The sequence below is a fragment of the Lissotriton helveticus genome, chromosome 5_1 (genome assembly GCF_964261635.1).
Source record: "Lissotriton helveticus chromosome 5_1, aLisHel1.1, whole genome shotgun sequence".
NCBI lineage: Eukaryota > Metazoa > Chordata > Amphibia > Caudata > Salamandridae > Lissotriton > Lissotriton helveticus.
This window is the reverse complement of record NC_136065.1, coordinates 2,031,078,679-2,031,150,767: the sequence shown is the minus strand read 5'-3', so window position 1 is coordinate 2,031,150,767 and position 72,089 is coordinate 2,031,078,679.

Sequence of the window (72,089 nt, the reverse complement as noted above, 5' to 3'; positions counted from 1 at the left end):
ATATTTTCATGTGTATGAGTGTACATTTTAATTTATAAATGTGTGCTCACAGCATTTACTATTGCCTTGCTTTATAGGCATGCATGGAAAGACCATAACTGAGTCACAAAGGCAGAGAACAGTCTTCTCAGAGAACAGAACAGTCATGTTGTTTTGCTAAGTATGTGGCTAGAGGCTACCTCAAGAAACTCAGGCAGGCCATTTTGCTGCTAAGACGGCCAAGCTCGTTTCTACAATGGAGGGGTTGGTAGAAGAGAGAGACTGATACCTTCATACAATGAAATGAACGTAGAAATACATAACAATGTTGCAATTCTTTTTAATACTTTAGTTATACAAATCATTTATAGCCACTGTTACGTTTATTTTCATAGTTGTACTTATTCAGATTTTCTGCATATTTAGGATGTTGATTTTATTGTAATCTTACAATACCTCCATGGTGTGAATTCTTGCATTTGTCCATTAAAAGTGAAAGGAGCTTGGAGCTCACAAACACATAAGCCTGTAAGTCTCACAGGACTGATTGCTGCCCAGAATGTACCATCCTCATGTAATGCACATGTGGGTCGGGGTTTCCAGTCCACCAGTTTTCCTGTCTCTAGGTGCTAAGTTGGCACTGAGCCTGCATTTTGTCAATGTGTCTAGAAAGCCTAATTCTGTGTCGTATTTTACATAAAGTTCCAATAAACATATTATTTGGTGTCCACCATGGGGATGATTTTTAATAATTCTGGGTGATACACACAAGACAATACTAAGAAGTTCTAAGAGAGCTGTGTTATTGGTTTGTTTCATCCCTCAAATGCAAGCTGATGCCTCCTCTCTGTTGTGGGTTTGTCAAGCACTTGGCTAGTAAAATATATTCCTCTTTCAATTTCATTTTTGTATCTCATTCTGAATCTGTTTTGCAATAGTGGTAAACCTGTTGGGATAAGGGTAAATCTTAGGGCACCATCAACAATACGAGAAGGAGTTTCCTTGAGGCAGGGGGTGAAGTCATTTTTGTCATAATTGCACATGCTGCCTTTCCCTTTGAACTATTTTACTTATGGGTGAAGATTGATCATGTATATCCAAACACTAGGCCCTTTCATGTATACAAAGCTGCCCTTACACCTGCTGAGTATCAGCCTTATTAAAACGTAGAAATCCCAATAATATATCAGGAACACCAAGCTTGGTTTGGTGGACATTGACCACATAAACTGCAGAATGTCAGAATGGTTCCCTTATACTAGAGAATCCAGAGGCTACCTAGCCCAGGTTGTCTGGTTATACTGTGCGCTCAAATGTACCAAATCTGAATGCTTTGGAATTAGGACACACACATACATCTCCCTAGAGTTGATAATTGAATTAGTGCAAGGGGCTGAGTGACTGATATAAGGTTACTACTTGATTTAATAACATCACTACCATCCCAAGCTAAAGAATTGCTGGATTTGGCGAAGGTGTACACCCCCCCCAATACTGGCCAGGTGGCCCCTCATTACTTAGGGGTCTGAGTCCTGGTATGCCAAAGAAAGGCGGTTGTGTTTTAGGTGTCAATCTATATTTATTAACGAATACAACCCCATCAAGAGGGAAATGTCCCACATCAATGTGAACATATAAACATTGATAAACACCTTCACAACCCCAAAGTAAAATGCTATTAAAAGAAATGAAAGTGAGAGTGAATGAGTCATTTTATTTCTTTATGAGGGGGCCAATAAAAAGTTACTTTGTTATTAACCCCTTCGGCGCTCATGACGAACTCAGCTCGTCATGGGCGTAACCTGCACTACATGGATGACGAACTGAGCTCGTCACGTAACGCAGGTTTTTTTAAATCGCAGCGCGCAGCGGGAAAACCGCTAGCGCTCATGCGGTTAAAGATAGAAGCAAAAAAGACTGATCTGAGATTATTCTGCTTGAGTTTTGTTGTTTAAGGATGTCACTAAAATATCGTTTCTTCTTGCTTTTCTTTCCTTCAGTTTGTGTGTTCAAATGATAGGTACAGGGTTTAGAAGTATGTTTTAGGTCTGAGCTAATTATTTATAGACTGTAGAGAATCTGGGAATAATAAACGCATATTTGATATTTAGGCTGTGTTTAATTCTTTCACTGGTTGGTGAAATGGGTACCTCATTAGAATCTTAGGTTTCTTAGTCTTAGGTTTTTTTTTTAAAAAACCATCTTAAACCAATGGTTCTAGAATCACCGCCTGTTTTCGGAAAAACTATTACCCCAATCCCCACAATATATGAACTTGTACTCGGCCAAGAAGCAAGTGGCCTTTTATTAAGAAAGACTGAAGCTACCCATTATAAACAAATCAAGGGTGAAATCATTAAAAGCGCTTGGATAATTTGGAATAAGGTACTTAAACATATGCAGATAGGCAAAATCACCCGGTATACCCCTCTGTTCCACTCAACTATTACTTCTGGTCTTGATTTTGATCACACGGCTAAGAAATGGCAAAGAATGGGTATAAGAACAGTGAATGATGTTTGGGTAAATGGTTCACACACTACTTTTCAAGAAGTTAAAACAAAATTTGGTCTCTCTGAAGGGGACTTTCTGAAATTCGCCCAGCTTCATGCAAAATTAAAAGCTAAAAGCGATTTAACTAGTCTCCAGAAGATTGACCTAATTGAAGCATTTACTACATCAAAAACTAGCATAGGAACATTTTATGATATACTTTTAACTAATACTAATGATGATACTGAGAAAACAGAAACTAAATGGGCAGTGAAACTTAACAACCCCGATATTGATATCGATAAAGTACTCGATATGAGCAATAACTTGTTTATGGCCAGCAATTTAAAGGCTCAATTGTATAAAACAATATACGATCTTAATTTTACCCCGGCCAAACTATTCGCGTGGGGTAAAAGAGAGACCGATTCATGCCCACGCTGCTCACATGGTCCAGCGACATTAGTTCATATGTTTAGCAGCTGCCCTGAACTTCTTCTCATAAAAGGCATGATTGCCTCTTTTTGGGAGAAAATTTTCCACCATAAACTGCCTGAGTCTGACACCCAATATGTTTTGGGTTATGATGGTTCTTTGAACTTAACTAAATCTGAACGAAGATTAATATTTATAGGTACAGCGGTACTGAGATTAATTTTGTCCGCTCGCTGGAAGGATGATTCATCCCCTAGTTTTCAAATGTGGTTAACTCGCTTTCTTGCCGTCTTTAATTATGAATCTGCAATATTTGCTACTAGGGGAATTAAAACAAAGCTTCGTGGTGAAGAATTATGGCGCCCAATTTCTACTTGGAAAGAAGTGGAATTGGTTGAGACAAATGAGTTTCTGTATCTTAATTGATTCATGTTATTAGTCTTTTGTTAATATCCTCCAGCACATTCGTTCTTTTGTTTTCTATTCTCGTATATTATTTATTAACCTGTATATTATCATCCTATTGGTCCCTAATGTATATACTTTACTCAATGTTTCTAAGTTAAATGTTTTGTCTTATGCTGACTCTGGTTCTTAAAAAATAAATATAAAAAAAAAAGAATCTTAGGTACAATTATCACAGACACTGAATGGGTAAAAATCCTTTGATAAATAAACCCCTTTTCTTACAAGTCATTGTTTGATAGAAGGTCGCCTGCCAACCACCTAGAGCTTTAAATATTCAATGCAAGGTGTAGTGACAGGTACTGTGAAAAGAGTGCTGTTACCTTGCACATGGGATAGTGGTGACACAATGACACAAGGGTATCCAAATACAAGCAAAATTCATAGCTGCAATTGCATTGTCATTTCTGATGCCGTCAGATAATCCTGGCTTTTTATCCACCTGCACTTTACTGCTGGGGTTTTGGAGTCCCATAATGCAATGGGATGTCTTCAGAAAGTCCAGGACAGACTTAAAGGGAGGCATTTGCCACAATAACACTAGGCAGCTATGAATATCCACATAAAGCAGCACCATCGTAATGCTGTCAGACAAAGAGTGCAGAAAGGTTGTGGTGAGCATGCTTAAAGAAACACGTGTTAGGTGTCTTAGAATGCAGGGCTACAACTTATCTGCAATAATTCAGTAATCTGCCCTTTTTGCCCTTTCTTGCATAAATCCCCTTCTCTAAATTAAACACGGCGAGAAGCCTAGCTATCCATTGGTGTAGTGTTGGAGGCCCTCTATCCAACCATGCCTTCGCTATACACATTCGTAGAACAGATATAGCCATAAATAAGAAATGGGCGTAGGGCCCCTGTTCAGGCTCTCCGCTAATCCCAAGTATGATCCGTACCGGCGTGAGAGTGATCTTGATCCCCAGGGACCTATCAAAAAATGTTTTGATGGCTCCATGGAGTGTGTACAGCTCCGGGCAGTTAGCGAAAATGTGAATTATATCTGCCTTCAAGGAATCGCAGCGTGGGCAAGTAATGCCTGTGATTTCCCCCCACTGAGCTATCCTTGCAGGTGTATAGTATAGGCCTATAGCCCAGCTGAACATAGCATAGTCTGTCCCAAATCCAATGATTCCTGAAAACAGTCCTGCTCTATCCCCAGTTTCTCTGCCCATTTAGCGCCATATTTCCCCAAGTCGTCCGCCTTTGTTGCAGAGAGCTCTGAATAAAATCTGCGAATAGTGCAATCCACCCCGCTTTCAATAACAGCAAGGATCTTATTCTTGCTGAACCCTGCCGATCCTCCCTGTTTTTTGGAAAAGAAGCTCCGGACCTGTAAATATTTGAAAAAGCTCCTTCTGTCAACACCATATATCGTCTGCAACTCTGTGAACTGGAGAATGCCATGAGGCCTCATCACCTCTCCTAGTTTCAGGATTCCCTGCCTTCCCCAATCGGCCAGGACTGAATCCGCAAATATTTCTCCTGGCAGGGACACATTCCTGAGCATGCGAATATATACATTAAACCTTCCAAGTCCAAATTTCTTCGTGAAGGCTGCCCATATCTTATAGGCTGCCTGCAAAGTTTTGAACCTCGTTCTCTTGTAGCTGGAGTCAGCACAATTAAGAAAACAACTCCCCGCTTCTTCACCCAGAATTTCCGCGTATACATCAGTGGATCCATTTTTTACTTTTGGGTCCCCTGCCGCTCCACCTAGCAGCCCGTGCATGTACTGAAGTGCCGCCGTCCAATAATACATTTTAAAATCTGGGACCGCCCAACCTCCTCTAGCCCTAGGAAGAGTCATGTACCGCAATGCCCTCCTTGTTTTACCATGTGCCCATATGAATCTATTCATTATTTGTTCCAATGCCACAAACCACTTGGCCTAAAAAAAAAGTGGAATTGCCCTAAATAAATATAGAAACTTAGGCAAAATAATCATTTTTATCACATTCGTACGCCCTACTAGTGACAGCTGAAGGTAATGCATCCTGTCGAGGTCTTGTTTAACTTTAGCAATCATAGGCTCAATATTCCTATCCACTGTCTTGTCGAGGTCTGCCGAGATGCTAATCCCTAGGTATACAGCTGAATTGACCACTCGCTGATCGTTGCACACTGCTCTGCTGTTCTTGATTATCTGGGGTTTAGCCCTGTTGGGCGCATATCCTGAAACCTGTCCAAATACCTGAGCTTCTGCCTCCACCTCTTCAACAGTCCTGGCTGGCATTGAAGTGACAATTTCCACATCGTCTGCATATGCAAATGTTTTAAAATCCCATCCTTGAGCTTTTAGCGGCAGAATCCTATTGTTTAATTCCATCGGGTCAATATAGAGGGCACAGAGGAGTGGCGAACACGGGCACACGTGCCGAGTCCCCCGCTTAATCAGGAAAGGCGCAGTGTAGCCTTTAATAATTCTAAGTCGGGCTGTAAGGCCTCTATAAAGAACCTGTATTGCTTTTATAAATCCCTCGTCTATAACGCTCCACCTCATAGCCATCCAAAGGTAGTCCCAGGAGACCCTATTGAATGCTTTCTCTGCGTCTAGTAACAGAACAGCCATAGGGTCCCCTGAGTCCTCCACTGCATCGAAGAGGGTAGTAACTTGCCGTATGTGCTGCATCATGCCTTTCCCTGGTATAAAACCATGCTGGGTGGGGCTGCCCAGTCCCTCTATCACTCTGCATAGTCTTAGAGCCAATACTTTAGAGAAAATCTTTGCATCTGCATTCATGAAAGTTATAGGTCTGTAAGACCCTGGCTCTAAAGACGGTTTGCCCTTCTTCAGAATTATTACTATGTCTGCCCCTGCCCAAGAGCTTGGTATAGAGTCTCCCCCTTGCGCCTGCGACATCGTGTCCCCCATGTCCCTACTTAGAGCCTCTTGGAAAATTGTATAAAATTCTAGATGTATCTGATCAGGACCTGCCGCTTTACCTGATGGGAGGCTATTTAATGCCATGAGCATCTCGTCACGGGTTAGAGGGAGTTCAAGTCCCGCTTTCCCCTCATCAGGGAGACCAGGGGCTAATATATCCTTGAGGTACTCCTGAATCGCTGTTAAGTCCCTTGGCTGGTCCTCATTGTATAGCTCTGCATAGAATAGCCTAAAGACTTCCCTGATCTCTCTGGAGTCTGTTACAGTACCTCCTCTGCCGTCCGAGATATCCCTTACTTCCCCTGCTGCAACCTTCTGCCTCGTGCGTATTGCTAGGGTGTTCCCCACCCTCTCGCTTAATTCATGGCATTGCTCTTTCCTAATTAAAAAATTGGCTGCTGCCTTACTAGCAATATTCTAGACTGCCTCTGCTTTAGCAGCTATAACTTTGAGATGGATTTGCTCTAAAGGCGTCCTCTGCTGAATTGCTGTATTCAACTCCTCCTCTGCTACCGCCACAGCCTTGAAAAGTTCTTTCACTCTTGCATCTTCCTGTTTTTGTGTATGTAAGCTATAACTCAGGGTCTCCCCTCTTATGTCCACCTTAAATGCATCCCATGCAACAACAGAAGAAGTGCTTCCTCTGTTCATATACCAAAAAGCTATGATCCAGTCGTTCATGTGTTTTATATAGTTCTCATCCTTTAGCAGTGTCCTTTCAAACGTCCAGGTACTCTGCCGCTTTGCTAACCTTTCGAGCTTAAGGGTGATTACTAGTGGATTGTGGTCGGAAATAATCTGGGGGAATTTCTCAATCTGGGTTCTTGCCATTAAAGAGTTGGTGACTAAAAAATAATCCAGTCTCACACAGATCTTATGTGGTGCTGAATAATATGTACTGCCGGTGCCTAGTGGGTTCAGGCGTGCCCAAAGGTCAGTTAACGAGTTATACCGAGCCAGGTTAACTATTGTGCGAAATGTCTTTTTTTTACGACCCAGATAGACCTGCCCCCCTCAATCCCTAGACCAGCCAGCCCGTTGATGTTGAAGTCTCCACAACAGATCATTGGCTCCGGCCATAAGGACAGTTCTGAATCCAAGAACTCCAAGATGTCCGGGTCATCTTCCGTCAACCCATAGACTGACTCTACAGTGAACATTCCCCATATACTATGCACTCGAGGAGGACCCATCTGCCCCACTGATCTTCAAGCTTCCTTTTAACTGTAATGCCACTTCTTTTAGCTAACACAGCCACACCCCTGATCTTGGAGCCTTGTTTAGTATGTGCAAGCAAAGAGAAACCCAGCTGTTCCAACAGGTAGCCCCTCGTCCCTTCTATGTGTGTCTCTTGTAAGCAGACAAGATCTAATTGCATCGTCCTCAGCATAGCAGCCACTCGCTGTCTTTTAATGTGATCATTGAGCCCACAGACATTGATTGATGCGATCCACACACTCATTAAAAGCCATCATATGGGAGGCCCACCTTCTCAGCCAGTAGATTAAAGAAGCTTGGATATCGTGCTGTACTGTGCTGCATATGCTCCCCTTTGTGCCCCCCTCCTCCCCAGCCCCCCCGACCATGCCCCCCTCCCGCAAGACCACCCCTTGGGACCTCCCCCCATGCCCCATACAGGCAAATAGGTCAATCATGACCTATGTGTGACCGCTTAGCTCGCAGCCATCGCAGCCTCCTCCCTTTCCGGTGTTCGAATCAGTCCAAACTGTGTGCCCCTCAATTCATACAGTGCTGAATCATATTTACATTTTCCCTCCACCAATATCCAATGCGAAAGGAGAATAAGTGCCAGAAATAGCTCGAAGGTTCCTGTATGGCCAGGGACAGGCGGTTATAGCCCCTTCTTGTGTTGCCCACTCCTTGGCTCTAGCACCTCATCCCCCCTTCTGCCCTTTCAGTTCCTCCACATACTGTTGTGCTTTCACCTCAGAGAAGAACATTTTGACCTGCCCCTTTGTAACCACCTTAAGCCTTGCGGGGTACAACAAGTATGCCTCAGAACCAAGACCCTGGAAAGGAGCTATCAACTGCCTTAGCCTCCACCTTCTCTCTACAGTGGCGTGGCAGAAGTCAGGTCGGGCAAAGTATGTGATATCATTAAATGTACGTTTAGACTCAGGCTTCGCCTTATCCATGACCTCTTGTCTAATAAGAAAGTTACCCATGTACACCAAAATTGCCGTAGGCCTGTCTAACATGGACGCCCCGTGCCCTTTCCTTAGAGTCAGAGGAAACCGGTGCGCGCTCTGTACCTCACTCTCCCAATTCCAGGAGGCCATGTCAGGAAATGCGCCCTTCAATAGGTTAACCACAAACATCCTGACATCCAGCCCCGCCACCCATTCAGCCACACCCAACAGTCTTATATTGTTCCGTCACTGGCGATTCTCGCAATCCTCCAGCTTCCACTTGACATCCTCAGCCATCTTCTCTTGGGATTGTTTGAAAGTTTGCCATCTGCTAACATCGTCCTCGAGCCTTCCTGTTCTTTCTTCCACGTGGGCCACTCTGTCTGCCATGTCTGCCATATCTTCATACAACTTGTTAATTTTCCTCAATGAACTTTGAATCTTTTTAGTTGCTTGTTTGGCCCTGCGGCTCTCCATCCTAGCTTATCCCTGCATCTGTTTTAATGTACTAAACAATAGATCCAGTGAGGCAGCCTGTGGCTGAGGCTGAGGGGGGATGTTTGATGCGGTTTGCCCTACTTGCTTAGTCCCACTACCGCCATCTTGATACATTTGAGACGTGGCTGAATAGTCCCATACCAGCTTCCTAGCAGCGCTTTAGCTTTTGCTTTAGACCTCCTTTTCCGCTGAGTGCTTTTCTGAGCAGATAAACTGCTTACAGAGTCTGTGTCCTCAGGTCAACTCCCTTCACTTGACAGTAATGATTCAGAGACTTCGTTGAGTGAAAAGAAACAGTCTCCCTCAGGCGAGCCCGTACCTCCTCTATCTTGCATTATCCCTAGCTGTTGTGGCATATTTGCAACATTATGGCCAAACAAAATGGGATCAGTTTCCCAGGTACTCACAGTTCCCGTTGATGTGGCCAGCTCTGCACCCGCCAGGGCTCGAGCATTCTCATCCGCACTGTTGCGAATTCCAGATGCTACAGGATCTCCAATGATGCCAGATTGATCTCTCTGTCTTCTGCCAGTCTGCTCTGTATTAGTGTGCTCTGCGCTCCGATTCCCGCTCCTCGATACTTCCCCGGGTGGAGCCTGTAACACAGTATCACAGCGTTGCTTGGTTACCAGGTTTCTCGCAGCCTCCCTTCTCTGCGTTCTCTGTGATCTCCAGTGGCTTGACAGCGAAAGCCTTATGTAAGGTAGGCTGGCGTAGGGAAGCATCTCTGGGCTTTTTTTTATTTTTTTTTATTGAGAATTCATATAAAATAATAACAAAGCAATATGAATAAATTTGACTGAAAAGACTTGATGCAGTATAGGCAAACCACAAAAAATTGACAATAAAGAATAAATAAAACAAAAACATGGTGTATAAGAGGTCAGTTAACGAATTACATTGCTAGTATCTGATTGAAATTGATGGCTGTCAATCATGAAATGTTATTGATATAGATATTGATATTAATATTAATATACGTATGGTAAACATAGTGCCGGCTACCACATACAGAAAAAGAAAAAATATAGCAAATAAGAACATTAAGAGCATTGCCGTAACCATAATCCTGACAATCAATAAGTTTGCTACAATCTACTAGTACGCCAAGCAGCCAATGGTGCCCATATCTTCATCCCCAATTCTCTTAATTTTTTACCCTTGAGTTGATGCAAAGCCGCCTCCACATTATGTATGCCCAATAATCTGGATAACCACATTTGAATGGTTGGAGCCTCAGTATCTTTCCAAGCTGCTGAAATTAAAATTCTGAGTACAGCTGTGGAGATAAAAATTAAAGCTTCAATCTCAGTATTTAATTTCAATTGACTTTGGCATCCTATAATCATGAGTGTCGGAGACAAGGTTATCTGAGCATCCAGCAGTCCTGACCAAAATGATTCGATCTCTATTTTGATGGATTCTAGTTTCTCGCACTGATAAAACATATGGATAATGTCAGCTGGCCTTTGCCACATCTGGGACAATTACTGTTCTCCCTCTTGCCCCAATCATAAAGTTTAGAGGGGGTATAATAAAGATTGAATAATGTTTTAAAGTGTTGAGCTCTTAAATTGGAGGAGCGTAGGAATCTTCTATCCATTTCAAGGGCTCTGTCCAGGTCAATATCCGGATCCTCCAGCTTTGAAGCCCAGGCTGCCTCAGTTTTGCCCATGTCGTCCTGGGATTCCTCCAAAAACAGCCTGTACACACCGTTAATTCTAGGTTCACCCACCTTCAGATAGTCCAATATCTTATACCTCTCCCTTAAGATAATTCGGGGCCTTATTGATCTGATTGTACTGACCACCTGAGCATATGTATAATCTTGTATACCCTGGAGGGAGTGCCTTTGTCTTAATTCTTCCAGAGTTCTGCACTCATCCCTGACAATAACTTGCCCCAGTGTCAGAATATCTTTTCCCGCCCAGTGTCTCCAGGACCCATCATTACTTAAATTGGGAAAGAGGCCAGAATTCCAGAGTGGGGTGTGGTGATTATATTTGGGGCTTGCCAATGCTTTCTGAGCTGCTGCCCAGACCCCCCATATTCCTTCGAGTGTCTTAAGTCTCGACTTGCTATAATATTTCCTTTCTGTTCTCCTTAATAATACCCCGGTAGCCTCGCTGCCAAGTAGTAATTCAAAGATAGATGGAATCGCGTCTTGTCTTCTCGGGGAGTTTGAGCTGCTTCCCACTGGTTCAAATAAAATAGCCATCTGCGTTAGTAGACAGGACCAATGATAGTATCTGATGTTTGGCATTCCCAGACCACCCCTTTCCTGAGGCAGAGACATATATTTCATGGATCTTCTAACCTTACCATATTGCCACAAGAAGTTCATAAAGATGGATTCTATTTCTTTAATAATTGTACCCTCTATTTTAAAGGGGATCGACCGAAATTTATATAACACCTTGGGGAACATAGTCATTTTGATAACATTGGCGCGACCAATTATTGAGAGTTGTAGCGTGTCCATTCTCTTCAGATTCTCCCTCATGGATTTCATAAGAGGAATAAAATTGTCTCTAATTATCAACTCCGGTTGTGCATTGATAGTTATCCCCAGGTAAACCACAGAGTCAAGGAATCTGGAGTCTGACTTGTTTATGTTCTTGGAGCAGAGCACCTGTGTCTTACCCACATTTAGACGATAGCCTGATTGTCCGCCAAATTTGCTCGTAGTACCTACTACTTCTCGCATAGCTGCTTCGGGATCAGTACTAATGACAGCTAGATCATCAGCATATGCCAAAATTTTTGTTTGAAATCCATTCGTAACTACCGGTTTAATTGCTGTGTTGTTGATTATTTGGCGTATTAGAGGATCAATATATAGTGCGAATAGAAGGGGTGAGCATGGGCATCCCTGCCTCGTCCCCCTCGTGATAAAAATCTTATCTGAACTCTCACCCATCATTTGAATTTTCGCCACTGGGGTGGCATACATGGCCTGAATAGCCTTCATAAACCTTGGTCCAAACCCCCTTTCGGCGAGCACACTCCACAGGAATTCCCATCTAATGCGGGCAAAAGCTTTCTCCGCATCTAGGAGGATCATTGCGACCCCTCCGTCCCCGGCAGCATGGATATCAAACAACGTGATAGCTCGTCTGATGTGATCTGTGGTTCCCCTACCAGGAATAAAACCATGCTACCAGGGAGAGACCAGGGACCCAATGATCCGTCCCAAGCGGGTTGCCAAGATCTTAGCGTATAATTTATTGTCCGCATTTATTAGAGATATGGGTCTATATGCACCCGGATTTTCCGTGGGCTTGCCTTTTTTATGGAACACCACTATATTGGTGTTCATCCATGACTCAGGAATTAAACCTGTATTTTTAACCCCGTTAAAAAGGTCTAACAGAAGTATAGATGTTTCTTCAAAAAAACTTTTGTAGAACTCAATTGGTAAACCATCGGGGCCGGCAGCCTTCCCTGCTGCTAATTCTTGTATGGCCTCCGAGAGTTCATCCATAGTAATGGATTGTTCTAGAATTTCTCTATCATTCTGAGCCACTTTGATCCCCAATCCTGTCCACTCACATCTTCCTGATACAATGTTTGATAGTATCTTTTAAAGACATCTGTAATGTCCTTTGGCTCTTCGTAGATCCTGCCCTGCTCTACTATACGTGAAATAATATTTTTCGAGGTCGCTTGTCTAATACGTAGTGCCAATGCTTTCCCAGCTTGTTCCCCCGTCTCATACATATTCCTTCTTTGTGTTTGATATTCAGCAGCAGCTTTTTCGGCTAATTGCTTTTGTATCTCAGCTTTGATAGTGCTCACTCTTTCTAGGCTTATGGTGTCCGGCCTTCTCTCAGATATATCTTTCCTATGCTGTTCCTCCGCTGCTGTTAATTTATTCATTAATTGCTCTCTTTCTAAGTTGAGTCGTTTCCAATTACGAGAGGTGTAGCTGCTGGTTTCTCCCCTTAGGGCAGCTTTATAGCTGTCCCAAACTGAGTTTCGGGATGCGCTGTATCTATTAGCATCAAAAAAGGCCTGTGACCAGTTCTTCATATATGCTATATATGTGCTATCTGTTAAGAGCTTCTTATCAAAAGTCCATGGTCTCAATGGTTTAGCTGGTCTATTCGAAGCTATTGTTAATAACAATGGATTATGGTCTGATATTATCATAGGTAATTTGCTGATTTGTACTGTGCTAATCTCAGTGGTGGTAATCATGAAATAATCCATCTTGGAATATGTCTTAAATGGATGCAAAAAATATGTGAAGCCTGCATTCCCTGATTTGATACTACCCCAGACATCCCTCAAACCATGTGAATCCATCATTGAGCGTACTGCCCGATATGCCCGGGGTTTACGCCTGGTATATCCTATTCCCCCTTCAAAATCTGCAGAGATATTAAAATCCCCGCAAACCACTATGGGTGCTGGCCAGCTTGCTAGCTCCTTCTCAATATGATTGAAGATGTCAGGGTCGTCACTGTTGGCCCCGTATATACTACAGATAGTAATACCGGAATTCATTTCGCATAATGCCCACCGCCCCATGGTGTCAGCCTTGAATCGTTTAGCTCCCCCCAGACCGACCTTGCCAATGATAGCGACCCCCCTAATAGTAGACGTTTGGGAGGAGCAGGATAGAATCTCGAATCCCTTTATGTTTAACCAATGCCTTTTCCCCCATGGCAAATGGGTCTCCTGTATACACATGATATCTGTACGTGTAAATTTAACAAATTCTTCTAATCTTCCCCTTTTTTCCAATCGTTTAGACCCCCTATATTCATAGAGAAAATCCTAAGTTTTGACATACTTCTGTTTTAGATCCTTCCTTCGGTTCAACCTTCCACTTGATCTAGTAAAGACACGTTTGACTACATACCTTGTTACAACTTTAAATCTTAATCTGATTATATTTACAATAGTATCATGAATTCTCTTTTTTTGATTTGCACCCCCCCAGCACCAACCCAACCCTCCCTCCCCATCCACTTCCACCACCCAGTCTCTCCCACCCCCCTCAACCTCCCATTGAGACATCCTGGGTCCAGCCGGATTCCGGTATGGGCGTCTGTATGGTCCGAGCACCACAATCGCTCTCAGAGCCTCCGGCCCCGCCATTGGAGACTGAAGAGAGAGCGCCAAAGCAGAAAATAGGAAAGGAGGAAAAAACAAACCATAAGTCTATACCCAAATATTAATTAGTTTTTGGGTCTCAGGCAATTAACTAGCCCCCTTGGTATTTATCAGTTGTCTTTCCTTACAGAATCCGATATTTCTTGCAGGTACCCTTCCGCTTGGATTTCGCTGTTGAAAAAATGCGTAGTACCTTTAAAAATTACTTTCAAGCGAGAAGGGTTTTGTAAGTACACAGTAGCACCAGCTTTTTCAAAAGGGGTAAAAAGCTGCCGCATTCTCCATCTTCTTTCAACTGTGGGATGTGCATAATCTGGTCTTACAAAGAAGGAGAATCCATTATGTTCCCGTTTACTGGTAGGTCGTGCTAGATCGTAAATGGCTTCCCGTAACAGAAAGTTACCAAAATACACTAACATTGCCCTTGGGTATGCGGTGGATTTCTCGGCCTGTTTATGTTGTGTGAGGGGAAAGCGATGGGCCCGCTGGATTTCTTTATCCATATCCCAGGATTCTAATTCAGGAAAAGTTTTTTTCAAAAGATTGCTTATATATCCCCTAGGATCGTTTCTCTCCACGGCTTCCGGGATGCAAAGAAACCGGAGGTTATTTCTTCTGGAGCGATTCTCCTGGTCTTCAACCTTGAACATTAAGTCTCGAATAATCCCTTCTTGAGATTTTTCTTGCTTTTAGAGGCAGGCAACATCTTTCTCTAAATACTCAGTACGAGTTTCTAGAGATGCCATCCTTTCCGATATCTCGGTACAAGTACTGCCTACTTTGTTGACCACTCCTTCTAACTTCTGAATAGCAGCATGATTCCTCTCACTGTCTTTCTTTATATCCTTATGAAAGTCTCTAATAGTCATCAAAATATCTTTTTTAGGAAGGCTCAGCCAATTTCTCTTTTCTTGTAACCAAGCCATGTTGTAGCTGGTTGTCGCTCCCATTTAATTCCTCTCCACTGTGCTGAGCCGGTATAGCTTAGTCAGAATAATTGGATTTATTCCTGCTTTTGCTACCTTGCACAGTTATACTTCCCTGGTCTGAACTTTCTTTGAAGTTTGACTTATTAAGCCGTAGGTTCCTTGTTCTCCTTTTCTCAAATTTTTTCCCCCGCGGGGTATTACCTTGATCTGGAGCGCTGGATTTCTTGGCGTCTAAGGAGTCTGTACCTTCGGGTGTTGAACCTCGAGCAGGATTGATATTATTGTCACTAATCTCACTTGTTGTGGATAAACCAGTCTCATATATGTCTCATATATGTCTGCCTCCGATCCCTCAGATGGATTTTCCGCTTCAGATTGTCTCAGCTTCGCGATAGATGGATTACGTATGGAGCTGGGAGTCTCAATATAACCGGATTGCTTCATAAGAGACTTTGTAGATGTTTCAGGGTCTAGTTCCGAATATATCATTCTATTCTCATCATTCTTAGATAGTTCAACCAATGCTGGATGTTCTGAAGCTTTTTTCGCCCCTTCCTTGGGTATAGGGCTGAAAATGCTGGATATGCTAGGCTGTAATGTAGTGTTTTGGTCAGTAGCGGTGGCTTTAGCGTTTGCTTTCAGATTCTTTATAGTTTGTAGTCGCTTGGCTTTTTTTGCCATTAATTCTGCGTCATCTATTGCTTCGGTGCTTTCGTCCTTCTCTTTATCTTTACGTTGGACTTTCTCTTTTGCAGCAAGATATTTTTTATTTTTTTCCGTAGTTTTTTGATTTTCGATTACGATTTCCAATTCTTTATCTCTACTTTTGTCTTTGTCTCTGTCTTTATCTGGGTCTTTTTCTTTTTCTTTTTCTAGGCCTTTCCGTTTTGGTTTGTCTTTGTCTTTATCTTTCTCTCTCCCCTTCCCGTCTTCTCGTGATTTATTTTTGGTTTCCTTTGCCTTGGCCCCACGAGTTTCTGGTCCCTTTGTCTCTAATCGTTTATCTATGTTTTTTTCCTTCGATTTAGAGGAGTCAACAGCATTGTCGATTTCAATATCAGATGTATAAGCATCTCCCTCTGTACTCCTAGAGGGTATCGTTGGATTGCTTAAGTCCCTTGATAGTTCCAACTTATTCTCTATTTTTTTTCCGAGGTTTCCTAGATTGGTCGCACAATGCTTTATTGGCTCCTTCAGCGCTGATGACGAAACTGATGCTCCATCTCCAGCACAAGCCCCATGAACCAGGTCTTCCATAGCTGAACTTCTGCTAGATATTTTACCAGGTCCTAAGATTGAAATACAAAGCGATAGGGTGCCGATCGAAGAGACTGTGGAGAGCGCTTCTCCTCGCACCTCAATCTTTGTCGCTTTCTGTGCTTTCTTTGCGCCTCGCACTTGCTTAAGCAGCTTGGCTTGGGCAGGGAGCCGTGATCTTAGCTGTGCCTTGCACTCACAAAGTACATTGTATATACAGCTTATCACATTTGTGAGGTGATGGCCTCCAAGCTCGATTTGAATGCTTGCTTTCGCCGATTGATATCTAATAGGGCCAGAGATAAACTGTGTATGTTCGTTTGTGAGTCGGGTTTCCAATATTAATCTCTGTTTTGACTGCTGCTTCAACTGTCCAAACAATTTTTTACTCTTTACTGACCCACCTCTCATTGCAGGCAGCTTAGGAGAGTTTTAGATTTCCCCTAGCCCTCTCGACTGCGATACTGACTTAACAGGCTGTCAGACTATCAGGCCACCCACTCTCTTCAGTTCAGCTCAGCTCTGCCCATTTCGATTAGCTCAGCTCAGCTCTACTCAGTTTTAAACCAGTTCAGTGCCATTTGATTGCCATTCGTGATATGAGGTGCAGGCTTATTTTTAACCCGTTTATCCTGGCCGATTGCAGACCTTACTAAGAAGAAGGCTGCAGAGCTTAGACCAGGCTGAGCAACTTCACTTAAAGAAGAAGAACACGGTTTGCTCTTTTCCCCCCCCAAAAAAATAAATAAATAAATAAATCTCAGCAGCTCCAACAGACAGGGGATGAATATCCCCCCTCCCCCGCTGTAGAGAGGAGAGGAGAGAGAGGAGAGAGTTCAAGAGTTCAGAGTTCTGCACCAAACAGTGAAAGACGTTGCGTTAAAGCGGTCACTTTAGCTAATTGAGGGCATACTGAAAAGTTCTGTAGTTCAGTAAAGGTTCCGTGGATAGACAACAGACAGCAGATTACTCGTGTCTCGCGCTGTAGTGACACTAATGCGTTTACTTCTCGTATCTACAGCTGTGGAGAGACACTAACTTCCACAGAGTCGAACTCCAACAAAAGCTATAGCTATAGCGTGATGCTTTGCCCCGCCATGCTCCATGCAGCCTCACCTCCAGTCTTCGGCTCTCAACCCCGTCTCCATCGCAGCACGCTTGGTTCCGTCGCCTCCGGTAAACACCGCCGGTGAATGCAGGTGAGAGCAGGTGAGAGCAGGTGAGAGCAGGTGAGAGCAGCTGCTCGCCGGGTCCACAGGTCTACTCGGAAAATGTGCAGAGTTTTTTTTTTTCCTTTTCTCCTTCCCGCTCCCCCTCCGGCGGGCTCCGTCACCAATGCAGCCGCAGCAGGATACCGGGTTCACTTAGTTGAGCAAACCCAGGTGCTGAAAACCCGAAAGCAGAGAAGCCGAAGAGCCGCCGCTGCTGCTGCCCGGGTCTTACTCTCTCATCCCCTCGCATACAGCCGGTGCCTCGCCAGGCATTACTGCACCATAGAGAACTCTACGGTCAACGTACTTCCATTAATATGAGGACCGTGGTTGTAGTAAACCACAGTAGAGCATACGGCTGTACTCCAAGGCTGTACTCCAAGGCGGGTCACAGAGACCTGTGAGAGCGGTGTTACGGCGTCCTCTCACTCAGGCGCAATCTTGCCTCCTCCATAGGCATCTATCAAGCCAAGCATCTCTGGGTTTAAGTACTTCTTTTATGCCTCCCTGTTTTGAAGCTTTCCGGGCATGATCGGCAGTGTCTTTGATTGCCATATTCGCCGCGCTGCCACCATTCGCTTGTTGTTCGTTCGTCTTCTTCGTGAGTGTCACGGGTGGCCTTTGCACCGTCCCAGTGGAGTGCAGTGCTGCGATCGGGGCTGGGGTATCCTTGCTGACCTCCTTGACGCCTTTGTTAGGGTTTCCCAGATCCTTCTGGTCTTTCGCCTGCTTTGGCCCCCGTGGAGCCATCTTATACCCCGCTCTTGATCTTAGTAGCAATGCGGCTATTCTTGTGAAGCCGTATTGTATAAATGTGATAAATGAAGCTGCCGGGTGTGATATCCACCGCGTTGTACCGCAATCCTGCTGCCTCACCAGCGCGGGGAACTCCTGGCTAGTAGGGGTCCACAAAATCCTTCTCAGCTCGCCATCCTACACCGGAGAGGAAGGAGAAAGATCTGCGACGGCACGTCAGCGGCCATCTTGCCCTGTCAATTTCACCCTTTTTGAGCTTTAAATATTCAATGCAAGGTGTAGTGACAGGTACCTCTGAAAAGAGTGCTGTTAGCTTGCACATGGGATAGTGGTGACTGAATGACACAAGGGTATCCAAATACAAGCAAAATTCATAGCTGCAATGCAATTGCATTGTCGTTTGTGATACCTTCAGATAATCCTGGCTTTTTATCCACCTGAACTTTACTGCTGGGGTTTTGGAGTCCCAGAATAGAATGGGATGTCTTCTGAACGTACAGGACAGACTTAAAGGGAGGCATTTGCCACAAGAACACTAGGCAGCTATGAATATCCACATAAAAGCAGCACCCTCCTAATGCTGTCAGACAAAGAGTGCAGAAAAGTTGTGGTGAGCATGCTTAAAGAAACACGTGTTAGGTGTCTTAGAATGCAGGGCTACAACTTATCTGCAATAATTCAAAATTTTTAAAGTTTCAAAAGATACTATGCTGTTGGCAGGGTTGACCACCTCTACAATGTCACAATATTCAGTAAGGGGTAGGCAAGGGACCCCAATTGGTATCCAGGAATTGTTTTATTGAAATAATTTAATATAGCACTCTACATTTTAAATCCATTAATAACCTTGTAAACCAGACAGAGCCCTGACAGAGTGAGTATGAGAGGTAATGAGAAGTAAGAGAGTGTAATGAGATGTGAGTGCAAATGAGAGCACAATACACAGTCTTTTTAGGTTTAAAACAGTCTAACATAAGTCCATTGGCTACACTGCCAACGGGAAGACACTACATACCCTGTTTCACTACTTCTTTAAATTAAAATGTGCTTTATGAGAATCACTGCAAAAACATGTTTTGTAAACACTGGAAAAACAACAAAATTCTCTATTTTGGGGGTTAGGCACCTGAAAAAATTGATGAGCACATATTTCAAAAGGTTTGGAAAACAATGAAAAAACACTACTTCAAACTCCACCCGTGAGTAAAAAAGTATATGCAGCGTCTGCATGAACCACGAGCATGAATTCCTCTACTAAACAACAGGGAGGGAAGAGTGGCACCAAGGCAAGGGTAAGTGCTACCCACATTTTTGGAAATGGAAGAGATCGAACTTCTGCAGCAGGAGATCCTTCACCTCCGAGACCAGCTGCTAGACCTCCAGGCACACACCAATGATTTGGAGAATGGCTCGCGCCGTAATAATATTCGCATCAAGGGATCCCGATGGGGACGGAGGGCCCAGATATCGCCTCCTTTGTGGGAGACCTATTCCGAGCGACTCTAGAGATGCCCCAGACTTTGAGATCAAGCTTGACCGCACTCACTGCATTGGTCCAAAGAGGCCCACCCAGACGCCCACTTCAGACATTCTCACATGTGTCCATGATTACCCGCTGAAAGGAGCAAATTCTCCAGCAGGCCCAGTATGGTGGCCGGATACAGTACCAGGGATACAAGCCAACCTTGAAACAAGACCTCGCTTCAGAAGCGGAGGGCATTTCGACCGATCACCTCCCACCTCTATTGCATCATAATTCCCTACTCTTGGAGACATCCCTTCCGCTTGATCTTCCCCCTAGATGGGAAGATCCGATCACTCAAGGAGGCTTCTCTGCTTTTGGACATTGCAGCTGAATCCCAGGAACAGTCTCCACCGCCGAGTGGGGCGAATGCTGACCACAGTGCTGGTAGATGTAAGATCGCTCGGCTCCTCCCAACCTGTAGACAATGGCCGGGGAACGTTGAGCAATGTTGGCATCCCTCAACGAGGACATCTCTGACCCAGCGCAGCCCTGATCATCGCCATGCCTCCCAGTCATTGTGTCGTAATTTGGCAGCACTTGAGTTAGCATTTAGCTCAGCTACACGAGCTTTTACTGTTAACTTGACCAAACGTGCGGGGGCCATTTTGTATTTAGTGGCTTCCATTTTGTATGAACATGCGGCCTCGTGGTCAGCATGCCCTTTTGTCCTTCCTCCATGCCAATGACCATTTACCCTACCCAGCAACAGGCTATTTTTAGCACTGGTCAAGCTCACGCATGCGCATTCAAACATTTAGCTTAATGAGCGGTCACTTCATAGGAATGTTCTCCAAACTGACCAGTGGTACTAAACTCCTCCCACATGTTGGCTGTGTTCCAAAAATGCCCTTATATGTACCTGAAACTGTTCAAATGTATACCGCCTACCTTTTTATTACTGTTAAACTTGTATAAAAGAGGTCGCGCACCCATGTTCGGTGTGATATTTCTTGCATTGCCGAAGGGTGCTGTAGGAATGTACCACCACCCCATGGGGTCCTAATAAACTTGTCTTTTGCATTTTCCAGTTTCCGTGCCAACTTCTATTTTATGGTGTTCGAGAGTTTTGCAGAGTATGTAGACCTGACGAAACCCAATACTGTCACGGCTGCTATTCCCCAGGGTCGGAGCGATGCTCAAATGGGGTCCACCTCCTGACGTCCCTGCACTCTGACTATCTAACCTCCAGAGTGCAAAGGCAATCAGGCGAGGGAAAAAAGGGTAGGGATAGGAACAGCAGGGATAGGGACCTGAAATGACAAAAGGGGACACGTTAGTCCACAACACACTAACTTCCTTGGTCAATATCATAAGGGCTTATATAGACCCTCACCTGATAAGGCTCAGGAAGCGACCCTTCCCTCTGTTGTATTCTTTCTCCGGCTGAGGAGAACGAAATCACAATTAGAACCCTCCTAATACCTCTATGTGTCATGTGTGTCATTCACCCTTCTTAACAACCCACATTCACTCACCAGGTGCCAAAAGAAGGGAGCTGTAGTGTATTCTTAATCGTAATACTGGTAGATCAAATTCTCTCCCAGTACCTTATCAGTTGATAAGACAGCAAACCACTGTTCCTCGTAAATTATAAGAAATCAAACTGAAATGTAGCCAGCCGGCTCTTCCTGCGTGGAGGGAATGGACAGAGCAAGAACAAGTACAAACAACAGGAGGGTGCAATCCCAGCGGCTCCTCTATGATGCTCTCAGCCGAGAGTACCGTAAGTAGTCTCGGAGTAAAGTGGAGGGGGAAATCCAAGCGTCTCCACCAAACTCCAACAGGAAAGGGCTAAAGAAAAAGACAAGGAGCGCGGAGGGTGAAAACCAGCGTCTCACACGCATACAAATGAAAACACAGCACCAGCCGGTGTCTGCGATGCAGTATTTGGCCGTGTCCCGTGAGTGAAACAGAGGGGGCAATCCGGGCGTCTCCGGTTTCACTCACCAGTCAAGAGTAGAAGTTACCGCAAGGACGCGGAGGGGGCAATCCAGGCGTCTCACGCGCCTCGCGGGAAAACTGTAAGACAGTACCAGCCGGTAACTGTCATCAATCGTTTTCAGCTCAACTTGCTCCACAGCCGCAGAGCAAAAATGAACCACACCTCCCCAGCAGCTCCGCGGGGACAGGGCGTCCGCTAACAACAGGTTTCATTGGACAAATCACGAGCACCAATTGCAGGCATCCATAGGAATATATGCCTTCTGAAGCCGTCCCACTACATGCAAGGCATTCTGGGAGATGTAGTCTATCCTCTAGGCAGGCACCTTAGTCAGACCCTGACAAATACCACAATTGGCGACCACGAAGGGACTCATCGGCGACTCGGATGCCCGAAGGAGAGGTCGCGACGAAGGATTGGAAACTCGCCATGGACGCGTACGCTGCCACTGAGTGACCCGAGTCTTGGCACCCACGGTGTTTTTTCCTTTCCTTCTGATCTGACCTTCCAGGTGGCGCCGGTCCTCGACTGAGATCCTGATCGTTTGGATTGTCGTGTAGTGCCTGTTTGGCGGATTGGATTACGGAACTTGGCAGTTGGAATCTGGACGTTTGAAAATACTTGGTAAGCTTATGATTGGTAAGGTAGTCTCCTGACACTTACTGTGGCTTTTTGAATTTGTTTGAGTTAGCTAACGTTTGGACCTATGATTTGAGTTATATGTGGAGTGCACCTCACATAGACAGGCATGTAGAGATATTTCTCTACTTTTGAGTTTGTTTGAACGGCACACCGTGTGTAAAGCACATTTAAGTGCCATTTTATGTAATATCGCATTTCCGTGATATTTTGACATGCCTGTTTTAAGCACACTCCGAGGAATGTGCTGTTTTGGAAATGGTACCAATTATCGATTAAATGAATCTCAGCCGGCTCCCCCAGAGGAAACTCCTAATCGCGAAATGTACATAAAATTTGGCCTTCCTCCCATTATGTATAGCACATTATGGCACAAATATACCAAAACTGATCGTGAATTGCAATGGCCACTACATGGGTCATTTGATCTGCGAAAGGTTCAGTATGTGGAGCAGTGTTTGTTTCAGCGCAGGTCTAGACAGGATATGTTTGATTGTGTGCGTATGTGGGAGAAAGCGGTGCGTGAACGAATGAAGCGTGAACAAGCCTTGGCGGACAAGGAGCAGCGAAAGGCTGCTCGTGATAAAGCTTTACAGTTGCAGGAAAAATAATTGCAGGAACAGAAAGAGAAGGAGATTCGAGAACGTAATTTACAGGTTAATGGTCAGTTTCCTATTCGACGCCCTCTTTATCCTGTCCTTACTAATGAGACAGATGATTTTTCATTGCTAGATCGTTGCCCACCTCCGTATGTTCCGCCTACGGCCCCGAACGAGGACTCGAGCGAAGAGGATCAGGATAATCAGCGTACCAGGTTATCGGCTGAACGGGCCACGGAACTGCGTTCGATTGCTCGCAAGCTTAATACAAATGCTATAACTGTTTCAGAGGTTGATGGTTTTATGAGTACGTGGTCTGAAAAGGAACGATTATATTTTCTAGATCATTTTGCAGACGAAGTTGTTGAGCGGTTTAGGAAACATTCTCCTGAGTTGGAACCCAAAGTTATATCAGTTGGTCGTGAGAATTTTCGTAAAGGTCTTTTTGTTCTTGCAGATGCGGAGGAGTTTTTCCAGCGTTTGGTTACGCTACGGGATGAAGCGACACGGCTACGAGTGGCGAAAAAGGCGTCGGACCCGTCTGCGTCTGGATCGGCGGGAGTATCAAAAGAGTGCCCTATCTTTGACACAGATAAGAGCGCTGCGGTTAATGTTAAGCCTATGCGAGAAGCTGCGCCTTTGTATGTCCCTCCTAAAGGGGCAGGCACATGCTACTAGGTCTAAAGATGCAAAGGGTTATTTTGTATATAATTGGGTTTATGCGCCATGGAATAGAGCAGATGTTATGGCCCTCAAGAATGCCTTGCCTGACCCCCGTAAAAATCCAGCAGCTTTCTATGAAGGAGTGGAAGGCGCTATTTCTTCGTGTGTTATGACGTTAGTTCATATTGATTTGTTCTTTGGGTTGATACTACCTCCTGATATGTGGAGGGCGATTCGTAAGTTTGATGATCGAACAATATTAGGTGCCGATTGGAAGGATATAGCTAGAGCTGATCTGGATAGGGAACCTGCGTGTAAACCATGCCAGTTAATTTTAGACCTCCCAGAGGCTATATTGAATAAATTGAAAACGCTTGTCCCCCCTAAGAAAATTGATTGGACAATGTTGGCGTCTTGTAAACAGAAGTCGGACGAATCGGTCTCTGATTTCTTTTCCCGATTTGAGGAAGCGTTTCATGATTACAGTGGACAATCATTAACAGAGGACACGGGCAGGCATTTGTTCGTTGACAAGTATGTGGCTAATCTCCTACCGGAGATTGCAAAACGTTTAAAGACTAGTGAAAGTTCATGGACCACTGCAACGCCTGCTTCTTTATTAACTATGGCTCAGTATTATGAACGACAGGAATTGGAGGCTAAAGAAAGTAGTGATAAGAAAGTGAAGGACTTAAAGACGAAGGTGATGTTGGCCCAGGTTTATGCTACCCAGCCGAGAGGGAATGATAGGGGTAGACGAGGATCGTATGTTATGTCTCCCCCCGTTCTGATATTTCTGAGGATCAGTGTGCATACTGTAAGCAGTTTGGACATTGGATTTCAGATTGTCCGGTACTTCGAGAACAACGTAATCAGCGGGGTCGAGGAAGTGGAAGGTCGCGGAATAGTTATTCAGGACCGAGGGGTGGAGCGAATGATCGTGGTAGGTTTGAAGCAAGAGGTTGTGGTCAACCGGATCACAATACTTTTGATCGACGGAATCAGTATCAGATAGCTGAAGGAGAGAATACTGAGTCTCAGGATAATAATTATGCATAGGATTGCGTAGGATGGGGTGTGGAATCGGTTGAGGTACCAGTCGATCAAAGGGGTCCATATATATCAGCACATGTTTTGGGTTCTACTGATCAGTTTCTGGTTGATACAGGAGCTACTCGTAGCGCTCTGTCCAAACACTTGGTTCCAAGGGCTCCCCTGTATGGCGAAACAATTACTGCAATAGGGTTCGATGGAACACCTTCTCTAAGCCCATTGTCTCAACCACTTACATTTCACATTGACAAATTTGCTGCCCCATGCCCGTTTTTGTTATCTCCAAACACACCAGATAATATTGTGGGACTTGATATGCTAAAGCATTTTCGTGCAACAATACGTTGTGCCCCTGAAGGGGTGCGGGTTATTTTAAATGAGAATTATCCAGAGGTTGAGAGATCGTGCCTCATGCAGGAGGCCGATGCATTAGCCTCTCTTCCTAGCATTTTATGGGCTACTTCTGATACTGATGTGGGCCAAATGATTATTCCTCCTGTACGTATTACTGTAAAGGAGGGAGCGATTTTGCCTCGTGTTCCTCAGTATAAGATTTCCAGAGAAGGCGAAATAGCTTTGACACACATTGTGAATGATTTGATAATGGCAGGCGTGGTGGAAGAAGTTCCCTACAATGTTTGTAACAGCCCAATTCTTCTGATTCCAAAGAAAGATACAGACACTAAGATCTATCGTTTCATTATTGATTTGAGGGAGATTAATAAGATAGTTGTACCCCAGTATCCGGTGGTGTCTGACATTACCACCTTACTCACTTTGATTCCACCCACATCTACTACATTTACGTAATCGACTTGAAAAACGCTTTCTTTTCGATTCCCATTCATCCTGATAGCCGATATCTGTTCGGTTTCACATTAAATAACAAATCATGTAGATTTTGTCGAGTTCCTCAAGGTTACACGGAAAGCCCAAGCATTTACAGCCAGGCTTTAAAAAGACAGCTTGATTCTTTCGACTTGCAGTCTGGGGTGGTTCTTATTCAATATGTTGACGACATTTTGCTTGCAGCAGACACGCAGGAGCAATGTGAGGAGAGTACTCTCTCCCTACTTTCTTTCCTTGCTAAAAATAATCACAAGGTTTCACGGAAGAAGTTGCAATACTGTAGACCAAAGGTGACCTACCTCGGTCATCTTTTGTCTAAGGAGGGGCGTGCATTGACGTCAGACCGAATCCAAGCAATTTTAGATACGCCAGTCCCTTGCACTCAGAAGGATGTTAGTACCTTCATAGGTTTGACGTCCTTTTGTAGGCAATGGATATTAGGATTTTCACACATTATAAAACCCTTGTTAGCATTATTATCTAAAACCGCACAAATTCCCCTTGAATGGACGGATGAATGTCAGGATGCTTTTGAACAATTGAGGCAAGCTCTTTGTTCTGCACCAGTGTTAGGCACACCAGATTATACAAAGCTCTTTACATTATATGTACACGAGAAGGATGGGGGTGCATTGTCAGTTTTAGTGCAGTTACACGGAGACAAACAGAGGCCTTGTGCATATTTTTCAGCAGTACTCGATCCTGTGGCTCGAGGACTGCCTGGATGTTTTCGAGCAGTTGCAGCAACAGCAGTGGCCATACGACAGAGTGAGGGAATAGTGTTGTCACACAAACTATTGGTGTTAGTTCCCCATGAGGGAGATGCTTTGTTGAACCAAACGAAAACGCAGCATCTAACCAGTGCCCGTTTAACAGGATACGAGTTAACGCTGTTGGCGCCACATATTGCACTGAAGAGGTGCGCCACTCTGAACCCTGCTACTTTATTGCCCTATCCTGTTGCTGAGACCCAGAAGGAAGAACAACATGATTGTGTTTTTCAGACTGAAGAACGAACAAACAAAGGGTCGTATCGATTTACAGGATACACCACTTCCAGATGTAGATGGGGAATTGTGGGTTGATGGATCGTGTTTAAAGTTGCCAGATGGTACGACTTCCGCAGCTTATGCGATCACAACACTTAAGACAGTGGTAGAAACAGCACGAATACCGCAAAAATCGGCCCAAGCGGCTGAATTGATAGCCTTAACGAAAGCATGTGAGTTAAGTGCTGGTTTATGTGTGAATATCTACACTGATAGCCGTTACGCTTTTGGAGTAGTGCACGATTTTGGCCTACTCTGGAAGGAACGAGGGTTTCTGACCTCACATGGAGCACACATCATGCATGGAGAGTTGGTACGTGACCTCCTGAATGCACTATTATGTCCGAAGAAAGTAGCAATAATCAACTGTAGTGCACATAAGAAAGTGACGGATAAAATAGGACAAGGAAATGCTTTTGCAGATCGTATAGCGAGAGAGACTGCCATGTTACAAAATGTCTCCCCTATGTATGTGGTGAGATCACAAGCTGAGCGATGGCATGATGCCAGAGAGGAAATTTTAGACATACAAAAATCAGCATCTGAAGCAGAACTTGCAACTTGGGCAATAGAGGGAATGTTGGATGATGAGGGTTGTTGGCGTAGCAAAGATATGGAGAGATGGAAATTGCCTGCTGCTTATTTACAAGCAATGGTTCAAATGACACATGGGCTGGCACATGTTGGAGCTCTTGCAATTACCAAATTGCTTACACGAGTTTGGGAGAATCCTGAGATTGCCAGCACGGCCAAGAGAGTAGTGCACACCTGTTTTATATGCCTACAGTACAATCCTGCCAAAGGGACTTATACTCCTAAAGGAGGGTTTGTTCCACCTACTGCACCATTCGAAGTACTGCAAATGGATTACATCCAGCTGGAGCGCTGTAACAATCTCAAGTATGTCTTAGTGGTGGTGTGTGCCTTCAGTAAATGGATTGAGGCCTACCCCACGAAGGATAATACAGCATTGACAACGGCTAAGGTGTTACTTAAAGAGTACTTCCCACGTTATGGTGTTTGTAAATTTTTGTGGAATGATAATGGTCCTCATTTTGTTGGGAAAGTAGTGGAGTATGTCCTGAAAGGATTGGGAATGAAACAGAGGTTCCACGCTGTATTTCACCCGCAGTCAGCAGGTCTAGTAGAAAGGTATAATGCAACTCTGAAGCTGAAGCTAGCAAAGATCGTGGCATCCACGTCTCTGAAATGGCCGGACGCTTTGCCTTTGGCATTACTGTCTATCAGATCAGTGCCACATTCCCGATCTGGCCTCACACCCTATGAAGTGGTGTTTGGAAGGCCCATGAATATCTGGGGAGTTCCAAAGCCTTGTTTGATACGTGATGTGCCTTTTATAATGATGAACGATTATTTGGCACGATTAACAAATGATTTACTTTCTATTCATCAACAGGTTCGAGAAGCGCTCCCCGACAACTCTATTGGAGAGGCTCATGATCTCCGTCCTGGTGACCATGTGATGATTCGCGTTTTCGAGAGAACCAGCAGTTTGGAGCCGAGGTGGCGTGGCCCTGAACAAGTGTTGCTGGCAACGCGGACGGCCGTGCGAGTCACGAACAAGAAGCGGTGGATACATTCAACTCACTGCCGTCGTGTTTCCCCGGACCTGGTGAATCCCGTGGTGTTGTCCGACTACCGGAACATCTTGGATGCAGAGAAGAGCCCAGCTGTTACGCCCTGCGAGTCGGAGGGAGCCTTCCCGGACCACACTGTTTCTGGTGGAGCGAAGTACAACTTACGTCCAAGGAAATAATATTTTTGTATTTTTCGAGACTGGTTAGTAACCGTTCCGAGGTTTGTGAAAACGGAAGCCGGGAATATCAAGGGGGGGGATCAGTTCTGGCCAGTGTAGCGACACCCATCTTGAATCTCGGAGAAGAAACCAGCGGCAGCCTCGGTTCTCAGCACTAAATTTTTATTTTTTAGTTTGGTTTTTGAGAGTTTGTTCTTTGTACTATGGCACCTACGACACTGAGAAATAGAAGAATTTTGGGTGCAGTTCTTGTTTTTACAACTATAGTGGTAATAGCAGTAATAGCTTGGACTATAGAACGACTGTTTCCTGCACAAGAATATTTACTGCCTACCACTCCAATTCCATCTGAACATTTCCATTTTACTTTGCCCTATCATGAAGAGAGACATAGACAGACTTATTTGAATAACAGTTTCATTCAAATTTTACATCATACCCATAACATGACAAATACCTCGAATTGTTGGGTATGTGGTATGTTGCCTGGACATCAAAAGAGAGGAGGAACTCCTCTTATTCCTCTTCCATTTTCTCACAATGGTTCTTGTAATGTTTGGTACACTCTTCTTTTTACCCTAAGATGGCCAACGAAAGGTGGACTACTCTTTCGATTGAACAAAGTGTGCTATAACAATAGAGATGGTTACCCACAAGCAGAAGGAACTAAATTTGAGTGGGAAGAATATCGACCGGACAATGCATCTACACCTCGTGTTTTCACTAATCAAAGACTTATAAATATGTCTAGTCTACATGTGATTACGGTTATTGATACTAAAGCTGATCTTTGCATAAGAAATAAAGGAACAATTCCGGTAGGGAGAAGTGAATGCAATACTACTCTCACATTTGATGCACCAAATGGTATTACTTTTGTGGCTTCACGAAACACTTATTTTATTTGTGGTAATAAAGGATATCATCGTCTTCCTCTTGGATGGTTAGGAACTTGCTATATATCTTTTGTACTATCCCCTGTATTTATTGCCCCGCCTATGTATCTGTAAGGACGCGGAAGGTGTTTTCCTCAGGAGTGCCAGGAGCCGTCGATAGCCCCAACCCTTCCCCCCTACACCACAAGTGCCTATCAAACTCTAGGACACGAGGGTGATATGGAGGGAAAGGAGGGAACAAAACAAGGAAAGTAGGGGGAGACAAAACACTGGACTCTCTGGACAGCTCTCTTCTGCTTCCGTCTGGAGGTGAAGCTATAAAGAATAATGAATTAGCACAACAACAGTCACCCCACAATCCCCCGAATATCAATACAGAAATCACCCTTTACCTGAGAGCTCAAGAGTGTATCAATCACTGCAACTATGAATCCATATGTGACCTTGGAAATATGTACATCTGATATGACCTAGATTAGAGGGATGTGAGATATTATTCCTAGTGATGATCTTGGTATCTACCTCTATACTGAGCAGCGTGTACTCCTTGTCTTACCTAACTAGACATCTTTGTAGGCCATCATCTAGACATGGAACACAGATCAGGTTCACAGAGGTAGTTGCCTAGAGGATTCGAAAATATATACTTGAACACCAATATATCTTGAATGAAGAATACAATAAAAATAAAGTGCGCGGAGGGAGGAGCCAAGATGGCGATCGGAACAGTCGCATAACCGCCTCGCTCCGTGATCTCTTCCTCCCCGCCACCTATCCTGTATTTTATCCTGTTCGGGGTGTTCCGAATTCGCTCACTGAGGACGAGCCGTCACTTACCATCCTTTTCTGGGGCTCCGGCGTGCGGTGATTTCGGCGTTCTGCCCTGGTCGCCTTGCTGGCCTTCCCGGCCCTGACGCCGGGGCCTCGCGTGCTGTGCTTGCCCGGAGATGTTCGGAGTGCCGGCGGTCCGGAACCGGTGGAGAGACCCGATGGTGGGAGCCTGAGAGCCGCGGGCCGGAACCCCCGGGGCGGACCCACCCCCGCTGGTGGGCCACCCCGTCTGTCCGATTGCCTGCCGGCCCGAAGAAGAGAAGCCGCGCTGTCCGGCACCCATCGAGTGAGAGACCCACTCCTGTTACTTGGCCCGCCCCGGGGTCCGACGCTGGGCTCCCCCCGAGTGCTGTGGGGAGCACGCCCGTTCTTCTGGTGACTCTCCTTTCTCCGCCAGGCGCCATCCGCCGCGGATTGGCTTTGTGCCCTGGGGCCGCCGGTGCTCCTGGTGGACTTGGAGGCGCCTGCGGCGGTGGCGGCGAGCGCTGTGCTTAAGATGGCGGATGGCCCCTCGGAGTTTCTTTCTCCTGGAGACAGGGTAGTGGCCGCATTTGCTTTCTCCAGCCCTCCTTTGATTCGAGCAGCCCCTACTCGGAGTACTGTCTGGTTTGCCCTGTCTGCTCTACGAATCGACCTGTCTTTGAAATACCGAGTCTTGGAATTGAGGCTCTCTGCCATGTATGCTCCGCCATTTTGTGATGAGGTGTCGTCTCCCCGAATTGTGAGGGTTGAAACTTCTCCGGCGGCTGTGCTGGGATCCTCGGCTGGGTGTTTGACTCTATGTGATCACGTGGACCCGGTGCCGATGTTGCAGCGTTTCCTACATCCTGATTTCTTTGTTTCGTGCTGGACAGCCCGGATAGTGTGCTTGGCCACGTGGATTTTTGAGGAACTTTTGCATTCTGACTGCTGCCGAGTTCTCCTGTTTGCTTCTTGTTGGCCGGGACTGTGTTTTGTCGAAATCCCACCGGCTTTCTCCAACTGGTATGGACCCACTGTGTACTGCTGTGTTTTGGCTGTGGCGGGGTCTGGAAACTCGACTCTTCATAAAAGTGGACAGGGGTGATCGTGCCCGGGTGCCTGTGGGACCCCTTTTTAATTGACATCTCCGGGTCTTGTTATTTTGGATGGTTCCTGTTTTCATCCTTGTGTAGGCTTTTCTCAAGTCTCCTTTTCGACCTCGATTAGTGATTTATTGTTGTGGAGGGGGTAGTGTTCTATGCCTCGATCGCTGGCTCCTCTCCTCTCCCTTTCTCCCTTCTCCTTTCCTTCTTTTTCTTTCTCCCCTCGCTTTCTCCGTTATTATTCCTTCTCTCTTTCTTCTATATTTCGGGTGACTCGGGGCGACAGGCACGCTGTTTAGTGGGGTAGGCCGTAGCCATTACAGTGATGTAGGGTGGGGGGGGTGTTTGTTATTTTAGTTTGTTTTATTCTATGGTCCCTTTTTGCCTTTTTCCAGGGGGTGGGCTATGTCCCTTTGTGTTTCCTCCTTTGTTTCGTAAGCGTCTGCACTTTTTCCTTTTTCGGGGCGGGTGAGCTGTACGTGTGGCGTCCACTTTATTTGTTAGTTGGAATTTGTCCTCTATTTTGAACCTTGTATGGGCGTAGAAGATCTTTGGGCTTTGCCCTATTGTGGTCGTCTGATTGCGTGGGGGGCTGTTTGCCTCCCGCTCCCCCCCCCTTTTTTCTGTATATGTTGCATGATGCACTGGTAGATGTGGTTGCCGCCTCCTTTATATAATGTAAAATGGAACCTTTCTTATCCTGGCGCTGGCTATATAACGATTTCATTTACGTCCATCCTGTAATCATCCTATCATATATATTGCTTTGCCTTCTTTTGATTCTCCTGATTTTGCGGCCGGCCCCTGTGGTTGTAGGCCGACGCTTGTACCTATACATGTCTTTCAATAAAGGTTTTCACAAAAAAAAATAAAAAAAAATAAATAAATAAATAAATAAAGTGCGCTACAAGCGATTTACCAGTTCTTCGTGTCCCTGTACTGCGATGACTGCCAGCATCCAGGAAGTCCAGCAAACGAAAATAAACCATAAACAACAAAAAGGAAGAATGGATATCGCCAGGCGGACCACAAAGCCCAAAATGCCATGCAATACTCCCTACCACTGTCTCCGCAAATACCGGCCGTTCGGCGGGACCATAGTCCGGCCGAATGACGAGTCCGCAAAAAACAGGGCCAGGAACACCACCACGACACCTGGTTAAGACAGCCGGCCAATAGCGAAAATGGGCAAAAATAAATAATAGAACCCAAGTTATGAAGAGGGCACTTGGGTCTATTGGGCAATAACTGTAAATCCTTCCTTAAACTCCTGGGGAGAAGCTATCCAAAATGACTCTCGGCAGGTGGACGGCAGGAAGGAAAACAAGTTTCGATATGTGAATCAAGAAAGCGGTAACGCTCTGCCTGGACTGCCTGTAATTCCGAGAACGAGGTAAGGGTTTTGTCACCAGGACCTCGGGCTGGTCATGAGGCAACGGAATAAGCAAGGTTCAAGGCAAAAGAATAGCAAAGTATCACTATAACGACAGAAAACGCCCCGAAGGAATCCGAGGGCGTGCAAACAGGAAACGGCCAGCGGAAGTCTCTACAATAGAGCAGAAAAACTAGAGCGCGAAGCGCTGAGCGCCTGGGGACGCGAGCTCAAGTTCCGGCTCGGACCCCTCGCGCATGCGCATAGCCGCGCGGCAATTTTGGAATGGTCTTGGATTTTCGTCCGAAGTTACCGCGGAAGCTAGGCAGGCATGACAGTATCATAATGATTTTGTATTGTACCACGATTTTATATTGAATAGGGTTAAGAGAACATTAGAACTTGACAATGTCGACCAAACAGACACCTCACTACAACAATATGTTGATTTTAATTTAGGCCAGTTCTCTTTTGTCGGTGCTGCTCTAAACAGCGGAAAAATAAGACGATTAACACGTGTTGTGGAAGCTGTTGCTAATGAAACTGCCTCTGCTTTAGGGAACTTAACTGAGGAACTCCAAATTACTAGAATTGTTACGCTTCAGAACCGAATGGTTCTGGACGTAGTATTAGCTGATCGTGGGGGTGCATGCCGCATTATCGGAAGTAGTTGTGTTTATGTCCCAGATAATTCGCCTTCCGTGTATGATGCCATCTCCAAATTGCATAAAATCGCTGCTGAAATCCACCCTGAAAATGGTACATGGACATTCTCTAATTGGTTCTGGACTTTGCTTAGTACTTGGGGTTGGAAGTTATTAACGATTCTATGTGTGATTATTGGAATATTTTTCTTCTTTTGTTCATGTATCCAATGTGGCCCTACTTTATGCTCTGTATGTATTACAGCCTGTATCCCATCCAGACGAGCTATTGCTAAACATGAACAGATGAGTAATGTAGAAGTGATGAAAATTATGATGATCGATATTGATGATGAACATCCTAATTACTTCCATTATGAGGTAGCTTCAGCTAAATGCTAAAAGGGCCGTCTGTCGTAATTTGGCAGCACTTGAGTTAGCATTTAGCTCAGCTACACAAGCTTTTACTGTTAACTTGACCAAACGTGCGGGGGCCATTTTGTATTTAGTGGCTTCCATTTTGTATGAACATGCGGCCTCGTGGTCAGCATGCCCTTTTGTCCTTCCTCCATGCCAATGACCATTTACCCTGCCCAGCAACAGGCTATTTTTAGCACTGGTCAAGCTCACGCACGCGCATTCAAACATTTAGCTTAATGAGCGGTCACTTCATAGGAATGTTCTCCAAACTGACCAGTGGTACTAAACTCCTCCCACATGTTGGCTGTGTTCCAAAAATGCCCTTATATGTACCTGAAACTGTTCAAATGTATACCGCCTACCTTTTTATTACTGTTAAACTTGTATAAAAGAGGTCGCGCACCCATGTTCGGTGTGATACTTCTTGCATTGCCGAAGGGTGCTGTAGGAATGTACCACCACCCCATGGGGTCCTAATAAACTTGTCTTTTGCATTTTCCAGTTTCCGTGCCAACTTCTATTTTATGGTGTTCGAGAGTTTTGCAGAGTATGTAGACCTGACGAAACCCAATACCACAATTGCTCTTGACATGTACTTCCCCTCCTACCTCCTTTCTATCTCTGTCTTCCCGGACGGGGTGGTGGGCCCGATGGGGCAGGGTGCAGGGTGGAGGGGCGGGGTGGGGGTACCACTGGTGTCTTTCATCTCTCTTTCATGTGTCTTCTTACCCAGTACATTGATAACATTTACTTTGTTGTGTTGTATATTTGTTGGTTTTTTATTGGTATGTTTGGACTTCTCCCGCTCCTCAGTTCCCCCCAGGATGGATCTCTCCGCTGATATGCCAATGGGTTGACTGTTTCACAAGGTTGTGGTCTTGATCTCTAGCCCCCAAACACCCCCTCCAGATAGCAGCATCACCAGGCCCACTCCACAGCCTTGTCAATGACCCAAGCTCCTAGGATCATGACACTAAATTTGAAGGGTCTCAACAACCCTGTAAAGAGCTGAGCTATTCTCTCTCACCTGGAACACTCAGGGACCCACATATGCCCTCTCCAGGAAACCCACCTCTTCGTGGGTGACACCCACAGGCTCCAATCTAGAATGTGCCCCCATCTGCTCTTCTCCTCCCTTCCCACCAAATCTGCTGGGGTCGCAATCCTTGTCTATTCCACCTTACCTGGGAAGATTGGTCCTAAGCAGACAGAAATCAGGGGCAGGGTTATTAGCTCACCCACTCTCGGTCGGCTCACACACCTTCACATTGGGTTCTGCGTATGCCCCAAATGATGGTCAGGAGACCATCCCATGCCTGGCAGTGATGGAGCTGACAAAGTTGACGGACTGGTTGTTGTTCATGGGCGGCAACCTTGATATATAACCTTCGACAATGCAATGGATCGCTCAGCCCAGCAACGGGGCAGTCTGGGACTCTCACGCATGAGGGGATACTGTGGTGGGGTGGGTCTAATAGATGTCAGGAGGGCTCTACCTTTAGGACGCAAGCACAGAAAACCGCAGGCATATGTTTTGGCCTACTCCGGTCTGTGCGGAAAGTTCTTCCACTCCTGCCTCCCCATTCCAGGAAATTACTAATCCAGGGGCTAATACTATCCAGACTGGATTATAGCAACGCCCTGTTCTTAGCAGCTCCTGAAGCAACCATCAATACCCTCCAACGGGTTCAGAACGCAGCAGCTAGGCTGCTCACTGGCGCCTCAAGAAGATCTTCAGCTAGACCGGTCCTGAGAGCACTTCACTGGCTGCTAATACGCGAAAGAATTACCTTCAAATCGCTATGTATTACCCATAAGGTTCTCCAGGATAAAGGACCCCCGATTCTCAGGAGTTTGATCTGCCCCTATAAGCCTTCTCGGGCTCTCCGGTCTGACTTCGGAAATCTGGCCAAGGTTCCCAGAGTGAGGAAGGTGCGCACTGGGGGACGCCGTTTCTCGGTAAATGCGGCAAAGCTGTGGAATGCCCTCCCTGGCTGGATTCGAACGGAACCCTGTCATCTCAAATTTCGAAAGTCTCTTAAAACATTTATTTTTCCCAGTGACCCCTAAGTAACGGTACCCTCTTCAGTTTGCTCTTTGTTCTTTTCTGTTAGCGCTGGGACGCTTTCGGGCAGGCATGCGCTTTACAAATTAAATTTCATTTCATTTTCATTTCATTACATCCCAACACACAAGATTACACTTTCTATCCCACTCACACAAGACATACGTGAGGATAGATTATTTCTTCGGCACCTCTGGTATTGTGTCCCAAGCCGCGGAAAGTATACCACGCTCACAGTCCCTCTCATGTTGGGATCACTGATACAATATTGACTCCTAAAACTTCGACCTACAGAAATATAGCGGAAAAATATTGTATACAAAAATATCAACACCTTATACTTAAAAAAGAAATTACACAAAAATCATTAAAAATATATTGTATAAAAAATATTGATGACAAAAATATCAACAACCAAAATATAGCTTACAAAAATATCGATAACATTGAAATAAAATGAAACACACCAAAACTATCGATATTAACAATATCGACTACACAAATATAGATAAAATATATATAAACTATATTGAAAATAACATTTAAACCTAAAAATATACTATTTACAGTTATATAATTAAATTACATGTACCAAATATTTAAAATAAAGTACAGTAATATTAAAAAATAATAATTAAAACAACTACAATAATAATACAAACACAAATAAATAAATAGATAAAAAATACATTAAATCAATATCAAACTGACTGAAAATAAACTAATATTAATATATATCAAATATAAATAATTTAAATTAAATTTATTTACAAATATATTTAAATAAAAATAAATAAAATAAATACAATCATTAAATAAACATTATATATATTAAACTCATTAAAAGGCAACTGCTAAAAATTTCAACCAATATATTTACACTAAAGGAACACAAACCGATAGAAAACACTAACTATTAAATAACCACTACAAAAACAATGAATTAATGAACACCAATTTTACCATATATCTGCCAAACAAAGAGGAAGAGAGATGCTTTGCAAGAGAGAGAACACAGAAGGAAGAAGAACTACCTAAACAACTATATCGAAAATCCAACAATACAGGTAAGAACAAAACTATAATTAATTCGCCTTTTTTAATTTAATTAACTAAAACCATTACATGTGTTTCTTTAAATATCACAGATTAAACTTCATTATAAATCCACCTAGAAAATACAGGACAAAGATTTTCGTGCCCACAATATTTAAATCAACATCATTAAAAATATAGCAAACCAAGTATATAACTTAACCTAAAAAGAAAGTACATTATTAAGATTTTTTTAAACGTAATAAAAATACAAAACATAGCTACCAAATACTTTTCTTTTTACAGCTTCCACAAAATTCAACAAAACAATAACATCAATGAAAGACACTACATCAACGAAAAATAATAACCCTACAATTTGCCTTACAAAAAGTTTTAAAATAAAGACTAATGAGCACATGCATCAAGCTTATTACTGGGCGCAAATGAGCCGATTCCCAGGATAGCCTCATTTGCGATCAGTAAAAGTACTTTTAGGATACATTAACTCAAAACGCAATAGCAAAATAGGTACTATCAAACTGCAAATAGTTTCCAATTCATTCCTATGGCCCTCAAGGCCCATAGGAATGAATGACAAAAGATACTACTCCCTATTACAGATTCTGTATAAATAGCAATTTATTTAGCAATTCCTATATGCATTAATAATTGCAACTCTTAGATAGCGATTCCTTAAAAATCGCTATCAAGGAATTGCAATTCTTTAGCTTCATACATGTGGTCGAAAATTATGAAAGTAATATAATTAGCTAAAAATATAACTTTTTCTCTTTTATTTCACAGCTTACACATCACTGCAACTGCACCAAAAACGTGACAACAAACTACGAAGAAAACTACAAATCTACATTAAAGAAAAATACCAAACTAAGGAGCTCATTAGGATGGCGGTCGTAGGCACATCCGCGGTGTTGACGGTGGTAGAAAATGTCTTTTTCCACACTCCATCGGCGGTCCTCGCGTCCGCCATAATACGATGGGCAAAGATAGCCCATTTTCCATCTGCTGTGGAGTCTCAGGATCTGCTAGAAATTTCCTTCCGCAACGGTGGTGGTGGGATCCAATAGAGAAAGACTGCATGTGTAATGACGTCATGACTGCCGGACAAATCACGATGCCTCAAACAGCCGATCAGACGAAGCAGAGAAACCAGCCCCTTACACACAGTGGAAGTACTACTGCAGAGAGCGAAACCCGAATCCCGGTCACCTCCACGTGTTCCTGGCCGCTATGGATCCAGCTCATCTAGTCCTTCCACTGCAGTACCTCATACACTGGCAGCACCTACCTTCCCCTCATGTGAATCAAACTGAGTATAATTAAGAAATGAAGACTCACATTGCGTATGAACAACCACTGAACTGTTCACACTGCTTGTCAGAAAGATCCCACAGTGATACTCTGCCACATACACATACCATAGGTCAGCAGAAATGTAGGACAATGAATGGGCTATCCCAAAGTGAAGTGAACAGTGCTGGAAAACCATGGAGCAAGCCACATAGCATGTGTACATCCCATGCAAGAGGAGGAACATTTCACACTACCCTTAGGCTCTCAAATCAGACATGGGTGGCATAGTGAGTGAAATTAAACCGAAGTGATCTCTGTGCAACATCTCAGGGATACATCAATGCAAGCTATGCATTGGCCCAGGAATGATGGGAAGTTTCAGAAGCCATAAAATGACCAGCCACACATCTGTGTCAACTTACTTGACATGTGTATGCCACCAGCACAACACACATGGCTCATTTTCACACTCCCTGACTGTCAAACCCAAGTAAGACATCCACACATACCTCTCATCTACCCATCTCACACCTGCAACACTCAGCAACTGTGAGAAACACACATAAAGGTGCAAATAAGGTCCTGTGAGTTTACTGACAACCAATCACACACCCTGGTGTGCATCTACAAATGTCAGACTCACACGCGGGGATGTCTGAACCAATGCTGACCCAAAAACAATAGCTAATGACAAATCTCACAAACAACATCCACATAAGTCCAACAAGCTCAGCCATGTGCAGCCAAACAGTGGAAAGGCAATGTGACCCTAGACAGAACAGGAATACCCAACATTGTCACTCTGGACCAATGCACAGACACCATACCCCAACACAAAAATAGATCGAACATCAAAAGCCAATCATGACCACTAAATGAGATCAATGGGACAAATCACCTAACACAGACACCACACCAGTCATCAAGTGAACATGGTGTCATAGTGTACCACAAGCATGCACATGCACAATCCTAACAAGTGACAGGTCAAAAATAGGAGGACAAACCATTACTGTGCACTCAAAACAAGCTCATGAACAAGAATCAACCTTGCTGCATGTGACATACACACAAGAAATGCGCACTACACATGCAACACATATCTGAATGTATCACAATGCACAAACTACTCCCACACAATGTCATGCAAATAGAACATCACACACACATTGCACCTTTCAGTAGAAAGAGCCAACACAGGCCAAACACTGCATCCACCTACAACAAAAATACAACAGATGCACATATCAATCGATCACATAGCAAACTCAGCTGGATATCAGGGGGATGCACACCAAGCAAGTACAAGGCAACATACACTGACAGCACTGCATGCACACCAAGCAGTGTGTGCACACCCACCAAACCAGTAGCACACATATCTGAGTGCCCCACCATGAACTCCCACAACCCAAATTATCACAGCACACAGATAACATCACACTCAGGAAGGGTAGCAGTACCTTAGCAAACACACATACAGCTTAGCCATCACCCACAGATGCACAACTCAGGGAAACCCAGATGCAAACAACATGACTAGAGGACTGTACTGCTTAAACATATGCACTACACATGAGCAACCATGAGTGCAAACTAGAAGAAAATAACACATAACTAATTGTGAAACTGTCCTGACTGGCACATTGGTCCTGTACCCAGATCATCCTTCCCACAGTATAGTGTCACACTGTGAAGTGGTGGGGAAGCTCACACGCTGGCAAGCCATTGGGTGGAAGGCATGAGATTGAAGCCGTGTGTACATCAGTGGTGCACAGGTGAGGAGTGTACAGTCCACACACACATAGAAGAGTAACTCACAATGTATAGGCACCAGAAGCACCTATAGGGGATAGTATGACTCCTGATAACACATACCATACTGGAGCCAAACATTTGTTAAGTGACAGCAATGTATGAGAAAACTCACAAATAATGTCAGTGTGGCTGAGCAGCTCAGCACAGTGAGCACAACCTTAAACAAGACACATGGCTGATCACCAAAACACAACACAGACGTTGCAGTGACACACTCTGCATACTCACAAAGGACAGCGACAACAAGTAGGTGCCCTTCAGGAGTGCAAGGACACACCGACACACTGCACAGTGCTCAACCTACAACTCCTACATGTGCCCATAATCTGAAGCACATGTCTGACAATGTAATCAAACAGGCACTCATTAGCTGGATCATACATGTGTGTAGTTGGCATGTGCAGGGGCACATACACATCAACATTACTGACAATGACCGGCCAATCACACTGTATGACTACTCAAGTGCACACATTCAAATGTACCCATGTGATTATAAAGACAGGCCCACACAAGATGACTACACACCAACACTGCTGTGCACACATCAAGAAATGCCGGACCCTGGCCATCCCGCAAGTAATCCTGTGGATAGCATGCACCTCTGTTCTGGTATTGCATCCTAACATGCCATGTGTACAATTTAGAAAACCTGACCACAGAATGATTAGGAGAAGAGTAGATCATCACAAACAACCATCATTGCACCCTCAAGCCTCAGACTGAAGAAGAACAAAAGTGCCTGTTACCTCTGGAAACCTCTGAAAAAGTAAAACAAGCAATTGGCAATGTTAAAGTGGCATACAGCACATGTGTCACATGAACCAATATCCATACATACAATTTTTATTTAGCATTGACATTGACAAAGCAGACAACAGGAGTAACTGTCTTTATTACATAAAACCCAGATAGGCATCATAAGTAACAAACAGCAAGGCCATTGGCCAGTACAAAATCAAAGTATGCACATGTGTGCATGAGAAATTTCACAGGGAATGGATAACATTGTTCACTGCCATGAGAATCACCCCAGCTCAGGGGATAAAAATGGCCAGTCCAGGCACCGCTGTGGGAGACATGGTGTGGGGAGGGGGACTTTGCTTCAACTTTGGCTTTCAGTTGATCTGGGAGGTAGCAGATTGTCGGGGCCAGTTGGAGGACTGGACCTGGGACAGAGAGGACCGGCTGAGGTAGAGGCAACAGTGGCTACGGGAGCCTGAGGGCTGCTTGGACCAGGTAATGGGGTGGCACGGGGAGGTGGAGACATGCTGCCAGGAGACAGAGTGTGTGAAGGTGAATGTTGAGGGCTGGGTCTCAACTTCTTGGGGATTCAATAGCCCCCAAGTGTCTCGGCCGGAGTGGGAAGTGAGGTGGGCACAACAGCCTCACTCGCCACCAAAGGTGAATCAGATGCAGGTGGCTCTCCCTGTGGGGATTTGCTGGATCTGCTGGTACGCTTGGGGTGACCTTGCATTTTCCCCTGCATCCAATGTTGTCCAGGTAAACACCCCACTTTGCTCTCCTGTTCCAGTTTCACAGGGGTGTGGGTGGGAGTTGACGTTGAGGGTGAATCTGCCTTAGAGAAGTGTTTGTGCTTAGTCGTTGCAGGCACCAGGTTCACGGCAGACAGGGCAACTGTTTGTTTGTCTTTGGGAGCAGGTGTGGGGATTGGAGTGCCCTTGGATGGGGTGATTTTGATGAATGTGATGTTGATGCCTGCTTCTTGGCCTGATGCCCATGAGTGTCACATGATGGCCTTTTGGTTTTGTACTTCTGTGTGCCTGTTTTGTGTTTTGGGGATGGTGTCTGTGGTCTGGTCCACTTGGAGTGCTGCTGTTGTTGCTGCGTGTGGAGAACTTGCTGCCTGAGGGCTGTGGCATGACGGCACTCTCGTCAGGTGGTGCCACTGTCAGCGTGGTTGCTAAAGGGACAGGAGCTGGACTGGGAGCCTGTGACTGATGAATGGCTCCCGTCACTATGGAGGACAAAGACTGGACAGTTTGGTGTAGGCCACCCACGTCAGAATGAATCCCCTCCATGAAAGCAACTCTCTGTGCCAACTTCTTGTCATGATCCTGGAAGGGTAATTAACCTTTATCCCGCATTTTTTTTCCCACAGACTTTCAGTCCGCATACCATTTGTCCGCAAGGTCATTGATCTCGCATACCTTCATCCCGCATTTTTTCAAAACGCATGTGCATTTATCACGCATGCCTTTACAACGAATTACGTTGTAAAGGCATGTATGGTAAATGCATTTGCGTTGTGAAAACCACGATGACGAGAGAGGTAAGGGTGTTTGGGTTAATTTTTTTGGTCGTGCTGGGTTAGTGATTGTGTAGTGTAGTGTTGTGTTCGTGTAGTGTAGAGTTGTGGTGGTTGTTTAGTGTAGGGTCATGCTGGGGGAAGTGTTATAGGGGTTAGGGTAGTGGTGTAGTGTTTGTGTAGTGTAGGGTCATGCTGGGGGAAGTGTTTTAGGGTTTAGGGTAGTGTTGTAGTGTTTGTGTAGTGTAGGGTCATGCTGGGGGTAGTGTTTTAGGGTTTAGGGTAGTGTTGTAGTGTTTGCGTAGTGTAGGGTCATGCTGGGGGTAGTGTTTTAGGGTTTAGGGTAGTGTTGTAGTGTTTGCCTAGTGTAGGGTCATGCTGGGGGTAGTGTTTTAGGGTTTAGGGTAGTGTTGTAGTGTTTGTGTAGTGTAGGGTCATGCTGGGGGTAGTGTTTTAGGGTTTGGGTAGTGTTGTAGTGTAGGGTCATGCTGGAGGAAGTGTTATAGGGTTTAGGGCAGTGTTGTAGTGTAGGGTCATGCAGGGGTAGTGTTTTAGGGTTTAGGGTAGTTTTGTAGTTTTTGTGTAGTGTAGGGTCATGCTGGGGGTAGTGTTTTAGGGTTTAGGGTAGTGTTGTAGTGTTTGTGTAGTGTAGGGTCATGCTGGGGGAAGTGTTATAGGGTTTAGGATAGTGTTATAGTGTAGGGTCATGCAGGGGTAGTGTTTTAGAGTTTAGGGTAGTGTTGTAGTGTTTGTGTAGTGTAGGGTCATGCTGGGGGTAGTGTTTTAGGGTTAAGGGCAGTGTTGTAGTGTTTGTGTAGTGTAGGGTCATGCAGGGGTAGTGTTTTAGGGTTTAGGGTAGTGTTGTAGTGTTTTTGTAGTGTAGGGTCATGCTGGGGTGTAGTGTTTTAGGGTTTAGGGTTGTGTTGTAGTGTTTGTGTAGGGTAGGGTCATGCTGGGGTGTAGTGGTTTAGGGTAGTATTGTAGTGTTTGTGTAGGGGCATGCTGGGGGTAGTGTATTAAGGTAGTGTTGTAGTGTTTGTTTCGGGAAGTAAAGTGTTTTATGGTAGTGTTGGGGGATCGTGCTGGGTAGTGTAAATGTTGGAAAAGGACTGTGTGTCAAGGGTGGGTGGTGCAGGGGTACTACTCTGGTCGGTGATGGTCGCTCCACCCGCCGCGCGGCTCTCCTTGAGTGTGCCCTGTCCCCCTGCCTGCCTGTTCCTGCTCGCTAGCAGTCTGCCGCTGCTCCCCTGCGGCCCGCCCCCCCTTTTGCCTTCTGTACCTGTTCCCCTTCCCGCGCCACCCAGCTCCCGCCTCCCAGCTGCTCCTCCCTCCTACTCCGCCTCTCCCACTACGCCATTTATGGCGGAGTCCGCATTCACGCGCAGCGGGCGCGCCCTTTGCGCGCCAATGGCGTGCCAAAGGCAAGCCCGTCTACGCCCGTCCGCTCCTGGACCGTGCCCAGCGCCAGGACCCCTGGCCCCTGCAGAAGCCAGCCTACACGACGTGTCGTGTATTTCTATAGGTTCTGAATCGATCCCCCTATTCCTGACCCTATTCTGGTTGAACTACCTAGCTAGTTAACTAACAGTCAGCCCATGAGGCAAGAAATCCCCCATGATGCAGATACCGTTATCTGACGCAGTCACACTACGGCACAGGAACGTGTTATCTGATTAGGTCATAACGCTTGAGATCTAATTAGACAAGCGACATTCCTCCAGCCCCTGATAAGGCATACGACGTTCTCATAACAAATCAAACCTATGACAACCTGGATAATCCGTGCGGCCATTGTTTTGATTTCACAGAGAACTTTAGTAAAGAATGTGCTAACGAGCAAGTCGTATGACATCTTTATTGACGTACCTATGTCCATCCTTACGTCAATCCCGGCACCTTTAAGGTATAAATATTGCCGACCTTGCCCTATGCAAACACACGCGTGGTGACAAGACGGAGCAGCCATACTTGCCGAAGCCGAGAGCAGAAGCAGACCCCGCAGGCAGCAGCCCCACCTTCCTGACGCGCTGAGAGATGCGCTGCTATCTCAAGCCGAGAGACCCAGCACCGGCGCTTCTGGGCAGCCCTCGCAGGCAGCCTGGAATATCGAGAGCAGAGAAAGAGATACCATTCCTCATTCATCCTAAATTCCAGGTACAGAACTGAATAACCCCTCCTAGAGAATTCTTTAGTTATTCACTTGGCAAAAACAAACTTAACTTAAACTGTAACTTTCTATTCCCGCCCACGTATTAGACTTAGGTCAGGTACACGGGGTAGGCGTATTTAGAAACACCAGTTGAGCACGTTTAGTCAAATGTATATGTGTATGTAAATATATTTTAATCATTTTAAAACATCATATGGCTCAGAAACCATATCAATGTTTTTACAGTATTATTTTATACTATTGCTTTTAATGTATGCACTTTACTTAACTATAAGTATTGCAATAATATCGATCCATTTCTCTTGTACGAGAAAAGAGACTGATCAATAAATAACACCTTTTATTGAACATGCCCGTCTCTTCCTTTTCTCTACATTCTGATGAGACTAAGAATGCACGTACTGACTGAGTAAAATAATTGCCTTGTGCTCACACGACTCTTGAGATTGACTCTTGATTAGGGGAGAGCAAAGTTGTCATGTTCTATGGTTGTCAGAAACTAAATCCCTTCTTGTCTAATCAGGGGAGTTAATCCTTCCTTGAACATTCGAGAAAGTTTCTAGCGAACTCTGAGCTTAGCTGGCAAACCCAAAAATTAAGTCTAGCATCGACAGTAGTAGACCTAGTTAACGTCTGGCCTAGGCCTTTACTACTGTAGGTACTATTCCAATGCGCAGAGCCTATTGGGAAAATAGGAGCTACACTACATGGCGCCCAACGCGTTTGGAAAGGGCGATAAAACTAACGTAAGACATTTAGAGTAACTCAGTCGTGCTTTCTCACTCAGACCCCTTTTCCCAAATACTCCAAAGACGTCTGGAGTGGGTGAAAGGTTATAATATCCTCCAAAACCTCGCAGGAGGGAACTCCTATGTATGGTTCTTGGTCTAGTCAACGTTGAAGGATAAACAGTGTTCCAGAATATTGTGCATCTAATCTCTGTTTCCATAAGAAACCTGATCTGCAAATAAACATAATACCATCCTGTCAGCAAAATGGACAGCGATGAAGAACGAGAGGTTACTAGATTAGCTACTGAAATAGCAGATGCTGATGCTACCATGCAAGCAGCAGACGCGGATATAATACTCATTCCGGTCGCCAAAAGGAGATCTATAACCTTAAAACTTATAGAAAATGGACTGACACCTAGAGGTGGCACAGTCATATTCGTAATCGAGGCACACGAATATCGGCAGACAGAGGTATACTATACATGGATACATTTTCCAGCAGCTAATACTATAACAAAGTACTTCCACTATTACAAAGTAGAGGAACCTCCTAATGAGTACACTCCTTTCGAGGAGGTGGAAGTACCACTCAAATTCCAAGAGCATTTGCTCTTATTTGATGGCGCCCTAAAACATAATAATCACATTACAAGGCTCGGTCCTTTAGGAAGACCAGGAGCAACGTGGCCGGTCCTAGCCGGATACACACCATATCCAGACATCGAAAGAATGCCTGCAGCAGAGCTGTTAATACAGCTAAAACAACTACTAAAAATTCACAGACAATTAGTTCAGTATGTAATGCGGACTTCAACAATTCAGCCAGCGATTAAACTTCCACAGCTGACCCCTCACCAGGGGAACACAAATAAAATTACACCACAGAACATCCAATCCTGCCTAGGTAAAGTCCCAGCAAAACGGGAACAAATACCATTCTGGTTGGCACAGAAAATTACCCAAATAAGAGGCGGTGTTTCCTGACACCACCCCATTAGAAAAACACAGGATTCTGACTATATGTCTCCCAATGGGAATCGCACCACACATTGAGGACTGTGACACTTGGGGTACAGTCTTTGCTTCCATCTACACAAAAACGCACGGTGTTCCATCCATTTCGGTAATACCAGATGTGCTAAAACAAATTCAAGATGAATACGGTCCAGAACCTGCTTTAACTCTTGGTATGAAATTACTGAAAGACTTCAAGCAGGTCTCGGCTATATTACTAGCCAACATAAAGGGTGAAGCAGCAAACGTGGCGATCCGCCAGAGGTTAAAAGAGACAGATATAGCAGACCAACCAGCTGAAATTGCCAGAATCATAGAAAAATCCTATGAAGAACTAGGCAGAGATAGTCTAGGTGGAATACCAGTAAAACCGCAACTGACTACAAGTCCAGAAAAAATGTTTTTTAATAATAATAATAATTCACCAAAAAAGAACTGGGATGGGAACAAACAATCCAATCCCAAAGAAAAGAAATTCCAGTCCAGAGGAAGGTCTCCTAGGCGAAGAGAGAAATCTCCAAACCCGAGACAAAGGTCACCCCAGAGTGAACCCTCTGGGAATAGATATAACCTTAGAAATAGGGATAATATTAAAAAACCTGATAGATATCAAGACATTGATACACGTCCCTCTCAATCTTTTCAGAATTCCTCGCAGAAATCGGAAAGAAGAGGACGGTCAGAAGAGCACGCCAAGTCCAAAGACAAGGAACCTGCTCAACTGAAAAAGAAATCACAATTTCCAAAAAAGAAGGTAGCCAGTATCAAGGTAGTTAACAATGCCGAGAATACTAAGGACACAACTGAAAAACGGAGAGTGGGCTCAGACAATGCTAGACAGCGCAGCAGAGGTGAGCATAGCTCGCAAAGTCCTTATGAATCATCTGGAGACAGTGGACACGAATGAATACCTTCAAGTGGAAACTGCAGATACCAGAGTTAGCAAGCCCCACAAAATATACGAGATAACATTACGTATAGAGGGAGATAAGACTAGGAAAATAAGGGGACTATTTTGGGATAACCTCTCCAAGGGTTATGACATCCTTCTAGCTGAAAAAGACTGGCCACCAGAGTTTGTCAGGGAGTGCCCTCATGGCGAAGAAGTAATTATGCCTGCCTTCTCGAATCAAATCCCGATTCATAAAAAATACACACTTGCTAGAAAGTGGGCAGTGGCCTTAGCACCTGCTTTATATAAAAATCATGTAGGATGGGATGAGGATTCTCCTCCTCACAAAGTCCAGTTAAAATCACAACCAACTGCACAAAGGCAGTACCCAATTAAGCAAGAGGCTAAAAAACAAGTAAATGAAATACTAGATCAGCTAGAATACCAGGGGGTGATTGAAACTTGCACCTCACAAATGAACAATCCTTTGTTTCCGGTCTCCAAACCAGACAATTCATACCGTCTAGTTTTGGATTACCGACACCTTAACACATGTTGCAAAACTTTTGCAGTGCAAAACTCACACAGTGCTGCACTAATGAATAACATAGTGCGCAAAAAATACAAAACTACCTTGGACATCTCCAACGGATTCTTTTGTCAAAACATAGCACCAGAGAGCAGATATTTAACAGCTTTCTCAGTAAATGGCACTCAAAAACAATTCTGTCGGTTAGCCCAGGGGTACAAGAACAGCCCGGGGGTATTCTCAGCGAGAGTAACAGAATTACTACAACAATATGATGATGAAGCATTATCTTATGTCGATGACATTTACTTAACAGATGATGACTTGGAAACTCACTTGAAAAGAGTGAACACCATAATACTTGGTTTCGCTGCAGAGGGTTACAAATTCAACTTCAAAAAGTCCAGAATTGCCCATCTGACGGTCCTATTCTTAGGATATGAGTTATCAAGTGAAGGCAAAAGCCTGGCAGACAATTTCCTAGAGAAATGTGCCGTAATCCAAGCTCCTAAAACACTAAAAAACCTACAGTCAATTCTAGGCTTCCTAAATTTCGGAAGAACTTACATTGCAAATTACGCAGAAAGGGTCAAACCCCTTTACGATCTAATTAAACCAGATTTTAAAAGATCAAGTTGGACTCAAACACACACAGACATTTTGAGATCCTTACAAACAGACATGCTAATTAAGACAAAATTAGAAACACGTGATAATACACGCAACCTTGTGATCCGAGTCATTCCAGGGAGATGCGGATTCACATACCTGACCTCTAATGAGGGAGAAAAGGTACCAATTGCATTCAAATCACACTTGTACACAAAAGCTGAACAGAGATTCAGCAACAAAGGAAAAATTGTTCAAGCAGTTCAAACCGCAATAGCTAGAGAAAAAGACATAGCTGACGGTAGACATATCACAGTCAGAACAGCTGAATCAGCCTTTGAGGCATTAACAACACCGTGTAATTTACCAACAACAACATTGGATCCAGAATGGTTACAATGGGTAAATTCAATCACAACGGACAAAGTATACTACTTCTTTGATCCAGAACTAGAAGAATTAAAAAATCTAAAATATGAAAAAACGTATCCTCTGCCAATCGACATTCTGCCTCTACGACATTACGCCTGTGTAATCTATACAGACGGACATGCTCAACCCTCCGTTTGGGGAGAACATGCATACAATCCCACATGTGAGATTACAAAAGAAGTGTGGCGCGGAGGTAAACTAAAACCTCTATTAACAAAATCACACTCAGTAGAAACTAATTCAGAACTACAAACTGAAATAATAGCTTTGAAAATGGCGCTAGATAATGCGGATCGCGAATTCCCGACACTTATAGTGTCAGATTCATATTTCTGCGTCAAAGCATATAACAAGGATTTGCAGACATGGATTCAGAACGGTTACAAAGATGACACAGATGCACCAATAAAGCAGAGACTTCTCTGGGAACAAGTAGCTCTTTTGAAGAAAGAACTACCAAAGACTCACGTGACTCACTCACTGAGTCATCAACGTGATGGCGTTCACGTTGTGGGGAATTCATTGGCTGAGACAGCCGCAGCGGCAGCCACTAAATCGGCTCCCGTAGATCGAAAAAAGCGTACATTAAAATACATTGACGGTGAAACATTGCTGGCGGTGAAAACGTCATCAAAAGGCGACTGCTCAGCGTTACCGATCAACTATCCACTCAATTATACATACATAATCGATGCAAACTCCGTCCCTTTTGCTCGAATGCCTGGAGTGGGGGATAGAGTGATTCCAAACATGGACAGGAGAAACTTGTTAATCGCAGACGCACACATGGGCGAGGGTCACAGACACCTTAAATTAAAAGATTCTCTGGAAGATTTACAATCACGGTACTGGTGGCCAGGCATGAGCCTCCATCTTACCATCTTTGTAAAAAACTGCCCAAACTGCAACAGAGATCGCAGTGGGGAGAGAAGCAGTTTAATACCTCGTCGTATCAAGGCAGATAATATTACCAGCAAAAAGAATGGCTTGCGATTAACATATACAGGCTAGTTCCCACTTATAATGTAGATCCACAGCACTCGGCTGACGTCCGGACTGTTATACAAGATTTGCGAGTCTAAATGGCATATACGCTAAGAGCATGCTACGTTCGACCATTTTTTTCTTTTTCTCAGGCAATCCAGCCTGGGGGGGAAAAGAATGGCCAAATGAGCACAGCCCAGCGGGAATCTTCTCACTTCCTTCCTGAGGGTATGGGATGGTGTAAAGAAAAAACCAAGACAGAAAGCAATCTATAATAGAAAGGATATTAGGTTCGGGAGCTGGGTGGGTCAAACATCTAATAAGTGTCCAACGTAGTCTAAATAACTTGCCAAGAAATTCTCTGAAGGGATTCAGTCCGTACGAATTATTATTCGGAACTAGGATGTTGATCTCTGACCTTGATAGTCAGACTTCAGTGGTAACAGAAAAAAGCTTTGATGTCAAAGACCGTTTGGCTATTTTGCAGGACTTAAACAAAACAAGAAAAGACCTGAGCAACATACAGTTGAAACAACAGCCAACAACCACTGAAGAATCACCACCTGTCCCAGCAAGACCTGTCTGGATCCCAAAAGTCGGGGATCTAGTCAGGGAGAAGATCGCGGTAAAGAAGGAATTTGGGCCTTCTTACAGAAAAGCAGTTCCTGTCTTGTCTGTCAACGGGACAAGATCAGTTGTACTACCGCCACTTGCTGGAAAAAAGGAGAACCGAGTTGTATCCATCGACCTGGTAAAACCACAACATGTGGCCGATAACAAACAGTAGGCCAAGTGGACTCCCAATAAGTAGCAGAACACCAAGGTTTGCTACCAGTACAGAGGTCCTAACAAAGAGGCTCATCACATTCGAAACGCCTACAGAAGAACAACAAGGACTATCCAACAATGCAATAGAACTTAGACCTCTGAAAACCCAAATAAAGACATTTAGCAGAGACACACCAATCTATACTGAAGTACCAAGTGAAAATGCAAAAAACAAAAATCCTGAACCAATTGGAACAATTGACAGAACTGCATCCGGTTACTTCATCAACTTCGATGATTCCTCTGAAGGCTTCAGCGAACAAAAGACACAGCCATCATCAAAATCCTTTAAAGACAAAGCGAAGGAACTTTTGAAACAACTAAAAGAAACATATCTGATTTCTCCATGGATTGAATTTTGGGTGGGTTTTGGTGCACTTATCCTCATACTTTGGCTCATCATGGTATTTACTTTGGGACGCTTCATTGAGGGAAAATATGCTAAAATGGACACAGCAAGTCAGAACATCAACTTGGTCCTCAAACCACACACATCTTCACACGTCGAGAAACGAGAACTTTCTTCAGAACTTTCTTCAGCCAACTTCACAGCAATTCCAATACCTGGTGGGGTAGCCTGGGACAACACTGACTATGAAATTTATGGTCCGGTCGAGATCCTGAAATATCCACACCAAATTAAGATCTCTTTGAGTGACTTTGCAAAACCAAACTCATTTGCTGATGATTGGGACTTTGAAAGTATAAACAATATGATGTCTGACTTAGTAATGTCTGCTAAATTTACAAAACATGATTATTTGCAAGGTTCTACAAATTATGATAGTATGTATTGCTATAACCACTATGGTAACCATTTCTTGCATAAATCTGCACAACCTAGAAATGTTTTAAATTTTAATCAATGGGAACATTGTGCTACACCTCCAAAAGGGAGCTCTAGAACCGTTTATGACAAATATTCATACTTTCAAGGTTTTAACACTAGTAATGCTGAAACATTTTATTATAAATTGTCAAACAAGACAGGGACCAAAACCATGATAACCAACACAAAATTGATTTATTCTGATTCATTCTTTGAAAAAATGAATACTTTTGGATTCGATTATTGGGACAAAAATGTTGATTTGAAAAGTGTTTGGGGTACAAAGGAATGGCAAGTACAGGGTATAGAAGCTTTGTTTAGAGCCTGCATGATCCCAGAACAAATGATATTTTTAAATGACACTGTTCAACAAACCACCTGTCTTGGCTTAGCCAAAATCAAAGATTTAAATAACCCGTCTATTCCAAAGCCAACAATGTTTAGCAATAACTCTGATACAGATGAAGAATTAGACATAAACCATATACTTAACCAAAACAGAACACATCCTGATTGGAAACAATGGTTGATCTGGCCCACAGATACAAATAACTGTCAAGATAGATTCCTGAATAAAACACAGGGTTTCAAAATGACCAGGCCAGACCCTAGATATCCCCAAAGACATCACCCAGGGATAATAACAACCTACAGTGTGGGCAAATTATGCCTTCAATGGCTACAGTCTTCCACACTGCCTGAAATTAAGCAACACCTAACTTTACTTACTGATGGTGCTGACTTGGATAATCCACGGAATCATAAATATTCCAATCTCAACCTTCAGGTTTCAATACTGCCAAAAATATATACAGGCTGGCATGTACGAGAAATTGGGGAAGGGGTACCTTAAAACAACTTGGAACCTGCCCTATTCACATGCATGTGTCAGTAATAAAGGACAGAAAGTGTTTCTTAGTGGCGACAATTGTGCTATGTCACTAAGCGGCACGCTTCTGTGTAACGGTATTAGTTTGCACGGAGCCTGTGAAGGGAATTCATACAACCTTTCATGTCACCAGCAAGGCGCACCTGCAACTGAAATAGAACCATTCTTTCAAAGACTCTATAATGGGAGTTACATTCTTATTGTAGACCGCAGATGTTGTAGTCTTATGCCCGGGACTCCTTATCTCGTCACTACGACGGCGAAGGTCAAGTGCTGTGGACGTTCTTTGTTCCCCAGCTCCTTCCCAGACAGGGAGGCAAGGGCATGGCCCGGTTTGAAAATTACTTCTATTCGAATAGACACTTTAAGCAGAATGAAAACAGTGCTTCTTCAGACGCCTACAAGGCTCACGTCATCTAAAGAAACGTATGATCTACAAGTCGCAAGGACGACTGCAGAGATACATACATTATTATCAACCAATTCCCCCGTACATTTCGCGGAAATCCTGAGCGAAATCTTAAATATTTCTGATACCACAGGGGTCTCAAAGGTATTTAAGACAGTATTTTCGATGGCATTAACACCATTCAAAGCCATACTGGGTATTTTTCCAGATTTCGTCCATTCGATTTTTGGCGGACTTCCCCTGATCCTAGGACTAATTGCAGGAATCCTATTCCTAGTCCTTATTTTTCGATATGGCAACCCATGTCACAGATCAAACTCTCGCGACAATGGAAGATACGATCCTAGCCATTGGATACCGGGACCGGATATCAAAAATCCTGGGACTCTCCCGGCTTAGAGACCTGAACATGACTTGGTTTCTATCATTTCGACCAATGTGGCAAAGGTGTGTTTTACCTGTACTAAGGTGTCTGCTATGCGGAGAAGAATGCGTGTTAGACACCTGTCTGACACTACAATCGGATGCGCCGGTGGATGCAGATACACTGCTGGTTCCTACCAAGGTTCACGCTTTGTGCTGCCCTCAAAGGCTGCCAATTCTGATGACGGCATTCCTGGAATCTTCACCATTACGATTGAAGAGTAGTGAAGTTCAAGATGAAAGCAGCATCGAACAGGTACGACCTTCTGTCAGCAATGCAAATCAGAATGTCAATGGAGACAATCATGCGCATGAATGCATGGTTACCCCTATTTCCGACTTAGTGGAACTTTCCCATGAAGCTGTTGACAGTTTTTTCGAAAGCCTGAATGATATGATGTTCTCTCCGGAACAGAAATAGAGACTTTTGAGTAAACTCGCACACGGCGTTCCCTGAATCCGGCCTTCAACTTAAAAAATAAAGTCACATGAACAATTACAATCCAGTTCACGGACAGCAACTTTTTTCAGCAAGCCCTTAAAATATTTTTCTATATATTTTTTCCCCAGGACACTGACCTTCTGCTTAAAGTAAGAAACTATTCCTAGAGAACTAAGATTTCTATTTTTTTAGATACTTTATAGACTTTATATAGACTTTAGCTGCCCGCTGGTATGTTCACAATATATTTTATGTGATGAAATGGTTTCGACTTTTTTTCTGTATAGCCATATTAAGAGCCATTTCATGTGTATTTCTCATATACCAACAAGCAATAATGCATAACAATGCGTGTTTACTTTTGCATTTAATTCATAACTTAAGTGCATACAATATATATGACTGCAATTTTTCAGTATATTTGAAAATTTCAAAATGCATTTATGTATTTTGGGGTGGTAAGGTATACACTATACTCTATAGTATGTTGTACTATGTTATACTATGCATAGATTAGTAGATATGACCATAGTTAGCGTGGAGTGGGTGTCGTGTATTTCTATAGGTTCTGAATCGATCCCCCTATTCCTGACCCTATTCTGGTTGAACTACCTAGCTAGTTAACTAACAGTCAGCCCATGAGGCAAGAAATCCCCCATGATGCAGATACCGTTATCTGACGCAGTCACACTACGGCACAGGAACGTGTTATCTGATTAGGTCATAACGCTTGAGATCTAATTAGACAAGCGACATTCCTCCAGCCCCTGATAAGGCATACGACGTTCTCATAACAAATCAAACCTATGACAACCTGGATAATCCGTGCGGCCATTGTTTTGATTTCACAGAGAACTTTAGTAAAGAATGTGCTAACGAGCAAGTCGTATGACATCTTTATTGACGTACCTATGTCCATCCTTACGTCAATCCCGGCACCTTTAAGGTATAAATATTGCCGACCTTGCCCTATGCAAACACACGCGTGGTGACAAGACGGAGCAGCCATACTTGCCGAAGCCGAGAGCAGAAGCAGGCCCCGCAGGCAGCAGCCCCGCCTTCCTGACGCGCTGAGAGACGCGCTGCTATCTCAAGCCGAGAGACCCAGCACCGGCGCTTCTGGGCAGCCCTCGCAGGCAGCCTGGAATATCGAGAGCAGAGAAAGAGATACCATTCCTCATTCATCCTAAATTCCAGGTACAGAACTGAATAACCCCTCCTAGAGAATTCTTTAGTTATTCACTTGGCAAAAACAAACTTAACTTAAACTGTAACTTTCTATTCCCGCCCACGTATTAGACTTAGGTCAGGTACACGGGGTAGGCGTATTTAGAAACACCAGTTGAGCACGTTTAGTCAAATGTATATGTGTATGTAAATATATTTTAATCATTTTAAAACATCATATGGCTCAGAAACCATATCAATGTTTTTACAGTATTATTTTATACTATTGCTTTTAATGTATGCACTTTACTTAACTATAAGTATTGCAATAATATCGATCCATTTCTCTTGTACGAGAAAAGAGACTGATCAATAAATAACACCTTTTATTGAACACGCCCGTCTCTTCCTTTTCTCTACATTCTGATGAGACTAAGAATGCACGTACTGACTGAGTAAAATAATTGCCTTGTGCTCACACGACTCTTGAGATTGACTCTTGATTAGGGGAGAGCAAAGTTGTCATGTTCTATGGTTGTCAGAAACTAAATCCCTTCTTGTCTAATCAGGGGAGTTAATCCTTCCTTGAACATTCGAGAAAGTTTCTAGCGAACTCTGAGCTTAGCTGGCAAACCCAAAAATTAAGTCTAGCATCGACAGTAGTAGACCTAGTTAACGTCTGGCCTAGGCCTTTACTACTGTAGGTACTATTCCAATGCGCAGAGCCTATTGGGAAAATAGGAGCTACACTACAGACGGACTTATGACCCTACCACCCTCAACGCACTCAACACCGGCCGGAACCCCGCCTGCTACCGAGCCACCCCGAGATGCACCCACGGACCCTTCACCTGCCAAGCCTGCAAGTTCACCTGCCTCCAAACCTGCACCACTCCCACCAAGCCGAACCCCAGCAACAACCACCTCAAGTGCATCCTGCTCAACACCCCCTCCGTCCACAGGCACGCCGTCGAACTCTGGAACCTGCTCGACACAACAGCACCAGACATCGCCTTCCTCACGGAAACCTGGATGAACGCCTCCTCAGCGCCTGACATCGCCATAGCCATCCCGGACGGATACAAGATCACCCGGAGGGACCGCGCAAACCAGACGGGAGGAGGCATCGCCATCGTCCACAAGAACACCATCCGCATCTCGACCAACTCCGACGAAACCTTCACCGCCGCCGAACACCTTCACTTCCAGATACACACCGACCCCAAAACGACCCTCAGAGGCACCCTCATCTACAGACCCCCGGGACCACGCACACAATTCAGCGAAGACATCGCAGACTTCATCAGCCCGCACGCCCTTCCCTCCGCTGACTACATCCTCCTAGGGGACCTCAACTTCCACCTGGAGAACAACAATGACAGCAACACCACCACCCTGCTGGACAACCTCGCCAACCTCGGACTCAAGCAACTGGTGAACACCCCTACCCACTACGCCGACCACACGCTTGACCCCGTCTTTTCATCCAGCAAGCACATCTCCTTCAGGCACTCCACCGGACTCCACTGGACGGACCACAGCTGCATCCACTTCAGCTTCAGAAGAACCACGACCCACCACCACCCGCAACAGGTTCCTCGACGGAGCTGGAGCAAGATCACCACCGGGCAGCTCACCACCTCCCTCAGCCAGAACCCTCCCACCAGCACAACGGACCCCAACGAAGCAGCCCGCAACCTCACACAGTGGCTGACCACCTGCGCCGATGACCTCGCACCACTAAAGAACCCTCCCAGCAGACCCGGCAGCAAGAAAACCCCCTGGTTCACCGACAAACTCAAGAACTCCAAGAAGAACTGCCGCATCCTCGAGAAAGCCTGGCGGCACGACCAGACCACAGACAACAGGACTGCTCTCAAGCACGCCACCCGCAAACACCACCAGCTGATCCGCGTCACCAAGAAGACAGCACTCAAAGAACGACTGGACAACAACGCCCACAACAGCAAGGAACTCTTCAGCATAATCAAAGAGTTCTCCAACCCCAGCGCCGGAAACAACGACATCACTCCCTCGCAAGACCTCTGCAACTCACTCGCCTTGTTCTTCACCGCAAGATCGCCGACATACACAACAGCTTCGACGCACAGACCACGCACCCAACCACCGAACCAACGCCCCCCACCACCACCCTCTGCAACTGGACCCCGGTCAGCACCGAAGACACCGCCCGCACGATGAACACCATCCACTCCGGATCCCCAACCAACCCCTGCCCCCACTACGTCTTCAACAAGGACGACGCCATCATCGCACCCCATCTCCGGGACGTCATCAACACCTCCTTCCACACCGCCACCTTCCAGGAGAGCTGGAAGCACGCCGAGCTCAGCGCCCTCCAATAAGAAACCAACAGCGGACCCCACCGACCTCAAGAACTTCCGCCCCATCTCGCTCCTCCCTTTTCCTGCCAAAGTCATCGAGAAGACCGTCAACAGACAGCTCGCCGCCTTCCTCGAGACGAACGGATCCCTCGACCCCTCACAGTCCGGGTTTCGGGCCAACCACAGCACGAGACCGCCCTCATCGCAGCCACCGACGACATCAGATCCCTGATCGACAACGGGGAAACAGCGGCCCTCATCCTCCTGGACCTCTCTGCGGCGTTTGACACTGTCTGCCACCGCACCCTGGTGCAGCGCCTCAGCAACATCGGAATCCAAGGGAAGGCACTGGAGTGGATCATCTTGTTCCTCGCCGGAAGAACCCAGAGAGTCCGCCTCCCCCGTTCAGATCCGAGGCCACCGAAGTCATCTGCGGCGTACCACAAGGATCATCACTCAGCCCAACCCTCTTCAACGTCTTCATGAGCCCCCTAGCAGCCATCGCACGCCAACACAACTGATCCTCTCCCTCACCAACGACCCCGCCACCGCCAGAGCCAGCCTACACGAAGGAATGAAAGACGTCGCCGAGTGGATGAAGAACAGCCACCTGAAACTGAACTCAGACAAGACAGAAGTCCTCATCCTGGGACCATCGCCCTCAGCCTGGGACGATTCCTGGTGGCCCCCTGCCCTGGGCACCACTCCCAAACCAACGGACCACGCACGCAACCTGGGCTTCATCCTGGACTCCTCCCTCTCAATGACCCGACAAGTCAACGCCTTCTCCTCATCGTGCTTCATCACCCTGCGCATGCTCCGCAAGTTCTTCAGATGGATCCCCACCGAAACCAGGAAGACCGTCACCCAGGCTCTCGTCACCAGCCGACTGGACTACGGGAACACCCTCTACGCCGGGACCAAAGCCAAACTTCAAAAAAGACTCCAACGCATCCAGAACACCTCCGCACGACTCATCCTGGACATCCCCCGACACCGCCACATCACCGGACACCTGAGAGACCTGCACTGGCTCCCCTTCAGCAAGAGAATCACGTTCAGACTCCTCACCCACGCACACAAGGCTCTCCACGACCTGGGCCCCAAGTACCTCAACGACCGCCTGACCTTCTACACGCCCACCCGCCAGCTACGATCAACCAGCCACGCCCTCGCCACCGTACCACGCATCCGCAGAGCCACCGCCGGAGGAAGATCCTTCTCCTACCTGGCAGCCAAGACATGGAACTCCCTCCCCATCCACCTTCGGCTGACCCAAGACCATCTGGCCTTCAGGAAGCAGCTCAAGACCTGGCTGTTGGAGCAGTAACGTACCCCTCTCCCCCAGTGCCTTGAGACCCTCCCGGGTGAGTAGCGCGCTATACAAATGCCGTGATTGATTGATTGATTGACTTTAGAGTGTAGTGTAGGGTAGGGTAGGGTAAGGTACTCTTACTTGCCTTTAGAACTTTTACAACGAGTATATCTTTAACATGCATGCCTTTTCGTTGTAATGGCGTGCGTGCTAAAGGCATATTTGTTTTAAAAGTTTTCGTTCTCTTAATTTGCGGACTAATAGTACTTGCGGTATTATATTTGCGGTAAGATGGTATGCGGGATTTTTGTCTGCGGTTTAACGTCATATATTCTCCTGGAAGGCATTCAGGAGAGCAGTCTAAACCACACACAGCTGGCGCAAACGTTCCCGCGCCTCCACACTGAGGGTAGCAGGGGAGACAGAGGCAGGGGCAGAGATGCCTGGGGGGGAAGGAGCCTCTACCCTTCCTAGGGCTGCGGGCATGGACAGCACTTTTGGTAGCAACTAATAGGGTGGGCACTGGACAATCTGTGGTGGAAGGAGAGGCAGATTTCGAACTTCCTGTGCCCGCCAACATCGAGGAGTCACCGCTGGAGTCTGATGATGTGGAGGTTGGTGTTTCCGGGCATGATTCATCCAGGGACTCCTGTCCCACTCCGAGGCGCTGGTCACATCAGTGTCAGTGGAAAGTCGTCACTGGAATTGTTATGGTGCCATGAATTATCCACTCAATGACAGGTTTCTCAGAAACTGTCAATGGCAATCTTTCCAGTTTTTCAATGCTCAGCACCGTATAGTCTGCTCCTTTTTGTGCCAAAGAGATTTGTTTATCTGTAAGGTTAAATAAAGAAAACAATGACGTTGTGTTGATTAGACGCCATGGCACGTAGCCTGAACGCAGATTTTGTAACGTCCAGCCTAGCTGCATGATAGCACGTAATTGGGACTGGCCATGTTGTAACATTAGCAAGTCCTGCTCTATTATGTCAATGGCAGAGGACACAATGCTATCCAAAGAATATATCCTGGAGGACAGAGTCGTTAACCCATTGTCCACTACAGAGAGGCTTTTCTCCAAATTAATACGATCAGCATATATACCGGCGTATACGAAACATTTTTGACGCGGTTTGCGAGGTCCCATCAAGAAATCTCCCAAATCAATGCCTTCTTTAAGTAAAGGTAAGTGTTGTTTGATTTCCGGAAGTGTAGATTTTTGTAACCATTCAAGACATAGCTTTCCTACACTATAAGTAGTTACTATCACTGGATGTTGTCTCTGGGAGTATCTCGGATCTGGCCTGTTCATTTTGAACCCCTGTGTTTTGTTCAGGAATCTATCTCGACAGTTATTAGTGTCTGTGGGCCAGAATAACCATTCTTCCCAATCAGGATTAGTTCTGTTTTGTTTTAAAATATGGGATACGTCCATCTCCTCATCAGCAGTGTTATTGCTGTCAGGTATGTGTTTGGGTATAGAATGTTTATTTAAATCTTTTATCTTAGCTAAGCCAAGACAAGATGTTAGTTGAACAGTGTCATTTAAGAACATTATTTATTCTGGTATTATGCAGGCTCTGAATAATGCTTCTAAACCTTGCACCTGCCAATCTTTAGTGTCCCAGACGGTTTTCGTCTCAATGTAGTTTTTCCAAAAGTCAAAACCAAATGTAGACATTTGAGCATAAAAGTTTGCGGAATAAATTTGTTTAGTGTTGGTCAACATTGTTTTCATTCCTGTCTTATTTTCATTTTTTAAATAAAACGTTTCTGGGTTTGTAACATTAAACTCGGAGAAGTATGGAAACTTTTCTTGAAATGTTTTTGAGCTGCCCTTTGGTGGTGTAGGACAATGTTCCCACTGATTGTAAGTAAACACATTTCTAGGGCTAGCAGATTTATGCAAATAATGATGACCATAGTGATTAAAACAATACATTTGTTCATAATCTGTTCAACCTTCGAGATATTCATGTTCTGTGAATTTTGCTGACATTTCTAAATCTGTCATTAGGTTGTTAACAGTTTCAAAGTCCCAATCATCACTGAATGTGCTGGGTGATGCAAAGTCACTTAGAGAAACCTTAAATTGGTGTGGAATCTTCAGCAGTTCCACCGGGCCATAGATGTCATAGTCAGTAGCATCCCAGGTATAGGTACGGCTGTGATGTTCACTGATGACAGGTCTCTTTTTTCACGATGAGATGATTTGTGAGGTTTCAGGACCAAGTTGATTTTCTGACTTGCTGTGTCCATTGTAATGTATTTCCCATCTATCATTCGTCCCAAACTTAACACAAGTATGAGTCAGAGCAGGAGAAAAAATACACCTAACCCAATCCAAAATTCAATCCATGGTGAAACCAGATATATCTCTTCAAGTTGATGAAAGAGGTCTGTTATTTTTTCTTTAAAAGTTATTTTTGCTGGCTTTTCTTCAGGTTCACTGGGATCCTCAGAAAATGTATCAAAGTTTACGAAATAGCCAGAAGCAGTTCTGTCAATTGTTGGGATTGCTGCAGGATTATTTGAAGTCACTGGAGCTGTTTCTTTTTCACCATATCTATGTAGTCAGATGTTACATCATTGTAGACAGGAGTTTCTTGACAAACTGTTATTTGGGTATCCAGAGGCACAAGTTCCATGGCTTTGTTGCATAGTCCTTCTTTTCTTACTGCAGGTTTATCAAAGGTGATGAGTCTTTCAGTTTGAACCTCTTGGATTGTAGCAAGATTTGGTCGTCTGCTACTTCTCGGGAGTCCACTGGGCCTACTACTTATCATTGGCCACATGATTGTGGTTTGACCAGGTCAATTGATACAACTCTGTTCTCCCTTTTACCAGCAAGGGGCGGTAGTACTACTGATCTTGTTCCGTGCATTGCCAAGATAGGTACTGCTTTTCTGTAAGAAGGCCCAAATTCCTTCTTTACCGCAATCTTTTCTCTCACCAGATCCCCAATCTTTGGAATCCAGACAGGCCTTGCTGGGATAGGTGGTTTTTCTTAAGTGGCTGTTGGCTTTTGTGTCATGTTACTCAGACTTCTTCTTGTTTCATTTAAGTCCTGTAAAACAGCCAAACGATCTTTGACATCAAAGAGTTTTTGTTCTACCACGGAAGTTTGACTATCGAGGTCTTTGATCATCATTCTTGTACCAAACATTAGTTCATACGGAGTGACTCCACCCAGAGAATTTCTTGGCAGAATATTAAGACTACGTTGGACACTTATTAGATGTTTGACCCACCCATCACCCTAACCTAATACCTTAGCTGTTATGGATTGCTTTACGTCACGGTTTTTTCTTTCCACTACCGCATTACCCTCAGGATGGAAGGGACTAGAATACCGCAATGCAACGCCCAAGCTGACCATGGCCTCCTTGTAAGCTCAAGAGCTAAACGCAGGACCCTGGTCAGAATGTAGCGTGCCAATTGCGTATGTGCCGATAAAGACTCGCAAATCCTTTATAACAGTTTTGGCGTCAGCCGAGCGCTGGGGCCATAAACAAATAATTCTCGTCCTAGTAGTTGTGGGACTGCATCTGTCTGGGGGGACGCCTGCGGGTAGATAGCTGAATGCTGTCGAACAGTGGTATCTGGACTGGGCTGGCTTCGCCTTAGTCAGGTGTCTGGGGCGGTTCATTACTGCGATCTCTGTTGCAGTCTGGGCAATTAATTGCAAATTCGTAAATTTACATGCTCATTCCTGGCCACCAGTACATCTCTTCTATTTCTAGTATAGATGCTAAGATCCCTTGATGTCTCAGACCCTCTCCCATGTGTGCTTCTTGAACCAAGTAAGCCCTCCGTTTCCTGTTTGGAATTACTCTGTCCCCCACTCTAGGGATCCGAGCAATAGGAACGGAGTTTGCATCAATTATGTATGTATTACCGAGTGGATAATTTAGAGGTAACGCTGCATGATTGCCTTCCATTGAGGCTTTTACTTCTAATAGCGTTTCACCATTTATTACTTTCTTTGAGCTTTTTATTGTAGCTACGGAAGCCGTTTGCACAGCTGCCTTCGCGGCTTTATCAGCCAATGAATTCCCTGCAAAGTGAACGCCATCACGTTGATGACTCAGTGTGTGTATCACGTGAGTCTTTTGTAGTTCTTTCTGCAAAAGAACTACTTGTTCCCAAAGTATTTTATGCTAGATTGTGACACCTTTTTTATTTTTGAAACCGTTTTTAACCCATGTCTGCAGACATTCATTGTAATTTCTGACGCAGCTATACGAATCGCACACTATGAGTGTGGGAAATTCGCGATCGGTATTTTCAAGCGCCATCTTGAAAGCCTGTAGTTCAGCTCGCTGAGCTGTACAGTCTCTGAGTGATTGAGTTTTCGTGACCATAGGTCTGACTTTGCCTTTAAACTTTGCCTTTACCTTTAACAATCGTGCACGCAGCACTATAGGCTTGTTTACCCCCGATTGCAGGCTGTTCTTATCCGTCTGTATATATTATACAGCCGTAATGTTCTAGAGGCAGAATCTCGGTTGGCAGAGGACATTCGTATTCGTATTGTAGAAATTCTTGTGTCTTTAAGTAAGGATCAAACACGTATTCAACGTCTGTTGCAGCAAGAGAGTTAACCCATTGTATCCATCTCGGATGTAAAGCTTTTGCATTTGGAAGGCTTGCTTTCGTCACTGCTTCTAAGGCAGGTACAGGTGTAACGATCATTATGCATTTACCCTACGCAAGAGCTCTCTCTTTTGCTACTGCAGTTTGAACCGCTGTCAGAATTTTTTCTGTCGAAGTGAATTTCATTTCAGCTTGTGTGTACAAGTGTGATTTGTATGCTATTGGTACCTTTTCACCTTCATTAAAGGTCAGGTATGTGAATCCGCATCTCCCTGGGATGACTCGGATCACCAAGTTGCGCACATTGTCGCGTGTCTCTAACTGTGTTTTTGCTAACATGTCTGTTTGCACTGAAGCAAAATTTTAGTATGATTTCGAGTCCAATTAGTGGGTTTAAAATCAGGTTTGATTAGTTCGTAGTGCGTAATTCAGAACATAAGTTCTTCCAAAATTCAGGAAACCTAGAATTAACTGTAAGTTTTTCAGCGTTTTTGGAGGTTGGAGCAGCGCACATTTCTCTAGAAAGTTTGCTGCCAGGCTTTTGCCTTCACTTGATAACTCGTATCCCAAGAATAGGACATTGAGGTGGGCAATTCGTGATTTCTTAAAATTGAATTTATACCCTTCAGACGCAAACCCAAGTATTATGGTGTTTACTCTCTTCAAGTGTACGTCCAAATCGTCATCTGTAAGATAGATGTCATCGTGTCATCGACATAAGATAATGCCTCATCGTCATACATTTGTAGTACCTCTGTTACTCTGGCTAAAAATAACCCTGGACTATTCTTGAATCCCTGGGGGAGACGGCAAAATTGTCGCTGTGTCCCCAAGAATGAGAAATTGGTCATATGCCTGCTTTCTGGTGCAGTGTTTTGACAGAAAAACCCATTTGAAATATCTAATGTGGTTTTATATTTTTTGCGCATGATGTTATTCATCAGTGCAGCACTGTGTGCATTCTGTACTGCAAATGTTTTGCAACAAGAGTTTAAGTGTCTGTAATCCAAAACTAGACGATATGAATTGTCTGGTTTGGAGACAGGAAACAAAGGATTATTCATAGATGAGGTGCATGTTTCAATCACCCCTTGGTATTCAAGTTGATTTAAAATCTCCCTGACTTGTTTTTTAGCTTCTTGCTTAACTGGATAGTGCCTCTGAGCAGTAGGTTGCTTTTTTAACTGAATTATGTGGTGAGGAGAATCCTCATCCCATCCTACGTGATTTTTATATAATGCTGGAGCTTAGGCTACTGCCCATTTCCTGGCATATGTGTATTTTTTATGAATTGGAATGTGATTTGAGAAGGCTGGCATAATTATATCTTCGCCGTGTGGGCACTCCCTAACAACTGCTGGTGGCCAGTCTTGTTTAGCTAGAAGTATGTCATAACCCTTGGAAAGCTTGTACCAAAAGAGAGCTTTTATTTTTCTGGTTATATTCCCCTCCTTCGGGAGTGTTATCTCATATAACTTGTGGGGTGTACTAACCCTGGTGTCGGCAGTTTCAACTTGAATGTATTCATTCAAGTCCACTGTCTCCAGATGATCCATCAGGATCATGCGAGCTATGGTCACTTCTGCTGCGCTGTCTAGCATTGTCTGAGCCCATTCCCTGTTCTTGAGTTGGGGCCTTCTGAATCCTCGGCTTACTTAATTTTTATGCTTGCTACCTTCTTTTTGGTAAATTGAGCTTTCTTGCTCTGGTGAACAGGTTCTTTGTCTTTAGACTTGACACGTTCTTCTTTGTGTTCTGACCGTCCTCTTCTTTCCGATTTCTGCGAGGAAGTCTGAAAAGATCGAGAGGGACATCTGTCATTATCTTGATATCTATCAGGTTTTCTTAAAGTATCCCTATTTCTAAGGTTACCCCTTTTTTCAGAGGGCTCCCGTGAGGGAGACCTTCCTCCCCGTTCAGGAGACCTAACTCTCCTTTGGGGAGACCGTCCTCTGGACTGAGAACGCTTCTCTCTAGGAAGTGTCTGTTTGCTGTTTTCCCACTTCTTTTTAGGAGTAGTGAGATTATTTTTTATAAAGACTTTTTCAGGATTTTCAGTTAGTTGGGGATTTAACGGTTTCCCACCCAAACTATCTCTACCTAGTTCTTCATAGGATTTTTCAATGATTCTGGCAAGCTTATAAGGTTGCTCAGTAATGTCTGTTTCTTTTAATTTCTGGCGGATTGCCACTGATGCCGTTCACCTTTTATGTTTGCTAATAGTATAGCCGAGACCTGTTTGAAATCTTTCAGTAGTTTCATACCTAGATTTAAGGCCGGTTCTGGACCGTATTAATTTTGAATCTGTCTTAGAACGTCTGGTATCACCGCATTGGACGGAACACCATGTGTTTTAGTGTAGATTGAAGCAAAGACTGCGCCCCAAGTGTCACAATCCTCTACGTGTGGTGCAATCCCCATAGGTAAACAGATTGTTAGAATCCTGTGTTTCTCATGAGGTGTACTACCAGGAAATACTGCCTCTATTTGAGTAATTTTTTGTGCTAACCAGAACGGAATTTGTTCTTGTTTGCCTGGTAGTTTACCAATGACTGACTGTATAGTCTGTGGTGTTATTTTGTTTGTGTTTGTGTTCCCCTGGTGAGGGGTGTGCTGTGGAATTCTTACAGCTGGTTGGACTGTTAATGTCCGCATGACATATTGAACCAATTGTCTATGTATTTCAATTAACTGTTTAAGCTGAGCTAACAGTTCTCTACCTGTCATATGCTCTATGTCAGGATGTGGTGTATAGCTGGCTAGTACCGGCCATGTAGCTCCTGGTCTACCTAGTGGACCGAGCCTGGTAATGTGATCTTCATGTTTTAGGGCGCCTTTAAACCTGAGCTGATGCTCTTGGTAAGTTAATGGAATTTCAATGTTCTCGAAAGGAATGTATTCCGTTGGAGGTTCCTCTACTTTGTAGTAGTGGAACTCGCGTGTTCCTGCATTTGCTGCTGGAAAGTAAATCCATGAATAGAATACTTCTGTCTGCCGATATTCATGTGCCTCTATGACAAAGATTACCCTGCCACCTCTTGCTGATACTCCATTATTTATCAGCTTGTAAGTTATACTTTTCCTTACATTTACCGGGAGCAGTATAGCATCCGTGTCATTTTCTAGTATTGCAGCGTCATCTAAGACCGCTTGAGCTGCTGCTGCAGCTAATTCTTCGTCAGTCACCATCATTTTTACTGATTGAAGAGTTTTGCAGAACAAGTTTCAAGGAAACAAAGAGTAGGTGCACAATATTTGTGGAACACTGTATCCTTCAACGTTGAACAAACCAAAAACTAATACATAGGATTTTTCGTCCTACTCGGTTTTGGCGGATATTATCCTTTCACCCACTCCAGACGTCTTTTGGAGTTTTTATGAGAGAAAGGGGTCTGTGTGAAAAGCACGACTGAGGTACTCTAGTATCTAGCGTTAAAGTATCGCCTTACCAAACATTGGGCGCCATGTAGTGTAGTTCCTATATTTCCAATAGGCTCTGCGCTTTGCAATAATATATACTGCAGTTTAGACGTAGGACTGAGGTCAACTAGGTCTCTGCCGAATATATTAAACTTAATTGTGAGTGCCAGCTAGCTCAGAGGTCACTGAATTATGTGGTGAGGAGAATCCTCATCCCATCCTACGTGATTTTTATATAATGCTGGAGCTTGGGCTACTGCCCATTTCCTGGCATATGTGTATTTTTTATGAATTGGAATGTGATTTGAGAAGGCTGGCATAATTATATCTTCGCCGTGTGGGCACTCCCTAACAACTGCTGGTGGCCAGTCTTGTTCAGCTAGAAGTATGTCATAACCCTTAGAAAGCTTGTCCCAAAAGAGAGCTTTTATTTTTCTGGTTATGTTCCCCTCCTTCCAGAGTGTTATCTCATATAACCTGTGGGGTGTACTAACCCTGGTGTCGGCAGTTTCAACTTGAATGTATTCATTCAAGTCCACTGTCTCCAGATGATCCATCAGGATCATGCGAGCTATGGTCACTTCTGCTGCGCTGTCTAGCATTGTCTGAGCCCATTCCCCGTTCTTGAGTTGGGGCCTTCTGAATCCTCGGCTTACTTAATTTTTATGCTTGCTACCTTCTTTTTGGTAAATTGAACTTTCTTGCTCTGATGAACAGGTTCTTTGTCTTTAGACTTGACACGTTCTTCTTTGTGTTCTGACCGCCCTCTTCTTTCCGATTTCTGCGAGGAAGTCTGAAAAGATCGAGAGGGACATCTGTCATTATCTTGATATTTATTAGGTTTTCATAAAGTATCCCTATTTCTAAGGTTACCCCTTTTTTCAGAGGGCTCCCGTGAGGGAGACCTTCCTCCCCGTTCAGGAGACCTAACTCTCCTTTGGGGAGACCGTCCTCTGGACTGAGAACGCTTCTCTCTAGAAAGTGTCTGTTTGCTGTTTTCCCACTTCTTTTTAGGAGTAGTGAGATTATTTTTTATAAAGACTTTTTCAGGATTTTCAGTTAGTTGGGGATTTAACGGTTTCCCACCCAAACTATCTTTACCTAGTTCTTCATAGGATTTTTCAATGATTCTGGCAAGCTCATAAGGTTGCTCAGTAATGTCTGTTTCTTTTAATTTCTGGCGGATTGCCACTGATGCCGTTCACCTTTTATGTTTGCGAATAGTATAGCCGAGACCTGTTTGAAATCTTTCAGTAGTTGCATACCTAGATTTAAGGCCGGTTCTGGACCGTATTAATTTTGAATCTGTCTTAGAACGTCTGGTATCACCGCCATGGACGGAACCCCATGTGTTTTAGTGTAGATTGAAGCAAAGACCCCCAAGTGTCACAATCCTCTACGTGTGGTGCAATCCCCATAGGTAAACAGATTGTTAGAATCCTGTGTTTCTCATGAGGTGTACTATCAGGAAATACTGCCTCTATTTGAGTAATTTTTTGTGCTAACCAGAACGGAATTTGTTCTTGTTTCGCTGGTAGTTTACCAATGACTGACTGTATAGTCTGTGGTGTTATTTTGTTTGTGTTTGTGTTCCCCTGGTGAGGGGTGTGCTGTGGAATTCTTACAGCTGTTTGGACTGTTAATGTCTGCATGACATATTGAACCAATTGTCTATGTATTTTAATTAACTGTTTAAGCTGAGCTAACAGTTCTCTACCTGTCATATGCTCTATGTCAGGATGTGGTGTATAGATGGCTAGTACCGGCCATGTAGCTCCTGGTCTACCTAGTGGACCGAGCCTCGTAATGTGATCTTCATGTTTTAGGGCGCCTTTAAACCTGAGCTGATGCTCTTGGTAAGTTAATGGAATTTCAATGTCCTCGAAAGGAATGTATTCCGTTGGAGGTTCCTCTACTTTGTAGTAGTGGAACTCGCGTGTTCCTGCATTTGCTGCTGGAAAGTAAATCCATGAATAGAATACCTCTGTCTGCCGATATTCATGTGCCTCTATGACAAAGATTACCCTGCCACCTCTTGCTGATACTCCATTATTTATCAGCTTGTAAGTTATACTTTTCCTTACATTTACCGGGAGCAGTATAGCATCCGTGTCATTTTCTAGTATTGCAGCGTCATCTAAGACCGCCTGAGCTGCTGCTGCAGCTAATTCTTCGTCAGTAACCATTATTTTTACTGATTGAAGAGTTTTGCAGAACAAGTTTCAAGGAAACAAAGATTAGGTGCACAATATTTGTGGAACACTGTATCCTTCAACGTTGAACAAACCAAAAACTAATACATAGGATTTTTCGTCCTACTCGGTTTTGGCGGATATTATCCTTTCACCCACTCCAGACGTCTTTTGGAGTTTTTATGAGAGAAAGGGGTCTGTGTGAAAAGCACGACTAAGTTACTCTAGTATCTAGCGTTAAAGTATCGCCTTACCAAACGTTGGGCACCATGTAGCGTAGTTCCGATATTCCAAATAGGCTCTGCGCATTGCAATAATATATACTGCAGTTTAGACGTAGGACTGAGGTCAACTAGGTCTCTGCCGAATATATTAAACTTAATTGTGAGTGCCAGCTAGCTCAGAGGTCACTGAATTATGTGGTGAGGAGAATCCTCATCCCATCCTACGTGATTTTTATATAATGCTGGAGCTTGGGCTACTGCTCATTTCCTGGCATATGTGTATTTTTTATGAATTGGAATGTGATTTGAGAAGGCTGGCATAATTATATCTTCGCCGTGTGGGCACTCCCTAACAACTGCTGGTGGCCAGTCTTGTTCAGCTAGAAGTATGTCATAACCCTTGGAAAGCTTGTCCCAAAAGAGAGCTTTTATTTTTCTGGTTATGTTCCCCTCCTTCCGGAGTGTTATCTCATATAACCTGTGGGGTGTACTAACCCTGGTGTCGGCAGTTTCAACTTGAATGTATTCATTCAAGTCCACTGTCTCCAGATGATCCATCAGGATCATGCGAGCTATGGTCACTTCTGCTGCGCTGTCTAGCATTGTCTGAGCCCATTCCCCGTTCTTGAGTTGGGGCCTTCTGAATCCTCGGCTTACTTAATTTTTATGCTTGCTACCTTCTTTTTGGTAAATTGAACTTTCTTGCTCTGATGAACAGGTTCTTTGTCTTTAGACTTGACACGTTCTTCTTTGTGTTCTGACCGCCCTCTTCTTTCCGATTTCTGCGAGGAAGTCTGAAAAGATCGAGAGGGACATCTGTCATTATCTTGATATTTATTAGGTTTTCATAAAGTATCCCTATTTCTAAGGTTACCCCTTTTTTCAGAGGGCTCCCGTGATGGAGACCTTCCTCCCCGTTTAGGAGACCTAACTCTCCTTTGGGGAGACCGTCCTCTGGACTGAGAACGCTTCTCTCTAGGAAGTGTCTGTTTGCTGTTTTCCCACTTCTTTTTAGGAGTAGTGAGATTATTTTTTATAAAGACTTTTTCAGGATTTTCAGTTAGTTGGGGATTTAACGGTTTCCCACCCAAACTATCTTTACCTAGTTCTTCATAGGATTTTTCAATGATTCTGGCAAGCTCATAAGGTTGCTCAGTAATGTCTGTTTCTTTTAATTTCTGGCGGATTGCCACTGATGCCGTTCACCTTTTATGTTTGCTAATAGTATAGCCGAGACCTGTTTGAAATCTTTCAGTAGTTTCATACCTAGATTTAAGGCCGGTTCTGGACCGTAATAATTTTGAATCTGTCTTAGAACGTCTGGTATCACCGCCATGGACGGAACCCCATGTGTTTTAGTGTAGATTGAAGCAAAGACTGTGCCCCAAGTGTCACAATCCTCTACGTGTGGTGCAATCCCCCTAGGTAAACAGATTGTTAGAATCCTGTGTTTCTCACGAGGTGTACTATCAGGAAATACTGCCTCTATTTGAGTAATTTTTTGTGCTAACCAGAACGGAATTTGTACTTGTTTCGCTGGTAGTTTACCAATGACTGACTGTATTGTCTGTGGTGTTATTTTGTTTGTGTTTGTGTTCCCCTGGTGAGGGGTGTGCTGTGGAATTCTTACAGCTGGTTGGACTGTTAATGTCTGCATGACATATTGAACCAATTGTCTATGTATTTTAATTAACTGTTTAAGCTGAGCTAACAGTTCTCTACCTGTCATATGCTCTATGTCAGGATGTGGTGTATAGATGGCTAGTACCGGCCATGTAGCTCCTGGTCTACCTAGTGGACCGAGCCTCGTAATGTGATCTTCATGTTTTAGGGCGCCTTTAAACCTGAGCTGATGCTCTTGGTAAGTTAATGGAATTTCAATGTCCTCGAAAGGAATGTATTCCGTTGGAGGTTCCTCTACTTTGTAGTAGTGGAACTCGCGTGTTCCTGCATTTGCTGCTGGAAAGTAAATCCATGAATAGAATACCTCTGTCTGCCGATATTCATGTGCCTCTATGACAAAGATTACCCTGCCACCTCTTGCTGATACTCCATTATTTATCAGCTTGTAAGTTATACTTTTCCTTACATTTCCCGGGAGCAGTATAGCATCCGTGTCATTTTCTAGTATTGCAGCGTCATCTAAGACCTCTTGAGCTGCTGCTGCAGCTAATTCTTTGTGAGTAACCATTATTTTTACTGATTGAAGAGTTTTGCAGAACAAGTTTCAAAGAAACAAAGATTAGGTGTACAATATTTGTGGAACACTGTATCCTTCAACGTTGAACAAACCAAAAACTAATACATAGGATTTTTCGTCCTACTCGGTTTTTTGCGGATATTATCCTTTCACCCACTCCAGACGTCTTTTGGAGTTTTTATGAGAGAAAGGGGTCTGTGTGAAAAGCACGACTGAGTTACTCTAGTATCTAGCGTTAAAGTATCGCCTTACCAAACGTTGGGCACCATGTAGTGTAGTTCCTATATTCCCAATAGGCTCTGCGCATTGCAATAATATATACTGCAGTTTAGACGTAGGACTGAGGTCAACTAGGTCTCTGCCGAATATATTAAACTTAATTGTGAGTGCCAGCTAGCTCAGAGGTCACTGAATTATGTGGTGAGGAGAATCCTCATCCCATCCTACGTGATTTTTATATAATGCTGGAGCTTGGGCTACTGCTCATTTCCTGGCATATGTGTATTTTTTATGAATTGGAATGTGATTTGAGAAGGCTGGCATAATTATATCTTCGCCGTGTGGACACTCCCTAACAACTGCTGGTGGCCAGTCTTGTTCAGCTAGAAGTATGTCATAACCCTTGGAAAGCTTGTCCCAAAAGAGAGCTTTTATTTTTCTGGTTATGTTCCCCTCCTTCCGGAGTGTTATCTCATATAACCTGTGGGGTGTACTAACCCTGATGTCGGCAGTTTCAACTTGAATGTATTCATTCAAGTCCACTGTCTCCAGATGATCCATCAGGATCATGCGAGCTATGGTCACTTCTGCTGCGCTGTCTAGCATTGTCTGAGCCCATTCCCCGTTCTTGAGTTGGGGCCTTCTGAATCCTCGGCTTACTTAATTTTTATGCTTTCTACCTTCTTTTTGGTAAATTGAACTTTCTTGCTCTGATGAACAGGTTCTTTGTCTTTAGACTTGACACGTTCTTCTTTGAATTCTGACCGCCCTCTTCTTTCCGATTTCTGCGAGGAAGTCTGAAAAGATCGAGAGGGACATCTGTCATTATCTTGATATTTATTAGGTTTTCATAAAGTATCCCTATTTCTAAGGTTACCCCTTTTTTCAGAGGGCTCCCGTGATGGAGACCTTCCTCCCCGTTTAGGAGACCTAACTCTCCTTTCGGGAGACCGTCCTCTGGACTGAGAACGCTTCTCTCTAGGAAGTGTCTGTTTGCTGTTTTCCCACTTCTTTTTAGGAGTAGTGAGATTATTTTTTATAAAGACTTTTTCAGGATTTTCAGTTAGTTGGGGATTTAACGGTTTCCCACCCAAACTATCTTTACCTAGTTCTTCATAGGATTTTTCAATGATTCTGGCAAGCTCATAAGGTTGCTCAGTAATGTCTGTTTCTTTTAATTTCTGGCGGATATCCACTGATGCCGTTCACCTTTTATGTTTGC